General features: G+C 33.6%; 4 protein-coding genes across 9 annotated transcripts; all 4 read left to right on the top strand.

Moving 5' to 3' along the window:
• The first annotated feature begins 4,099 nt into the window (after positions 1 to 4,099).
• LOC139864839 (probable pectinesterase 8) lies at positions 4,100 to 10,956 on the top strand. The gene is made up of 7 exons (XM_071853434.1): positions 4,100 to 4,208; positions 8,595 to 8,647; positions 9,023 to 9,525; positions 9,611 to 9,782; positions 9,861 to 10,067; positions 10,398 to 10,657; positions 10,783 to 10,956. The coding sequence occupies exons 1-7, from the start codon at positions 4,100 to 4,102 to the stop codon at positions 10,934 to 10,936; spliced, it is 1,458 nt and encodes a 485-aa protein (XP_071709535.1). The 3' UTR covers positions 10,937 to 10,956.
• Positions 10,957 to 25,802: 14,846 nt separating this feature from the next.
• LOC139886431 (uncharacterized) lies at positions 25,803 to 29,317 on the top strand. Of its 6 annotated transcripts, XR_011772447.1 has the most exons (8): positions 25,803 to 26,154; positions 26,252 to 26,317; positions 26,678 to 26,786; positions 26,941 to 26,987; positions 27,075 to 27,211; positions 27,341 to 27,420; positions 27,728 to 28,815; positions 28,912 to 29,317. XR_011772447.1 is itself a non-coding variant. In XM_071870253.1 (6 exons), exons 1-5 carry the CDS (start codon positions 26,113 to 26,115, stop codon positions 27,383 to 27,385), a joined length of 309 nt encoding a protein of 102 aa, XP_071726354.1. In that variant the 5' UTR covers positions 25,803 to 26,112; the 3' UTR covers positions 27,386 to 27,420; positions 27,728 to 29,317. The 6 variants fall into 6 exon arrangements, 1 of the variants encoding a protein (XP_071726354.1); XR_011772448.1 differs by lacking the exon at positions 27,075 to 27,211 and having other exon boundaries at positions 26,224 to 26,317; XR_011772446.1 differs by having other exon boundaries at positions 27,075 to 27,420.
• A 376-nt stretch (positions 29,318 to 29,693) lies between these two features.
• On the top strand, positions 29,694 to 32,041 carry LOC139886430 (large ribosomal subunit protein eL6-like). Its single transcript, XM_071870251.1, has 4 exons — positions 29,694 to 30,224; positions 30,317 to 30,423; positions 31,342 to 31,523; positions 31,684 to 32,041. Exons 1-4 carry the CDS (start codon positions 29,968 to 29,970, stop codon positions 31,837 to 31,839), a joined length of 702 nt encoding a protein of 233 aa, XP_071726352.1. The 5' UTR covers positions 29,694 to 29,967; the 3' UTR covers positions 31,840 to 32,041.
• Positions 32,042 to 41,854: 9,813 nt separating this feature from the next.
• Positions 41,855 to 46,379, top strand: LOC139859499 (transcription factor UNE12-like). Its single transcript, XM_071848284.1, has 7 exons — positions 41,855 to 42,162; positions 42,407 to 42,493; positions 43,386 to 43,505; positions 43,616 to 43,681; positions 44,599 to 44,664; positions 45,555 to 45,632; positions 45,768 to 46,379. Exons 1-7 carry the CDS (start codon positions 41,926 to 41,928, stop codon positions 45,996 to 45,998), a joined length of 885 nt encoding a protein of 294 aa, XP_071704385.1. The 5' UTR covers positions 41,855 to 41,925; the 3' UTR covers positions 45,999 to 46,379.
• Positions 46,380 to 72,089: the final 25,710 nt, after the last annotated feature.

The raw sequence follows: 72,089 nt of genomic DNA on the forward strand, positions 1-72,089 counted from the left end.
AAAGGCGGCATTACTTGTTCCGACATTATATGTTCTTTTATTTCTGTTATTCATTGGGCCGTAGACCTCACACTTTCTTGCATCATGGCCAGTTCTTTTACACTTGGTGCAAAATGTCGTGCAGAACTCATTCGGGTGGTACTCTTCACACCTTTGGCATGACTTTTTCTGATTATTATTGTTATAGGAATTGTTGTTGTTGCGGTTGTTATTGATGTTGGGACGATTGTTGTGGTGGTTATTGTTGTTAGGATGGTTGTTGTAGTTGTTGCGTTTGTTGTTGCGATAATTGGTGCGATTGAAGTTGTGATTGTTGTGTTGATTGTTAAAATTGTGACCCTTGTCACTGGTTTCTTCCCACTTTCTCTTGATTTGTTTCGTGTTGGCTTCTTCAGTCGCCTTCTCTTTAACTCTTTCCTCAATCAGATTTATGAGTTTATGAGCCATTCGACTCGCCTTTTGTATAGAGGCGGGCTCGTGTGAATCTTCTTATTTATGAGTTTCTTCGGTCGCCTTTTTGTATAACTTCTATTTTATCGATAAAGGTTTAAAAAAACATTACGTAGATTATCAAATAATGATAATCTAAAATATACCGTTTACACACGACCATTACATAATGGATTACAATAGAAATATATTACATCGAAATAAGTTTCTTGAATGCAGCTTTTACACAATATCATACAAGCATGGACTCCAAATCCTGTCCTTATTTTAGTATGCAACAGCGGAAGCTCTTAATAATCACCTGAGAATAAACATGCTTAAAACGTCAACAAAAATGTTGGTGAGTTATAGGTTTAACCTATATATTATCAAATCATAATAATAGACCACAAGATTTCATTTTTATAACACATCTCATATCAGGCATTTCGCAAACTGCATAGAGATAAAAATCATTCATATGTTGAACACCTGGTAACCGACGTTAACATAATGCATAGAATATCCCCAAAACATAACCTCTCGTCTGTATAATAATCTCGAAGTACTAAACCATCCATAACCTAAATGGGGGTTGTTAAGCCCAATAGATCTATCTTTAGGATTCACGTCAATTAGGGGCCATTTCCCTAATTCTTAGGTTACCAGACTTGAAGGGCGATATTCAGTTTAATAATCCAACCATAGAATGTAGTTTTGCGTACTTGTGTCTATTTTGTAAAATATTTATAAAGCTGCATGTATTCTCATCCCAAAAAAATATTAGATTTTAAAAAGTGGGACGACAACTCACTTTCACAGATTTTTACTTCGTCGGGAAGTAAGACTTGGCCACTGGTAGATTCACGAACCTATAACAAATATGTACATATATATCAAAGTATGTTCAAAATATATTTACAATATTTTTATTACGTTTTAATGATTTGAGTTTGTTAAGTCAGCAGTCCTCGTTAGTAACCTACAACTAGTTGTCCACAGTTAGATGTACAGAAATAAAGCAATATATATATTATCTCGAATAAATCCACGACCCAGTGTCTACAAGTCTCAGACTCGATCACAACTCAAAGTATATATATTATTTTGGAATCAACCTCAACCATGTATAGCTAACTCAAACATTACTGCATATGGAGTGTCTATGGTTGTTTCGAAATATATATATAGATGGGTCGATATGATATGTCAAAACATTGTATACGTGTCTATGGTATCCCAAGATTTCATAATATGTATAATACAATATAAATTAGTTAGGATATGTTTAGTCTAGATTTGTTACAAAATTTTCGTAGCTAAAACTAGCAAATTTATCCAATTTTGTTTTACCCGCCATTTCTTCGTTTCAAATCCGTTTTGAGTGATTCAAGTTGCTATGATTTCATATTGACCTTAAGTTTATGAATCTAAACAGAAAAAGTATAAGTTTATAGTCGTAAATACAGGTTACAAGTCATTTTTTAAAGAGGTAGTCATTTCCGTCGAAAGAACGACATCTTGATGACCATTTTGAAAAACATACTTTCACTTTGAGTTTTACCATGATTTTTGGATATAGTTTCATGTTCATAAGAAAAGTCATTTTCCCAGAAGAACAACTTTTAAATCAAAGTTTATCATAGTTTTTAATTATCAAACCCAAAACAGCCCGCGGTGTTACTACGACGGTGTATGTCCGGTTTTACGGTGTTCTTCGTGTTTTCAGGTTTTAAATCATTAAGTTAGCATATCATATAGATATAGAACATGTGTTTAGTTGATCTTAAAAGTCAAGTTAGAAGGATTAACTTTATTTGTGAACAAGTTTAGAATTAACTAAACTATGTTCTAGTGATTACAAGTTTAAATCTTCGCATAAGATAGCTTTATATGTATGAATCGAATGATGTTATGAACATAATTACTACCTTAAGTTTAGTAGGTAAACCTACTGAAAGTGACAAGAAATGATTTAGCTTCAAAAGATTCTTGGATGGCTTGAAAGTTCTTGAAATAGAATCATGACACGAAAACAAGTTCAAGTAAGATTTCTGCTCGAATTAAGATTGTTATAGTTATAGAAATTGAATCAAAGTTTGAATATGAGTATTACCTTGAATTAGAGAGATAACCTACTGTAAGTAACAAAGGTTTCTTGATCTTGGATGATTACTTGGAATGGATTAGAAAGCTTGGAAGTAATATTGCAAACTTGAAAGTGTTCATGGTTTTATGAAACTGGAACTTATAGAATATATGAAGAACACTTAGAACTTGAAGATAGAACTTGAGAGAGATCAATTAGATGAAGAAAATTGAAGAATGAAAGTGTTTGTAGGTGTTTTTGGTCGTTGGTATATGGATTAGATATAAAGAATGTGTAAGTTTGTTTTCATGCAAATAATTCATGAATGATTTATAATATTTTTTGTAATTTTGTGAGATATTTCATGCTAGTTGCCAAATGATGGTTCCCACATGTTTAATGACTCACATGGGCTGCTAAGGATCTGATCATTGAAGTGTATATACCAATAGTATATACATCTAGAAGCTGTGTATTGTACGAGTACGAATACGAGTGCATACGAGTAGAATTGTTGATGAAAATGAATGAGGATGTAATTGTAAGCATTTTTGTTAAGTAGAAGTACTTTGATATGTGTCTTGAAGTCTTTTAAAAGTGTACTAATACATCTAAATACACTACATGTATATACATTTTAACTGAGTCGTTAAGTCATCGTTAGTCGTTACATGTAAGTGTTGTTTTGAAACCTTTAAGTTAACGATCTTGTTAAATGTAATTAATTCATTGTTATTATACTTAAATGAGATGTTAAATTGTTATGTTAACATGATAACATGGTGTATGAATATATCTTAACATCATATATATATGTTAAAATACTATTACAACGATAATTGTTACGTATATATATTGTTTCGGAATTCTTAAGTTAGTAGTCTTGTTTTACATATATAGTTCATTGTTAATATACTTAATGATATATATATAATTATCATTTTATCATGTTAAATATAGTGTAACAATATCTTAATATGATACATATGTATTTAGTAAGATGTTGTTATAACGATAATCGTTATATATATCGTTTCGAGTTTCTTAACTTAGTAGTCTCATTTTTATGTATATAACTCATTGTTAATATACCTAGTGATATACTTACTTATCATAATATCATGTTAACTATATATATATATCCATATATATATCATCATATAGTTTTTACAAGTTTTAACGTTCGTGAATCGTCGGTCAAATTGGGTGGTCAATTGTCTACATGACACTCATTTCAAATAATCAAGTCTTAACAAGTTTGATTGCTTAACATGTTGGAAACATTTAATCATGCAAATATGGTTTTCATTTAATATATAATCATGAAAAAGTTCGGGTCACTACAGAAGGTGTTTAAGGGAGGTCATGTGGTTGCTTGCGGGTAAAAGAGGGGAACCAAGTATATGGTTGAAGAATGGCTAGGTGATTTCGTGGGTATTAGAAATCCTAGCATGCTAATGCTTTCCAGGTTTGTTGAGGGATCTTGTTTGAGTGGGAGCTCAAGGGAAGTCGAAGCTAGTGAAGATTTTTGGACGAATTGGTTATACTAAAGCTTTCGTTACTTCAAGTAGATCTTCTCCGATGGCAACTTTATTGCAATCGGCCGAAGAAGATGAACAAGAGATTTTCTTGAGAGTCACTGTTAAAGAAACATCCATACAGTGGGAGTTGACTCGTGATGAAAAATTGGGTTTGTCAAAAGACGTGCGCGCGTATGTGGTCGGTGTTCCAATGGTGAAAGCTAAGGCGGTTATGTGGAAGATCAAGGGTGTGAATGCATTCTCACACGGTTGCCTTGGTCGGATTATCCACATGTTTCATCTACCGGCGGGTTTATTCTATGTTGGAAAGTTAAATCGGGTGGATGTTATAGTGTACGGGTGGATCGCTTGGGGGATGGGGTTAATTGGGTCGGGTCAGACTCAAACGACCTGTTATTTCCTAGAGTAAGGAAATAGGTGTTATATCCAAAGAGTTGTTGTTTATGTTTTATTCTCTCAAGCTAGTAACATGGTGATCAAATTATAGCTCAGCGGAAGGATGTGTAATTAGTGGGTCAAGTTGTTATTGTGGGATAATAATGTTTGAAGTCTAACAAGTAGCGTTGAAGACCTTATATCGAAAGTCCACTCATCCGAAGTATGTGATGAGGTGCGTGTACTAAACGGTAATTGGAGGACCCAAATGGCGTTTGGTGGTGTGTAAATGGTATTTAATGTTCTTGGTTAGATTAGGCGAGTTTACGAAGGATTGAGTTTGTTCAAAGTCTCCAAGTGGGAGATTTGTTGAGGTGTGGAAACTTTAAACAAGTAGAAAACTGATTCTGATGATAGATGTGGCGCATCCAAGGGTGGATGAGGCGCATTCATCAAGCATTTTTTGCCGAAGGTTTTAGATGCGGCGCATCCGGATCCAGATGCGGTGCATCTGGATCTATTACTTGAACCTGCATCGCGATTTTGAATCTGTAAACATGGAAAGCAAGAGGGATACGACACATCTCATCCAGATGCGGCGTATTGCCTGTCTGGCAGCAAGTGGGTCAACTTGCACACATGGGATCTGGCCTTGATTGATTCTAGTTGCACTTTGTAGCGACCCAACAAAATCGTCATTGACGGCGCCGTCTACTTAGGTCCCGTTACGTGGTCATAAGTCTTTAAAACAACGTTTGACCAAAATATGTCGCATTCATTTCAATTATAAAGATGTTTCAAAGTTTACAAAGTAGTTCAACGTCTAAACATGTTACAACGTTTTAAGTACAATTGAAACCTATGCGACACAAATTAAGTTAAGTCAAAAGACGCTCCACGTATGCATGTATACTCGACATCCAAGCAAGTATCAAAAATAATGTGCGGAAACATGTATCACCTAGCGTTTAAGGACCTGAGAAAACATATAGAAAACTATCAACGAAAAACGTTGGTGAAATCATAGGTGTAATAGTAACGTTGTTTTTGAACCACAAGATTTAATATAGTTGATTATCCAAATTGTTTGTATTCCAAAAGTATGTTCGCGAGCACCCAATTATCAAGACTTAACTGTTTTGTACCATGTTACGTAGTGTTAGAACATACACTATACTCGAAAATATATTTCATCCGCTAACGGTAGCGAACCGTCCGAATGAGGGCTCGTCAAGCCCAATGTGATCACATAATATAAGTTCACGTTTACACCCTGCAAGTGTAACTAATGATAATTGAATTGAGGCTTTTTATTCTAACTCGCTGTGGAATGTTTGTTTTCGTACTTGTGTTCAAAGCATAAAAGTATAATACGTATATGTTTCTCATCACATAGTTTAAAGTAAAAGTTGTTGAAAAGGTGGGACTATGATCTCATCTTGAGTGCAAGCGTATAAAAGTACTTCACAAGTAAACGTGTGCAAGAACGAATGCTAGTCTTGACCTAAACAAGTAGGTCGTATCAATAACGGTAAACACGATTTGTCAAAGTTGTTCAATTAGTTCTATGGCTCGTTACGACTCGATTACATATAGCATGTGGATCACGTTGCCAAGTTTCATGCATGATTCAAATATAAAAGCATGTTAGGATGATGGCATAAGTATTTGGTTAAGTTTAAACGAAAGTCAACTTTGGTCAAGTCAAAGCCAACGAAAAAGTCAACATGTTCGGGTCGAGTCTCGAACTATTTTTCTGAGGTTTTTAATCACATATATGCATGTTAGAACAAGTTACATGCTAATCAGAGGTGCGTAGCATAGTTAGAATTTAACGGTAAACGGCCAACCAAATCAGAACCTGGCAGTTCATCTGGACGGCGTCCAGATTGGCTGGACGGCGTCCAGATTGGCTGGACGGCATCCAGATGTGAAGGCCTGGACGGCGTCCAAGAATCTGGACGGCGTCCAGATTAGTGCACAGGTCCTGATGCTGAAATTACACGAGTGCACGAACCAAACTTCAAACAATCACAATTTATGATCCGCAAACAATCAAAACATTTATCTTATATCATCGGAAAGGTATTTTGATGAGGAACACAACTAAGCACATTTCATCAATCAATTTAACATTTACAACAACCAAAATCACATTAAATGCTCACCATTTTACATTCAAGTCCATTAAATGCGTTTCATGATTCGGGCAACCAATTTACATGTATGATATGCCGTTTCGAAGGTAATTAAACACACATTTCAACTAAACACTTATCAACAACATTTCATAGCATTTAATGCATCAAAGTTCATAATCAAGCCTATTAAACCCTAACCCAAATCACCAAAACAATAATCATGTTAATGAAGTTTCCTTAATCAACCTACACATCAAAATGAAGCTAGTGATGCTAGTAACACATTTAATACATGAACTTTTAACATTAAACAACATTCAACCAAATCACAAAATCAAACACACCAACTTTTAAGTTCATGCTAGTTACTTAAAATAACAAGATCGAGCATACAAATCATATATTCATGTTAAACTTGAGCCATAGACACTAATTAACACTTTTTATAAGTTAAAAACATCAAGAACACAAAATCTAGTGTTTTTAGAAAGTTACCCAAATGCAATAAAGTTGGTATAGATTCGAAGAGGAAGATGCAAGGATTCCGAATATGTAATTTGTTTGAATTGATGCTTGCTAGATCTTGAATAGATGATGAATCTTGTTGAGTGAGTTGAGAGAAAATGGAAGTATCAAAAGTTAGAAAGGGAGGTGAATGGATGAGTGGAGGAGAAGGGTTTGACTAATTGACCTAGTCAAACCTTTTGTCCTTTGGCAAGTTTAGTCCCTCAAGTTTCAAAGCGGGTGCGTGAATTACCTAAACGAGATAATTTAAAACGCATTTTAACGGAAGATGTTATAATCATATAACTGACTTTAATAAATAAATGGAAAGTAAACGGAAAAATGTGGGATGTTACACACTTTAGGTGCATGTGGGCTACTTTACACCTTGTTTTATGGTTGTGATCATGCCATTGCAAGGGTGTAAAGAGGATTAAGTTGTTTAGTTGTTTGTTGCTTAATGATTTCATGAAGCATGCTTAAGTTTTCTTAAGTGTTCTTGGTTTCCTATAAATACTCCTAGTTAGAACTCATTGTAAACTCACCACCACGAAATTAATCAATATAGAACACTCTTTGGTTGGCCGTGGACTAAAGCAATCATAAACGATTGCATATAACCACGTTAAATTCCCGTATTTTTATCATTCTTGCTAGTCTTACAATCTTTTCACTATATTTTCGTTTATTGGAAGTGAGTTGATAACTTGGGGTTATCTAGTCTTGTTTGGACTCAACTAGTCGGGTTTCCTAACAATATTTACCGTTCACTTTTTATTATATCAAGGTTTGTCAATTTGTCCACTCCTGATGTTGAGTTGTGGGTCCACCTCAATTGGTTAGTTTTAGTTTTAACTCATGAAGATTATAATTTCTATTTTGTAGTAGTTACTAATTACTAACAAGTCCATTGGGCTGAAAGCTTAGGGAAAGGGGATAGTTAGTTAACCTAGTAGATGAACTTCCAATTTTTGATTCTGATAAAATAAGAAGGAAAAATAAAATAAAATATGTAATTGGTTTGCTTTACCTATAATTGGTTATATACTCTTATATTATTAGGAAAAGCATGTCAAAATGCATTTACTAATAGTATTGCTATATGGAGCTACCAATATGGATCTAAATATGTGCATAACGGTTAATAAAAAGCTAAGTTTATAATAGTTGATCACTATATCAATGCCATCATAGCTTGTTTATAATAGTTGATCACTATATCAATGCCATCATAGCTTGTTAAGATATTAGAAAGCAAACTACTAATGACATGGATACAATAATTAACATAATACAAATCTCAACCCACGTAATAAGCAAAACCTACCATATATAAAGATCTAACACTTCTGTTAATTGACCAATGTGGGATTAAATATTGGTAACTTGCCTGTGCAATCTCTAATTCTTTCTTTGATTATGGTTGAAATGAAATTCAATGGTTATCAATCATTTATTAGTAGCCTACATACGAGTTTACTGTTCATCTATATGACTTGATTAGTTTTTTCTCAGGTCAACCAGTTCACTCTTTATGTCGACTTCCCAGGTCAGCTCAAGCTCAATTGGTAAGTTTTTCATTTATGTTAATCAGATAAAATTACATTTTATTGTTGAGTCTGTTGCTATCAAGATGAAGGCTATAACAATATGCCAAGAAATTAACACCTAAGCAATAAACAACTTTTTTTGGAAGTACGTACTAGTTACTAATATTCGCATTTTTCCTATCCTTGGTGTTTTCGCTTGCATTGTCTACCGCACTTTCAAAGATTACATTTACTCGGGTTCAATGCATGAAAGCATTTCTCGCCTTTCACGATCGAAACTCCAACTGAAAAGTAAATAAGTTGAAATAAACAAAGTAACAATTAACAATATTATTATACCATTAAAGATATATAAGTTTCATGGAAATATTGTAAGTGTTGGTTGGTGCATAGGGACAGGGTAGTTTGCAAGACATTCCATCAAACCCTTGTACTTCAAGTGCTTTCTTTATAAACATTTATCCTTTCAATTCAAACCTCAACTCAAACTCGAAAATGAAAACTATAACATTTCGATACACAGATATCGTCTCTATTTTTGTTGCCATTTTAGCGACCACGCATTTTCTATCATCAAATTTAGAGCATGTCAACTATTTCATCGAGGACATTAAAGGTATCTCGTTATCATCTATATCAATGATTACAAACCAGTTTAAAGTTCGTCTAGATGGTCGTCATCATCACCATCATCGACATGACAAAAAGGCCCAAAAATTTGACATATGTGATGACTTTCCTCGTGATTCTGTACCTTCTGATACCAACACCACAACAACATTTTGTGTTGATCGTAACGGATGTTGTAACTTTACAACTGTCCAGTCCGCAATTGATGCAGTCGCAACACTTAACAATAAAAGAACTCTAATATGGATTAATAATGGCATTTACTTGTAAGTTTTTGCCTTATATGATACAGCTATGACACTTGTTCTATGTATTGATAATATATTTTCGACTTGTTTTGTTGAACCTTAGTGAAAAGGTGATAATACCGAAGTCAAAACCAAATATAACATTTCAAGGGCAAGGATTTACTTCAACTGCTATCGTTTGGAATGACACGGCCAATTCTGCACATGGCACATTCTATAGTGCCTCTGTGCAAGTATTTTCAACAAACTTTGTTGCTAAGAACATTAGTTTCATGGTAAGCATAGTAGATTCAAATATATATTCAAAAGGTATGTATTGCGGTTTAAAGTTTTTGGATAATTTGTGATGTTAGAATGTGGCTCCAATACCTAAACCAGGAGATGTTGGAGCACAAGCCGTTGCGATTAGAGTAGGAGGAGATCAAGCTTCATTTTGGGGGTGTGGTTTTTTTGGAGCTCAAGATACACTTCATGACGATAGAGGTCGACATTACTTTAAGGAATGTTACATTCAAGGTTCAATCGACTTCATTTTCGGCAATGCTAAATCACTATATGAGGTACCATTGAACAAAATAATAACCAAAAAAGTATTGCTAAATGAGATGTAGTCAAACTAGCCTCAAAGTTAATGCCAATATTTAGAATGATGCGTATTTAAAAAAAAAAAAAAAAAAAATTAAGTCAAGGTCCCAAAATTGCAATTCATGAGAATTGAACTTGTCTTTCTTTTGAAAACGAAGCTTGCAAACTTAAACTTAAAGCTAAAAGAACAACTTAAAAAATTCATCATACAATTGTATACATAAATTCACTAAGCATGTGCATATGACCAAGCCTATTAGGATCATTTACACTATTTACATAATAGTATGAGTATATTTTTGTAGGATTGTCAATTGATCTCAATGGCACCACCGGTGCCTGTGGGACAAAGGAACATAAATGGAGCAGTGACAGCACATGGAAGAGCATCTGCAGATGAAGATAGTGGTTTTGCGTTTGTGAGATGCAACCTTGGTGGTACAGGAAGGATATGGTTGGGTCGAGCTTGGAGACCATTCTCTAAAGTCGTATTCGCTTACACATTAATGTCCGACATTGTTGCCCCTGAAGGCTGGAATGACTTCAATGATCCCATGATAGACCAGTATGTGTTGAATCTTTAAATCTGAATTTAGCAAGATTACAACTTTTTTCCAAAGTTAAACTAAACATAGAATAAATAAATAACTTAAAGGTAACTAATATTGATTAACTTTGTTTTGATGTCAGGAGTATATTCTATGGTGAGTATATGTGTATGGGTGGAGGAGCAAATACATCAATGAGAGTTCCATATGCACAAAAGCTTAATGACACTCAAGCTTCACTGTTTCTTAATACTTCTTTTATAAATGGTGACCAATGGTTGCAATCACAATTGTAAATTAACAACTTTTTTTTTGAATGGCCAAGAATTTATAAATAAAAACGAGCTGTCCTAGCAAGGAGCTAGAACAGACCCGCAAACCACATTACAACGGCTTTAAACGCCAAACATTCCAATTTACATTATTTTTGCCTCTACTTCTATACCAATTAAAAAAAAAAAAGACAAATTGAATCAAATAAAATACAACGTTTCATCGGGGGTTGCTCGAAAAGTTGACTATTTCTGAATCTCCATATATGCCAAACCGTAGTCGCAATAATGACATATAGTCTGCTCTTCGTGTCTTCTGATTCTCTCCAATCCTCCAACCAAGCAATCCAATCCGTCCATTCTGAGAATCGAGGTAATAACATGTCGACCCATATCCTTACTCTTCTCCACAAATCAGCAGCTACTTCGCACTCAAACATGATGTGATGAACCGTTTCAAAGGCTTGATTACACGAAACGCAGCTAATAGACTCAATCTCTAAACCACGTCGTGATAAATTTTGACGAGTTGGTAACCTGTCTAACGCTAGTCTCCAAATGAAAATGTTTATTTTTCGTGGTATTTGTGAGCACCACATAGTGTAAATATGAGCCAAAGGTAACACGTAATCGTCAACGTGTGAACGAGTTTTACTAACCGAATATCCTGTATCGTTCATAAAAGACCACGACCAACAGTCTGCCTTCACCAAGGGAAACCTGATGTAAATTCGAGCATAATTCGAGCAACAGCGCCTCATTCCGGGCACCTATGTTCGATCTATTCCAATCCCATAACCATCTACCGTTAACGAGTCTTTGAGCAAGTGTACAATCTTGATCCATTTCTAACCGAAAGAGTCTCCCAAACTTATCTTTCAATGCCCCATCACCCAACCAATTATCTTTCCAAAATCGAACGTTGGAACCATTCCCAAGTTTAACATGAAGAACATTAGCGGATACCGAACCTGCTGCCTTAGCTTTAAGGAAAGTCGAAATAATGGATGGCCAAATACCACTCCCCAACGGTTGTGTGTCTAAACCCCCCGTATCACCATAAATTGCCGTTATGATTCTAGACCACAAGGCATCAGGGAAAGACATGTAACGTCAAATCCACTTAAAAATGAGACTAAGATTAAAAGATCTTAGACTTCTAATATCAGGTCCTCTTCTGTTTTCCCGTGAGGCTAAAACCAGATCCCAACGGATCCAATGTATTTTCTTCGTATCACTTTTACCCCAAAAAAATTGAGCTCTCAACTTCTCTAACTCGTTTATAACTTGTTCGGGACATTTGAATAATGACAAATAATAAATCCCCAAACTACCCAAACCGATTTTACCAAAGTCAATCGACCTCCTATAGAGATGAGATTCGCCTTCCAACCCGACAGTTTTTTGACAAACCGATTTTTCAATGGATCCCATGAACCGATTCTTTTCATATAGACACCCATCGGCAAACCTAAATAAGTAAAAGGGAATGTACCTTTGGAGCTACCAAGTTCAAACACATAATCTTTTACTATCGAGTTGTGAACTCCCAACCCGAATAGATGAGATTTGGTGACGTTGATCTTTAACCCAGAATATCCATGAAACTCGTTCAAAGCATGGATAGAATTTAGTAAGCTGAAGTTGTGATGTGGTCCAACGGTTGGTGGCCTGCCTCCTTTAGGGGAGGTCAGGAGTTCGACCCCCGTTGGCTACATATTAAAAACACAATTTCATCTCTGTCATGAAGTATCCACCTGTGGCACCTTTCCCATATCGTTTAGGGGGTAAAGGGGAGGGGGGGTTTTACTTGGTCGTGCCCATGGATCAGTTTCAAGGTTTCCTCCCGGGCAGCGATGGGGGCGGGGTTATTATCGCTGCATCGGCATAGTCGAAACGGGAGATGATCGCAACGGGTGGTGTCACGACCCTATTTTTTCCGTTAATTTTTCCGTTAATTATTTAACGACCGTTAACTATTAATTGTGCTACGTCATCTCTATTACCTATATTATTATTTTTGTAATAATATATAAATATATATTAATTTTTATGTGTTATGTGAATATTTGTATTCATATTTTTAAGTTATACGTTTCTAGGTGTCGCGGATTTCTATCCGGCGAATCTTTTCGGTTTTCAAACCAACGGTCGAGTTTTTGGGATTTTTAAATCATAATTATTTTAAATATGATATTTTTATATCATATGATTATATATAGTATTTATATTTATTTTTCGTCGCGTAATTGTTATCTCTCCGAATTTTCAATCGCGTAGCCGTATTTTCGCGTTTCGGGTTTCGTTCGGGCATTCGGGCCACAAGGAATTTATGATTTATCAAATTGGGCCATTAAGGGGGCCCACCCCTTGGATTTTTGGCCGAACCCCATGAGAAGGGGGTATAGCCTTGATTTTTTTTCATTTTACAATCACACTTCATCTTACAATTTACTAGTAACCTAATTTTCTATTTTTGCTCTCATTCTCCTTCTTCCTCCCACCTTTGAGCCGTCACCCTAGCACACTAAAACCACCATCATCTTCATCAAGCTTGCTTGGATCATCAATTCATTAGCATAATCGGATTCTACACGATCCCCTCTACACGATTACATCTTTCAATTCTTGATTAGGGTATAAACCCTAACCCTAGATTTTTAATTTTTCATATATTTTCTGTATTTTGATATTATAGTGATAGTATGATAGTTACATGTTATTGTATTGATGATTGTATGCGTAGAATTGCTCAAATACATATGTTTTCGGTTTGATAAAATTGGGACAGCAGCTAATTCGTGTGTTTCTGATATTGTGACTGATATAAAAGTTAAAATAAAGTATCTAGATGAGTTCCTCTCATCAAGACATTAATTTTACACTCCGGATTCATGTCGTTTCGATTCCCGGAGCCCTAGATATGATCAAAGTGGTATTTTGTTAAGATTGAATTGTGATTTTGGTATGAACCAGGTTTGGTCCGACTTTGTGACCATATTTGGTGACTTTAGGGTGTGTTAGTGTGTTAGGACTGATGGTGGGGTGAACTTTCATGTTCGGGTCATCTCAATCCGAGCCACGAATCACCCGTTACGTCTAAAACACGATTTTGGTTGAATTGAAGTTTCAAGTGATGTCTTGGCTGATCACCAGGACTTGTGGGCTGTTCTTGGTGTGTTCTTGAGTGTACCGAAGTTTCGGGTGATTTGATTAGGCGAAGATATATGTAAGGCTCGCCGAAAACCGACACCTGGGGCTCAAGATACAACCCGATGAACTTTTGATTTAAGACTTGTGATTAATTATTAAACTTATGATATAAATAATGAATTTCATTATCATTTAATTACTTATAATATAAAAAGTAATTATTATAATTTAAGACTTATGATATATATTTATTATATGATTTAATTATTACTTATGATTTAATTAACATTTTAATTAAACTTATGATTAATAATACTTTTATTATTAATGGAAAATACTTATGATAAGTATTAAACTTATATTATAATATTATTATTATAAGACTTATAATAAGTATTAATTAATTATTTAATTATTATAAGGCTTAGTTATTATTTAATTATAATTTAATTATTAAATACTTATGATTTAATAATTATAATTAGAAACTTATGATATGGTTAATAATTCATTATTAATTAATAATACTTATGATATGATTTAAAATTTATTATTAATTAATAATACTTATATTATGACTAATATTTAATTAATTAATTAAATACTTATGTTATATTAATTATATCATTTAAACTTATATTAACTTTGATAATTCATTTTAATTTAATTAAACTTATGTTATGACATAATTAGACATATTTAACTTTAATAAACATTATAACTTACATTATTATTACAACTTACACTTTTAAATTTAACGTTGACTATGTTTGACCAAGGTTGACTTTTGAGTTCACTTTCGGTTGACTTTGACTTTCAGTTGACTTTTGTTGACTTTCTAATTAAGGAAACTTTCCTAACTTATACTTTCTAAAAATAGAAACTTTCTAAATTTGGAAACTTTCCAAAAATAGAAACTTTCCAAAAATAGAAACTTTCCAAAAATGGAAACCTGCTAAAATAGAAACTTTCTAAAAATAGAAAGTGTGTGTCCGTACGCTGTTCCAATCAAACCGACGCATATTGAGTATTGTTCTATGTCTACTTGCAACATATACAATAGCTATCATACTAAGACTTGACCTAAGTTAGTTATTTATATCGACCTGCTTTATTTATAGGTCGACGTTGTGATCATTCCTGATCACTTTACTCCATTTGCTGTTCGCTTATTTGTGTTGGTTACTTCATTGCTATTAAGGTGAGTTATAGTCCCATTTTTCTATTTAAATCCTTTGGGATGAGAATACATGCAATTTATTTTATATTTTGGACACAAGTGGAGGTTGGTTTAAATTATTCATTGTGAGTTGAACAAAAATATTCTCTAGTCTGGTAACTGTAATCACTGGTTTCTACTGGTGAACGCGAATCCTATGGATAGATCTATCGGGTTTGACAACCCCATTTTGAGCTAGTCGAGCTAGCAATTTATAATCGGAATGTTTAGTACTTCGTAATTTGTTGTAGATACACTTGTTCGATGTATATTATTTATTGTGTTTAGCAAGGGTAAATAAATGGTTAAGTGGTTACCAGGTGGCTCACGGTAAATGGAATAATGTTTTTATATGTTTTCTAGCATATAATTTTGTGGTCCAAAAAGGAGTTTTTATGTTTTCAAACATAAATTTTTACAGTTTAAATTAAATATTGTTTGCAATATTAAACCTATAATTCACTCAACATTTTTTGTTGACAGTTACTCGCATGTTTTATTCTCAGGTTCATGATTGATTGCTTTCACTGTGCTTAGAGAGTCTGCATATTTATGATGGCAGCTTTTGTTAAACAATAACTTGCATTCTATTTTGATACATTTAATAGTGGATGCTGTTGAATTTGTTTTGGTCAACTTTTGGTTAAGTAATAATGTATGATTTTTCTAAACTTACATATTTTGATAGGTTTCCTTTATAGGAAATCATTTTTAAATAAAGAATGCAAGGTTATTTATTAAATTCATATAGAGTTATGATCAAGCTGTGGGACCAAGATAACGATGGTCGTCAAGTGTACTTTGACGGGTCGTTAAAGTTGGTATCAGAGCTCTGGTTGTAGGGAATTATGCTGCATTGATGTCGTTACCCGAGTCAATAGGGTGCATTAGTGAGTCTAGTCTACAGCCCGACCTATAATATATTATTATTTGTGACTATTTATATCGTATTGGTATGTATATTGTTATCATACATACATCTCTATTATGTTCTGAATCCGGGAGGAACTTCCATTCCGATTTAAACGTATTCTCCGACTCATGCGAACTTATTCTTATAAGAACACCTCGGGTAGTGAAACCGAGGAATGTCATTCTTGACTTCTGAAATTCTCAATATTTCTATGTCATCTATTATGGTTATATATATAACGTTTGAGTTATATTACGCGAGATGTCATTCTTGACTTCTAAATGCTCGGCATTTCAATGTCAGCTATTATGTTTAGGTATATAACATTCTTGTTATATTACGTGCCTTTGTGCCGTTGTGCTTTGGTTTTTGAACCGAAAAACTTCATTCTTGACTTTGAGAGATTCTTGGTACTTCGAAGACATTTTTATGTCATCGTTATTCCTACTCATTACTTTTGATATTTTGTCTCTTGTGATATCCTTAGCACATTGTTTAAGAAATCATTTTAGAGAAATTGTGTGGAAATTCGAGGTTGATCGCGTGTCCTGACCTCGTGAAGTGCTATTGGAATGAAACTATAAATTAGTGAAATATAATGGCGTCAGGCCAACGTGATTATATTACGTTAATTCATAAAGAAGTCCCAATATTGTGACATGAGGAATAGAAAGCGAGTCAAAGAAAATTTTTACACCACTCATTCAGAAATTCCGATGTATTACATGGGTAGAGAAAATATTCATTATCTTATTTGTTGATATACGACAAGCTCGTTTTAACCGGATTATCTATCTCATGCTCTATCCTTCATAACTCGCTTGTTAGCAATAGCTTCGCTCGGGAACAGTTTTGGCCCAAGGACTTATGTCCTGATATTCGTCAAAACAACATTTAACTCATTGGTTTTTATGACCTCCTAACATTTGTTGGTCAAATGTTGCACGACAATTTAAGTCCTTTACTCAATCTTCCACGACCTTACTTTAACTTGTAACCTCTGCAATACATATACTATGTTTATCATCGGGAGTTTTACACATTTGTTTAATTGGGCGGTTCTCACGAGATTTATGGGCGAATAGAAGTAATGAAATATTTTGTCATGTATACAATTTATAAAATCATATATGTACGTATGGATTCAAATGAATAAATTTACTCTTGCCTATTTTGGCTAGTATATACTAAATCATACCTTCAAAAATTATTTTAAACCACTCATTTATTGAGCTGTTTGATTAAGTCAATTTGTTTTATATAAAATGGTACACGTTGTACATACTTCTAAATTACTAGGAACTTCGCTCCATTTATGTTGTCGCATCAAACGTTTAAAGTTTTTTTTCAAAACTCCTTTGAGTGATTTGATCAAATTTTCGCATTACTCTACAGAGTGTTTGGATCACCGTTCTTCTCATCCTCTGTTTAAGGATGAAACTTACCATTAAGTTCATTGATAGAAACTCTTACACCACTTTGGATTCCAGTTTTATAAAATTTGTTGGAAAGTCTTTGCGCTCGTAAAATTTACCCTCTTACGGTTGGACATGGCCGAAACGCGGACCGATAAATCAATTTTTTGGGGTACACTCGGTGGTCACCCTATTGTAGAAAAGGCGCTAGGTGGGTTTCTACCCCAACTGTTGTTATAGTGGGTATCATGGATATATATTACACTAGACCGTTCGAGGAGTTTCTACCCTTATTATTCGCTGTCAACCGTAACACCCTCGTAAACATCAATCCTATAATTCAATACTTTGAGGTATACGAAATTATTTTTGGAGATTCATCTCACCTAGAGTCGACCATTCTTTATAACCCATGATTCACGTTCTTTTCATCCGCACATAAATTTAAGAATATGGATGAATCCTAGATTTCCTCGCTCATTGTACAAGGAAGTTCACTCTCGTTGAAATATCACACCTTTCGTACGTCTTCCTTTAAGAAATGTAATGAAAATTTACTTTGAAATCCATGATCCTCGCTATCTCCTTTGAGAGAATTGCCTTAAATATCTATGCCACTTATGTGACTACTCCATATATTTCTTCCTTCATTGTTGCAACTATATTTCATTCATCCCAGTTCGTCCCCTTGGGGAGCATCTGTTTTGTTTGTTAAGAAGAAGAGTGGATCGTTCCGATGGTGTATTGATTATCGTGAATTGAACAAGCTTACTGTTAAAAACTGTTACCCTCTTCCGAGAATCAATGATCTATTCGATCAGCTTCAAGGTTCGTCTGTTTATTCTAAGATCGATCTTCGTTCCGGCTATCATCAGTTGCGTGTTAAAGAATCTGATGTTCCGAAAACTGCTTTTCGCACCCGTTATGGTCGCTTTGAATTCCTTGTTATGCTGTTCAGATTGACAAATGCACCTGCTGTGTTCATGGACCTCATGAACCGTGTGTGTAGACCCTATCTGGACAAATTCATTATTGTTTTCATCGACGACATCCTTATTTATTCTAAGAATGATGAAGAGCACGAAGAACATTTGAAGTTAGTGCTTGATCTGTTGAGGAAAGAAGAGTTGTACGCTAAGTTCTCTAAGTGTGCTTTCTGGATAAGAGAAGTTCAATTCCTTGGTCATATTTTTAGTAAACAGGGAATACAAGTTGACCCTGCTAAGATTGAGGCGATTGAAAAGTGGGAAATTCTGAAAACTCCTGCTCAGATTCGTCAATTTCTAGGGTTGGCAGGTTATTATAGAAGGTTCATTCAAGATTTCTCTCGTATAGCGAAACCTCTGACTGCTTTAACGCACAAGGGGAAGAAGTATGAGTGGAAGGATGAACAAGAGACTGCTTTTCAGATTTTGAAGAAGAAATTGACTACCGCTCCGATATTATCACTACCTGATGGTAATGATGATTTTGTTGTTTATTGTGATGCTTCGCGTCAAGGCTTTGGTGGTGTTTTGATGCAACGAAAAAAAGTTATTGCGTACGCGTCACGTCAGTTGAAGATTCACGAGCAGAATTACATGACCCATGATTTAGAGTTGGGAGCTGTTGTGTTTGCGCTTTAAGATTTGCAGACATTATCTATATGGGGTCAAAGGTACAGTGTACATTGATCACAAAAGTCTTCAACATATCTTGATCAAAGACAGTGGGATATGAGGTAGCGAGGATGGGTTGAATTGTTGAACGATTATGATTGTGAACTCCTTTAGCCATTCCGAGAAAAAGTCAATGTCGTGGCTGATGCTTTGAGTCGAAAGGAGAGAGAGTTGAACCTCGTAGGTTTAGAGCCTTAAATATGACCATTCGAACAAACCTCACAAGGCAGATTCTTGCAGCTCAACATGAAGCCTTGAATGAGGAGAATTTTGTAACGGGAAGGTCCGAGGCTCGAGTAAACAGTTAGAGGTACGAACCGATGGTACTAGGTATTTTGCGGGACGCCTTTGGGTTCCGAAGTTTGGTGATCTGCGACAACTTGTTTTAGATGAGGCTCATAAGTCTAGGTACTCTATTCATCCTGGTTCAGGAAAGATGTATCATGATCTTAAGGAGCTGTATTGGTGGCCTAATTTGAAAGCTGATGTGGCTACGTATGTGGCTAAGTGTTTGACCTGCGCTAAGGTTAAAGCTGAACATCAGAAACCGTCCGGACTTCTAGTGCGACCTGAAATTCTCGAGTGGAAGTGGAAAGGTATTACGATGGACTTATTGCGAAGTTACCGAGAGTTGTGGGTGGTTATGATACCATTTGGGTGATTGTTAACCGACTCACTAAGTCAGCTCATTGCTTACCAATTAAGGAAACAGATTCGAAGGATAAGCTTACTCGTTTGTATTTGAAGGAGATTGTTTCTAGACATGGTGTTCCCGTATCTATTATTTCGGACCGAGACAGTCGATTTATATCGAGGTTTTGGCAGTCCTTACAAGATGCTTTGGGAACTAAATGGGATATGAACACTGCTTATCATCCATAGTCAGATGGTCAGAGTGAAAGGACCATTCAAACGTTGGAAGACATGTTACGAGCATGCATCATTGATTTTGGTAATGGTTGGGATAAGTACTTGCCACTGGCCAAATTTTCTTATAATAACAGCTATCATGCAAGTATTAGGCCGCACCTTTTGAAGCTCTGTATGGTAGAAAGAGTATGTCTCCTGTCTGCTGGAATGAGGTTGGGGATGCTCAACTCACAGGTCCAGAAATTATTCACGAGACTACCGAGAAGATTGTACAGATTAAGGAAAGGTTGAGAACCGCTAGAAGTCGGAAAAAGAGTTATGCCGATAGGGGAAGGAAAGATGTGGAATTTCAAGTTGGTGATCGTGTTATGTTAATGGTTTCACCTTGGAAGGGTGTGATCCGTTTTGGTAAGAGGGGAAAGTTAAGTCCTCGTTTTGTTGGACCGTTTGAGATCATTGAAAGAGTTGGACCGGCGGCTTATCGTTTGAAGTTGCCACAAGAACTCAGTGATGTTCACGATGTTTTTCATGTATCAAATTTAAAGAAGTGTTTGACCGAGGCCGACAAAACTATTCCTTTGGAAGAACTTCATGTTGATAAGCAACTTCATTTTATTGAGGAACCTATTGAAATTATGGATCGAGAAATTAAGACTCTTAAGCAGAGTCGAATTCCTATTTTCCGGGTTAGATGGAACGCTAGACGCGGTCTCGAGTTCACTTGGGAGCGTGAAGACCAGATGAAGCAGAAGTACCCGCATTTGTTCCCAGATGCTGAGTCAACCCCTGCACCTGCTTAAATTTCGGGACGAAATTTCCGTAACAGGAAGGTACTATCACGACCCTACTTTTTCCGTTATCTTTTCCGTTAATTATTTAACGACTGTTAACTATTAATTGTGCTACGTCATTTCTATGACCTATATTATTATTTTTGTAATAATATATATATTAATTTTTATGTGTTATGTGAATATTTGTATTCATATTTTTAAGTTATACGTTTCTAGGTGTCGCGGATTTCTATCCGGCGAATCTTTTCGGTTTTCAAACCAACGGTCGAGTTTTTGGGATTTTTAAATCATAATTATTTTAAATATGATATTTTTATATCATATGATTATATATAGTATTTATATTTATTTTTCATCGCGTAATTGTTATCTCTCCGAATTTTCAATCGCGTAGCCGTATTTTCGCGTTTCGGGTTTCGTTCGGGCATTCGGGCCACAAGGAATTTATGATTTATCAAATTAGGCCATTAAGGGGGCCTACCCCTTGGATTTTCGGCCGAACCCCATGAGAAGGAGGTATAGCCTTGATTTTTTTTCATTTTACAATCACACTTCATCTTACAATTTACTAGTAACCTAATTTTCTATTTTTGCTCTCATTCTCCTTCTTCCTCCCACCTTTGAGCGTTGCCCTAGCACAGTAAAACCACCATCATCTTCATCAAGCTTGCTTGGATCATCAATTCGTTAGCATAATCGGATTCTACACGATCTCCTCTACACGATTACATCTTTCAATTCTTGATTAGGGTATAAACCCTAACCCTAGATTTTTAATTTTTCATATATTTTCTGTATTTTGATGTTATATTGATAGTATGATAGTTACATGTTATTGTATTGATGATTGTATGCGTAGAATTGCTCAAATACATATGTTTTCGGTTTGATAAAATTGGGACAGCAGCTAATTCGTGTGTTTCTGATATTGTGACTGATATAAAAGTTAAAATAAAGTATCTAGATGAGTTCCTCTCATCAAGACATTAATTTTAGACTCCGAATTCATGTCGTTTCGATTCCCGGAGCCCTAGATATGATCAAAGTGGTATTTTGTTAAGATTGAATTGTGATTTTGGTATGAACCAGGTTTGGTCCGACTTTGTGACCATATTTGGTGACTTTAGGGTGTGTTAGTGTGTTAGGACTGATGGTGGGGCGAACTTTCATGTTCGGGTCATCTCAATCCGAGCCACGAATCACCCGTTACGTCTAAAACACGATTTTGGTTGAATTGAAGTTTCAAGTGATGTCTTGGCTGATCACCACAACTTGTGGGCTGTTCTTGGTGTGTTCTTGAATGTACCGAAGTGTCGGGTGGTTTGATTAGGCGGAGATATATGTAAGGCTCGCCGAAAACCGACACCTGGGGCTCAAGATACGACCCGATGAACTTTTGATTTAAGACTTGTGATTAATTATTAAACTTATGATATAAATAATGAATTTCATTATCATTTAATTACTTATAATATAAAAAGTAATTATTATAATTTAAGACTTATGATATATATTTATTATATGATTTAATTATTACTTATGATTTAATTAACATTTTAATTAAACTTATGATTAATAATACTTTTATTATTAATGGAAAATACTTATGATAAGTATTAAACTTATATTATAATATTATTATTATAAGACTTATAATAAGGATTAATTAATTATTTAATTATTATAAGGCTTAGTTATTATTTAATTATAATTTAATTATTAAATACTTATGATTTAATAATTATAATTAGAAACTTATGATATGGTTAATAATTCATTATTAATTAATAATACTTATGATATGATTTAAAATTTATTATTAATTAATAATACTTATATTATGACTAATATTTAATTAATTAATTAAATACTTATGTTATATTAATTATATCATTTAAACTTATATTAACTTTGATAATTCATTTTAATTTAATTAAACTTATGTTATGACATAATTAGACATATTTAACTTTAATAAACATTATAACTTACATTATTATTACAACTTACACTTTTAAATTTAACGTTGACTATGTTTGACCAAGGTTGACTTTTGAGTTGACTTGTAGTTGACTTTGACTTTCAGTTGACTTTTGTTGACTTTCTAATTAAGGAAACTTTCCTAACTTATACTTTCTAAAAATAGAAACTTTCTAAATTTGGAAACTTTCCAAAAATAGAAACTTTCCAAAAATAGAAACTTTCCAAAAATGGAAACATGCTAAAAATAGAAACTTTCTAAAAATAGAAAGTGTGTGTCCGTACGCTGTTTCAATCAAACCGACGCATATTGAGTATTGTTCTATGTCTACTTGCAACATATACAATAGCTATCATACTAAGACTTGACCTAAGTTAGTTATTTATATCGACCTGCTTTATTTATAGGTCGACGTTGTGATCATTCCTGATCACTTTACTCCATTTGCTGTTCGCTTATTTGTGTTGGTTACTTCGTTGCTATTAAGGTGTGTTATAGTCCCATTTTTCTATTTAAATCTTTTGGGATGAGAATACATGCAATTTATTTTATATTTTGGACACAAGTGGAGGTTGGTTTAAATTATTCATTGTGAGTTGAACAAAAATATTCCCTAGTCTGGTAACTGTAATCACTGGTTTCTACTGGTGAACGCGAATCCTATGGATAGATCTATCGGGTTTGACAACCCCATTTTGAGCTAGTCGCGTTAGCAATTTATAATCGGAATGTTTAGTACTTCGTAATTTGTTGTAGATACACTTGTTCGGTGTATATTATTTATTGTATTTGGCAAGGGTAAATAAATGGTTAAGTGGTTACCAGGTGGCTCACGGTAAATGGAATAATGTTTTTATATGTTTTCTAGCATATAATTTTGTGGTCCAAAAAGGAGTTTTTATGTTTTCAAACATAAATTTTTACAGTTTAAATTAAATATTGTTTGCAATATTAAACCTATAATTCACTCAACATTTTTTGTTGACAGTTACTCGCATGTTTTATTCTCAGGTTCATGATTGATTGCTTCCGCTGTGCTTAGAGAGTCTGCATATTTATGATGGCAGCTTTTGTTAAACAATAACTTGCATTCTATTTTGATACATTTAATAGTGGATGCTGTTGACTTTGTTTTGGTCAACTTTTGGTTAAGTAATAATGTATGGTTTTTCTAAACTTACATATTTTGATAGGTTTCCTTTATAGGAAATCATTTTTAAATAAAGAATGCAAGGTTATTTATTAAATTCATATAGAGTTATGATCAAGCTGTGGGACCAAGATAACGATGGTCGTCAAGTGTACTTTGACGGGTCGTTAAAGGTGGTTTAGTCCCCCTCGGGTGATCCCAATCGTTGTCCAAAAAAAAAAAGAATTTAGTAAGCTATTTCTATTCCATTCGGAAACAATGACCGCATCATCCGCATAAAATAAATGTGAAATTTTTACACCTGGGTTCCCTATTGTCGCACCAGAAATATCGCCGGATTCCACTTTGTCTTTAAGACATAAGTGAAGACCTTCCATTACCAATAAGAACAAGAATGGACTTAACGGGTCCCCTTGACGAAGTCCCCGATACAAGTTGAATTCGTTCGTAGGACTGCCGTTCACAAGAACCGAAGTGCGTGCCGATTTTAAACACATACGAATCCAACCACACCATGTATCTCCAAATCCCAACGTCATAAACATATGGTCTAAAAATTCCCAACTTACCGTGTCGTACGCTTTTTCAAAATCCACCTTAAAAATCATTAATTTTTGTTTTTTTCTCCTGTACCAATTCATAAGTTCACTAATAATCAACGGGCCATCTAAAATCTGACGTCCTTTAATGAAAGCTGACTGTTCATTACTTACTACTTTATCAATCACTAAAGCTAAACGAGAAGCCAAAACTTTAGTAATAATCTTATATTGCACGCCAATAAGAGAAATCGGACGATAGTCATTAATACCTGATGGATTAGAAACCTTAGGAATTAATGTTATAAACGCGGACGAAGCACCTTTAGGCATGCGACACTCCTCGAAAGCCCTTCTAACTGAAGCTACCAAATCAGCTTTTAATAAGTCCCAATATTTCTTGATAAAGAAGAAGGTAAACCCGTCCGGACCCGGCGACTTCTCATTCCCACAACACCAAACTGCTGAACGGATTTCATCTTCTGAAACAGTAGATTCGAGGCCTGCACTATCTGTTGGTGACAGTATGTTTTGTGGACGAAAAATAGTGAAGGAACCATCCAGTTGTTGTCTTCGAAACTTCAAAAATAGGGAAACAACTATTATACGTATTTGAAGTACTTGGAAAATGCCGTTAAAAAAAGTACTTGGAAAAGATTGTATTTATTCATTTTGTTCATAATGTTAGTAAATTTAGTATCTGTATTAATATCATGAGATTTTGTTCATAATTATTTGAAAAGGCCAACTCCACACTTCTTCTCACCCCTTTTTTCAAGGTAATGTGCAAGGGTGATTGGAAAGATTGAAAAGCAGGGTTGTAAATGAGCTAGACTCGTTTAAAATATAGAGAGTTTGAGCTCAGCTCGCTTTCATCTTAATATATTAAGACCGAGTTCGTTTAAGTTCACGAGTTTGTTCTGATTCGGTATAAGTAGCTAGAGCTCGAAATCGTTTACTGAACGATCTATGTTCAAGCTCGAGTTCGTTAAAGCTTGAGTCATCAAATTTTTAGCTATCATGCTCGACTAGCTTGGCTCATCTCTTCTCTACACTTTACAAAGCGTAAAGTCAATGCTGACGTGCCACTCTCCTAATGACTCTTGCTAATTACGTGTTAATCAACCACTTAATCATGATTATTTCGCCTTATTATAAAAATAAAAAAATTAAAAAAACGCCGTCAACCTGCAAAAACTGTCCATTGCTCTCTCTCTCTTCAAAAGTGAAAACCCCCATACCCTTTTCATCATCGATTATGCGTTCATACCGCCGTATTAGGCGACTCTACTATCACCAATGAATTCACAACGTTTTTCTCTAGATAACCATACAAATTTTATATATTAATATAACAACCTACCTTCTTCGCCATTCTCACAGCAGTAATTGATAGGTGATAGCTCAAAATTAGGGTTTCTGGTTGATTCGTTAAAATCGACTGAAGTTTTGTGCGAAAATTCGCGGTTCAGTCGATTAAATAAGCTTTGAAGCAATTAATTTTAATCATGGCCAGCACTGTTGAAGAAATCAGCGAAAAAAAATCTAAGGTAACTTATCCAGAACTGAATCATGTTATTCACCTAATAGTGTTATTCACCAAATAAATGAATTTTCAGATCGATAAATTTTATGATTTTGACGAAGCCCTTTATTGGAAAGTATCCGGTGCGTTTGGGGACAATTTTTTTTATTGAAGACAGGAGGTTCCAGGTTTGTTTATAATTCTAAACCTTTTATAATATCTAATCTGGTACTATTTATTTATTGTTTTACTTATTTATTTTGTTTAATGTTCACCAACATTGTGTGAATACATGTTTTTTGTTTATGTTTATTCAAGATAAGAGGTAATGTTTAACATGAGATAGAAATGCATACTCAGAGTTTTACTTCACTTGGAACAGGTTTATCATCCTATGGTGTATCTGATGTGTTTTAATGCTGAATGAGAGTTTTTGAAATTGTATATTTTATTTTCTTTTATTCAATTCTCCCAGATATATAGTTGTTGTGAAACTGTACGTGTTTAGGATTTAGAAGTTAATATGACAATTACTGTTCGTTATTCAGGTGAAGAAGGTTAGACAAGGATTAAGACATAAAAAGAATCAGGTGGTACATGAACTCAAGTTTGACTATAGTAACCTTGGTGTTCATTTTTTGGGTACCTACAATTCAAGTGAGTACGACTTCATCCTATGAAGTTAGCGTTACGTTTGAATGAAATATATATATGGTGTTCATTTTTTCGTTTTTTTTATTCTCTTACCTGTTTGCGATTACGTATAGTGTTTTATGTACGTATTAACGAACTGCATTTTTGAAATACTCAGATGATGGAAATACTTGGATATTGGATCACAAAGCGCACATTGTTAAGGTTATTCTAATTAGTACTAAAGCGTATAAAAAATAAAAAGCTGTTAATTATCTCGGTGCTTATTCGCTCTTGGTCAACCGTGAGCAGATCCAGATGCGGGTAACTCTTTAATTTTAACTGATCATTGGGACCTGTTTGATTATGTTATTTGACCTCATATGAATTAACAAATCCAAAAGATGGACAAAGTAGCCCAAATGAACCAACTTCTGTGTAAATAGAAGGTTATATACTTTCAAGGTGTATGAATCTTTACATGTTTTAATTTTATATATGTATCCAACGTTGAAATGTCGGAGTTCATGTATTCAAGTTTTAAATACGTACACTGTATTTTTGTTTGGTGATGTCAGTTAGAGGAGTTCTTTTGGATTAAAAACGTTGAAATGTTGGTTTGACTATGGAGCACTTTTGGCATGTTCATCTAAATGAGGTATCATTACTTATTTCTTACAATTCTTCATCTATCAACTAATAAGTTCTAATTATTTTTTACACCTTGTATTCATTATAACTGAATTGTGAAAATATCCGTAATGGGTCAGATTACATTATTAGTCGGGTAAGGTGGGTAGCGTAATGGGCCAAATTACTTAGTTGATAAGTCATTTGATTAATCTATGTCTAACCAGTCTTTGTGTGCTGAGCCTCTAGACTCCAGGTGTTTTACTTTTGTCCTTGGAGCTTTTGAAATCTACACTCAAGAGAATGCATTTTCTAATAGTGTGTCAAATTAACAGGTTGGGTTGTTTGGGTAACAGGTCAGATTGCATCATAAAGCTCTTTTGTCCTTGGTGTACAAGATAAGGTTTTGGTTTCGTTGCTCAAACCTATAAATGTATGTTTAGATGTATGACGAACAAGTTGGCTCTCAAAGAGTTAGGGAAACCTTTCAGCCATGTCTCATATACAACTGATTGTTTGATGCACCCATTTGAGGTTTGGATCTATTGATGATGATGATTATACATTTGTTATCATTTTTTTCAGTTATTAGGTAATTGAAAAGAATAAAGATTTGTTTGGATCTTTTGATGTAAGAGCTACTCGGATTAGTGATATAACCCCTACAGGAATATCACAATCACAGAATGAAAAGCAGGTATGTCTTGAGTGGATTTACTCAATATGATAGAGCATATACTTACTGTGAGGTAACATTTTGATATGAGACGTTTAAGTTCTTTCACCATACTTTAAATCATTTTTCTATGCGGATGTTGTTGGTTTCCATCAGTCCCTACCATAACCATCATAAAAATCGTATTGGAAAATAACACCATATTGATTCACTGCTTGTCCATAGTTCACCGGGCTAATATAACATGTAGCGATCTCTCCCGACACAAGGTAGGCGATTTTATATGAGATGTCAAAACTATAAACAAAAGGCTATATGGTATGTTTCTTAGTGTAAAGGCGATATTATTTTCAACCACTAATGACGTGTGCGAAACATCTGGTTATAATATAAACTTATAAACATGCTCTTTTAAAGTTCATAGCTACAAGCTACTTTATACAAATTTCTGTATCTGTATAGTCATTATGCTAATGTTTATGATATTTTGTGTTGCATGACACTATTTTAGTTGATGTGGTGAAAATGTACAATGGGAGGAACTGGAAAAAAAAAAAATAGGTTAGTTTGAATTCATGTTATTATCACTTTAATTCTTATATTACATTTTTAACTCTTTCTAAGGAGGTTTTCCCTTTTTAGGCTACACAATTTTGTAGTTTTCATCTTATGTTGATGTTATTTCTTTTATGTGAACCTTTATCTGTTCCGGGACTATCTAATGTTCAAGCACCTTGGACCAAAGAGGTATCATTACAATTCTATTTTTTAAACGTTTGATTTGGTGTCTTTGTCTGTATGTAATAATATTCATAATCATATTTATATTTATTTCCAACTCAGGAGGATGACCATAAAAAAGAGTTGGTTGAAAAACATGACTGTAACAAATGGTCACTTATTGGCTTATTGCAAAGCAATTACCTGGGAGAAAAAGGAGTTAATAAGGAAGATTTTGTGTGTTCAGAGGTTTTTTTTATGCATCTGATGTTTAAGTATCAACTCTTTTTCAACAACGAGTCAATACCTATGTTTTCGAAGTTTGAAGCTTTAACAATACAACATTTCACCTCCCCCATACACCACTCATGTGGTATTGGGTATTGTTGTTGTTGTTGTCTTTTTCAACAACGAGTCAATACCTATGTTTTGGAAGTTTGAAGCTTTAACAATACACTTTAATTAAGCTTTAACATTTAAGATTCTATTAATTTGACCCGTCAACTGATATGTACGTTTTCAGTTTGTACATATCAATTCAATTGATATAACATGTACGTTTTCAGTTTGTATGATTAAGAGTCGCCGTGCAACGCACGGGCTCTCAAAGGCTAGTAATGATAACAAGATATGAAGATAAATGAAAAAAATAGGTCCACTAATAACTATAACTATGATTTTGTTACTACGAGTAACTAAATACATACTTCAACAATTTATTGTGTATTAAATATTTAAATCTAAGACTAGATTTATTCACTTAAAAGCAATTTTGTAATCTATTAGTGTTTTTACTTTTTTTGAAACTTTTAAGTCACAATTACTATTTCATAATGTATAAAATCTATAATTATGTTTAGTTTCTTAGGTCTTGTTAAATAAATAAACTAAATTGATGACTTGTTATGCAGTTATAGCCTTTGGCTGTTTGATTATACGCTACATTTCGATTTTGATCATTCTCTTTTATTTTTATTTTTAAAGATGCAATGCAATTACAAGGCATAGAAGTTAAAAGCCCAACAAAAAGCCCAATATTGCTTCCAAACCAAACAAAAAGCCCAATATCGCTAGGTCTTCATATCAAATCTGTCATACACACAATTTTCGTCAAAACCCTTATTTTTCATCTCATCACCACCACAACCGCCGCTGCCGGAGCAATATCACCTTCAATCAATGGCGCCAAAACAAAAAACTCCACACGGTTCACGAAACCCAGATCTCATCAGAGGTATAGGTAAATTCTCTCGCTCTAAAATGTACCACAAGAGAGGTTTATGGGCAATCAAGGCCAAAAACGGCGGCGTTTTCCCCCGCCACGATAAGAAACCGGCCGAAGCTCCGGCCGCCGTCAAACCTCCTAAGTTTTATCCGGCTGATGATGTTAAGAAGCCACTTGTTAATAAGCGCAAAGCTAAGCCCACTAAGCTCAGGTTTGATTGATGAGTTATGTTGAAATGTTTTTTTTTTCTGAAGTTTTATTTATTGGGTTGTGTTCAGACGGTGTCGTTTTGCTGTGTTTCAGGGCTAGTATTACACCTGGAACTGTGCTGATCATATTGGCTGGAAGGTTTAAGGGGAAAAGAGTTGTATTTTTGAAGCAGCTTACTTCTGGATTGCTTCTTGTTACTGGTGAGCTTTTTTATTTGTATATATTTATTTATTCTTGTATAAATTGATGTTATTCTTTTTATTATCTTAGATTTATATGAATATGATGATATAGTTTTGATTTTTTAAGTTCAAGAGATATTGTTTTGTTTGTATGTAGTATTCTGACATTGTAGCCTTGTAATAGCTTTTCTAGTATAAGTTTATATAAATAAATAAAAGGTTTAAATGGGCTTGTTAATAGTAGTAATGTGTTATCTTAATAATAGTGGTAATGTGATACGGAGTATGTTTTATGCTCTGTGATCAAGTAGCACATTGTTATTGCAATTTTTTCTCTCTTTTTTTAAATTAATTTATTTGTTTGTTTTAATCTGATCAAAAGTACAAATAAGGCAGCACACTTTGTTTGTAGAAGCTGAATGATCACGAATATGTTTCAGGCTCATTATTGATAGTTCTTTAGTTAAGTAATTTGAACTCTTGATATAAAGAAGTCAAATGTGGGATCCGTTCCGATATAATATCTATGTATAGTTAGCGAAGATCTTTAATGACTTTTGTTTAATAATGTAAATATATATCATATATGTATGTTTATAGTGTATTTTCTTGTTATACGAGGGTTATTCTTCATGAGGGTCATTTGACAATACTTGTTAGTTTTTATTATTTGTTAAAGCTCTTACAGTGGTTGTATAATAAGTAAGTTGTTTATTAAGGATGATTTTTTGCTCCAATACTTTAGGTTTTATAAGCTATGTGATTGTTTTTGTGACATATACCCCTTTCTAATTCTTTAAGCCAAAACATGAACTTCAAAACCTATAAAATTTATTTTCTTGTTTTATCTGTACCGATCAAACACATTACTTATAATGTTGGGTTTATCATATAGATATATCATTATATGTTCTTAAACAAAGCCTTGTTTGGCAGGTCCGTTCAAGATTAATGGTGTTCCTCTAAGAAGGGTGAACCAATCATATGTGATTGCCACCTCAACCAAGGTTGACGTTGCTGAGGTAAGCGTGGAGAAGTTTGACGACAAATATTTCTCCAAGCAAGTCGAGAAAAAGAAAAAGAAGGGCGAAGGAGAGTTTTTTGAAGCCGAAAAGGAGGTTTGCTGTTTTCCAATTAATATTTTGACATCTCAATGTTAATTGCAAGACTTTTACTATTAATTGATAAAAATCAGCAACATATCAAACTGAAACACTTGACTTTAAATATCTAAAATATGTTTTAATCGATTAGTTTTTGAACTTGGGATTAATGCAGGAGAAGAACCAGTTGCCACAGGACAAGAAAGATGATCAGAAAGCCATTGATGCAGCGTTGATCAAATCTATTGAAGCTGTTCATGATCTGAAGAGTTATTTGGGCGCCAGATTTTCACTAAAGGCAGGGATGAAACCGCATGAGCTTGTATTTTAGATGAACACAACTTTTATGATTGCAAGTTATCTGGTTGAGGTTGTAGCTGTTCAGTTTTTCTGTTTATGTTATACCCTGGTTGGATTAGATTCGAGATTCATACTTTTTTGTTCTTTTGGGTTGTTGGAATTTTCGAAGTTTAAAATATTCTTCTGAGTTGCATTTGGTTTTAAATACTACGATTGTGGGTCGATGGCTTTTATTGTTTGCCTTGTTTAGTCTGTTGTGGTGGTGTGTTGTTTTCGTTTGTTGTCCATATGGTATGTTTAGCTTTGATGTGGTGTTGTGTTTGTGTATGGAAGCCCTTGTTTTATCCTTGTTCGGCTTTCATCCTTGCGATGAACACTTTGGAATTTGGATAATAATAGTTAAAAAGATGTTTTGCAAAATAATAATAATAGAATGAATTTCATTATTACACACTTAAAAAGTATTTGTTGTTGGCTAACAAGTTAAAATACGATTGATTGGAACTGTTTCTAGAATCACACTGTTATAAGTGAGATGTCTTACGAGAATACACTAGCTAGATACTTAGATTGCGTGGGCAACTATTACATCAAAAATCACTTTATGTGGTAACTTATCCGTTACTTACCAAATTAAACTTACTTTAATTATTCATTAATCATTATTACCGTTTTTTTTTTGTGCCAAAATAACGAAGATTTATATAAATACGGAAAACGTTTTTGAATAGAAAACGTCTTCAACAAAAGATACAATAGAGAGAACTCCGATGAGACTTGTAACTAGAAACCGGCGAACATACAAAGTATCTATACAGAACCTCATCTTGAGAATACTGAACCAATAATCAAAACAAAATGGGGATAACAAAAAACAAATAACGACACTATGAAACACAAACCCGAGATCTCCCCGAGATCAATTAACATTAATGATGATATTGTACTATACATCTATACTTGCTATAAATAATAATAAAAGTAATACTCCTTCCGTCCCAAAAAAACAGTTTAGTTTGACTTCTTGTTAAATTTAAGATATAGTAATATTGTTAGATTTGCCCTTTATTTATTTCAGTTATAAAGAATAACTAATAAATTAATTGATATATTTAAAGTTTAATTTCTAAAATTAAAAGGGACATAATTGGAAATTTAAGGATATTTAATGGTTATTTAGAGAAAGAGACAATAATTTTGAGACAAACGAAATAGAAATGTGGGCAGTTTTTTTTTGAGACGGAGGGAGTAATAACGAAAATAAATTTTGGAGCCCCAAATGAATAATTAGCTAATAACTAGAGTGTATCCATGGAACTCATGGTTATGAGAACAAAGTTACAACGACTCCCATTGTCCATGGACATTCCTCTAAGAGGATGACGTAATAACGAGTTTCGAATGGGTTAACCTTGTAAAGGTACTTTAAATCCGAACACACTTAATTGGATATAGTTCATTCTTCTTATGTGATAGTCTTTTTCTTATATGGCTGTGTTAATAAGTTATCACCTTTATCAAATAATGATTCATGTAACTTTATACATTCATAGTGTCATGTTGAAACTTCGAACATGATGTGCGGAAAATTTACGTAAAGGAATAAAAATGCTAACGTGTGATTATCCTTTTAGCACCATATCACAACATTATGGAAACTGAAATCAAGTTATACAAACAAATTTCAAATTAATTAACATCTAATAGCATTTGTGGTTTTTTCATTGGTAGATTATACACAAGATTGCGACATATGTCTTCATAATCACATTGTGTTACATCAACGTCATATCAACACTTCCCTCTTATCTTATCAGACATGGCAATGGTCACCTGATCCAGTGGATATACACACGCTTCGAGATGGATATGGATGGACCTAAATGGATACGGATACGGATATGGATGAACATAAATGGATATGGATCTGGACATTGATAGAAAGTTTCATCCATGAATATATCTATTACAACCCGAAATAAATATACAAATACATAAATATTAGTATATCTTACATGTTTACTATTATAAGTTCATTTACCGTTAGATTTACATTTTGTTATCAACATTGTAATGAAATAACTATATTATATAACAATAAAACAGTATCTAACAAAATAAAATTAATGTTAATGTTAATAAAAGTAATAATAATAATAATAATATTTCATTATATTAATGTTAATAATTAATATTAATATTAATAATAATACTAATCATAATAATAATGATGATAATTGCATTAGTAATAATAATAATAATAATAATAATAATGATAATAATAATAATAATAATAACTATAATAATAATAATAATTTTAATAAAAATAATAATTATTATTATTATAATTATAATAATAATGATAATAATAATAATAATAATTATAATAACTAGTATATTTGAGGCGGCTCAACGCGCTTTCGATGGAGCCCTTCGATCTTCCTTGGAGCGTATTGTTACTGCTTCAGGGCCTGGGTTTGGTGATTGGCAGTGGCGGCTTGCCACCTTGCCATTTGCATTTGGAGGGCTTGGTGTTTATTCTGCGGGAGATGTTCATCATTATGCTTTTCTGGCTTCTCGATTACAGTCTGCTGGATTGCAGACCAAGCTCCTACATCATGCGGGTGTTGATGGTCTTGGTCGTACTTTTGAAGATGCAATGGGTCTGTTTAATAAAACGGTTGGGTTTGATATTTTAGGTAATCCGAGTGAGGTCGCTGCCCCAATACTCATGAAGAAATTGGCAGATGTTTATTTCACAAAGGTTACCGCTTCTGCAGAATCCACTTTTTCGTTATCTCCCCGACAATCAGCCTTATGGAAATCACAGCAGAGTGATCACACCTCTGCTTGGCTAAGGGCAGTCCCTATTTTGGGGTTGGGTCAGACGATGAACGCAAAGACTTACCGATGTGTGTTGTGCTACCGGTTAGGTGTTCCATTGTTCTCTATCTCGACGGCATGCTCTGCCTGTTCAAGGGTTTTTACTGGGGGTATTTTCGGGGATCACGCGGTGTCTTGTGCTGGTATGGTGGGTATTAAGCATCGACATAATATTGTCCGGGATTCCCTTGTTGATGTTTGTTATCGATCTGGGATTTCAGCGAGAAAGGAGGTTGACATTGGGTTGTCTGGAGGGAACGACATGGCCCTCAGACCTGCAGATGTGTTACTTTATTCCTGGGATTGTGGTCGCGATGTTTGTGTTGACTTGACAGGGTCTTCTCCTTTGACACAGTCTGGGCTTTCTGACTTTGTCCCTGGACGTGCTGTGATTAATGCGGCTCGTCGAAGCGGGTCAAGTACGAATCTAGTTGTCTGGCGATTGGTTATGGTTTCATTCCTTTCTCATTTTCTTCCCTTGGGGAATTAGAGAAGGAGGCTGTTTCTTTGCTAAAGCGGGTTCAGAAGAGTTCGATGGCGCAAGATATTGTTGCCGGTGCTGCTGCTCATATTTTTACTAGGATAGGTTTTGCTATTGCTAGAGGTGTGGGGGCCCAGATTGTCTCTAGGCTTCCCACTAATTTTTTGTAAGTTTTAAAACTTTTAAGTTTATTATTATAATAATAATAATAATAATAATAATAATAATAATAATAATAATAATAATAATAATAATAATAATAATAATAATAATAATAATAATAATAATAATAATACCATTGAATCATGATCATCATTTCATCATCATCATCCTTGTGTCATCATCATCATCATCCTATATCATCATCTTATCATCATCGACTCGTCATCATCATCATGCATCACCATCACGTATCATCATGATCATCATCATCGTTATTTCATGTATCATCATCGTGTTTTCATCATCATTGATATCATATCATCATTATCATCATCATCAACGTGTTTCATCATCATCACCATCACCTTCTTCGTCATCATCGTCTCATATCATCATCATCATCCTATCGTTCTTCATCATCACGTATCATCATTTTTAATCATCATCATCATCGTTATTTTAGCAGAAATGGAAACAGAAAAACAGAACTGCAGCAGCAGTTCAAAACAGAAAACAGTAAGCGTAGCATCATATACTTGTTTGGGTTGCGTTTGGGTGTCGACCAAACAGGAAAAATAGAAGTAAACGTAATCAGTTAGCAGCAGCATACGAGCAGCAGTAGCAGTTTTGTTCGAGACAGAAACATAGCAGCAGTTTCAATGGTGGCGATGGAGTGGTGGTTGTTTTGGTGGTTTACGGCTGTAAAGACAGCAGCAACCATAGCGTTTGATGATGATGATAATGATGGGTTTGATTGTGGTTTGTGTGATGTTGGTAATCGATGGTGATGGTCTCAAACAAGAAAGGTATTCGGTTGTGGGTTTCGACAACAACAATCCAGTAGCAGTAGCTGTGTTTCCAGGATAGTGATAAGGTGGTGATGTGTGGTTGTTTGCGTCGACAGAAACAGAACAGAAGCAGCTGCAGTAACATGCTTCCGGATAATAAAAAGTAGTAGCAGTAGCAATACGATGATGATGGTGATCGGTTATGGTTGTGATGGTTTGGGTGGTCCTTGGTGGTGGTTTTAGTCGACTAGGAAGTAGCCAAAGGTGGTTTTCTATTGTTTGATGAAGGTGGGTCTGGTGATGGTGGTTTTTGGGTTATAGCAGAGACGTGTGATGGTGGTGGTAGGGTGGTTCGATGATGGTGGGTTGTGGTTATCAATATACACTACAGGAAAACAACTTTTCCCGGACGACTCTTCGGGACGATTTTTCGTCCCAGAAAGTCTTCCCGGACGACACATCGTCCGGGATTAGTCGTCCCGAAAAGTTCGTCCCGAAATGTTTTTCCGGACGGCATTTTTTCCTTCCCCGACGGGGGATGGGGCCCACATTGACTTCCAACGCTTGACTTCGTGGACGCTTTTTTCGGACGACACTTCGGGACGACAAATCGTCCCAAAAGAAATAATATTAAAATAATACTAATTATTTATTATTAATTATTTATTAATAACAGAAAAAGGAAGAAAAAAAAATCCCGGACGACTCTTCCTGGACGACAAATCGTCCGGAAAGCCTCCTGCTGTTTCGGGACCAATTCGTTTCTGCTTTTCCAGCCGTATTCGATACGGCACATTTCAAATATCCAAACCTGCTACATAAATAAGATTATACTTTCACAAAATACCACAATAACATTAAAATAATTATCCAAACATTTTAAAATCCGGAAAAACTACAATATCGTTTACAAATCAACTAAACTTAACATAATTGTCTTGTAACAACCGGAAAAACACCCAACAAAAGCATACTTGTCTTCAAACACACCAAACAAATTACAAACCGGCAAATGGATCGTCATATAAATCATCATCATTGTTACGGCTCGAGCGCGGAGTATTGGAATTGGAAGTACCAGTAGGATACCCAAAATTTGGTTGAATATCGGGAGGGACTTGAAGATTATTAAAACGAAAGATTTGTTCAATTTGACTTGCCGTGTAGTATGGTTCCATTGGTGGTTGGTGGCTCCGACCGGTAGAAGATGAAGATGCGGAATTACTTGCTGACTTTGGTAACTTTGGCCCCACTCCGCGTTGGTGTCCGGTTCGCTCACCCAAAACTTCATCCATGATATCGGTCTCGTCTCTTCCCGGTTGTTCATTTAGCAATCGCTTCATTTCTTTCTACAAGGTTAAACAAAGTCGGGTGGTCCAACTATGGAAGGCAACCTAACCCATTTTCTGAATGTTTTGTCTCAACTATGGATGCGCACAACTAATTTAATAGTTAGCAAAAATTCGGCAGCATTTCCCCTAAACTCCCCAAATATGTCGTATTAAACGCATATTTGTAGGAGTAAAGGGAAAATGTGTACCAAAATTTTTGTAATTAGTAAATAAGTTATACGCATCCACATCCTAAAAGAGACAAAACACACAGAAAGCAGTCCCAAAAAGGGGACCTTCCAAAGTTAATTTCTAATAAATTAACCTTTGATGGGTATTCTATAGGATTGATTAATTTCGAACCTAAGGTACAACTATTCCGAAATTAACCACTAAACCTAACAATGTTCATAAAACAATAAGCATAAACATAAACAGAAACATAAACAATAACATTTACACTTATACTTATACTTATACTTATACAATGTTCATAAAACAATAAGCATAAACATAAACATAAACAATAACATTTATACTTATACTTAGACTTATACTTATACTTATATTTATACAATGTTCATAAAACAATAAGCATAAACATAAACATACAACTATTACTAACTAAATATATACTTAATTTTCTAATTTACTAACTAAACATACAACTTTCATCACAAAACCCATCAATTTACTAACTAAATATATACTTAATTTTCTAATTAAAAAAATACATAACTAAACATAATCAACATGCATAACTAAACATAACTTAATTTTCAGTTTATATTAATTAAGAAAATATTAATTTTCAACATACATAACTAAACATGAAATTAACCCCATAATTTTGACATACATGTGCAAATTAACAAACTAAGCATGAAATTCATGAGCCTAAACATAATCACACACAACAATCTTCAAAATATACTCCAAAAAATTTGGATTTCATAGATATAACTCAAAGCACCAAACTTTAATTTTTTAAAAATAAATCAAGAACATACCTTTGTTAGTGTTTTAGGAGTAAGATTAGGTTGGATTTGGTGTGTAATAGCTATCAATTGCTCGAAAATGCTCAAAAACGCCGGAAGTTTCTTAGATTTGGGAGTAATTTATTTTTGATAGAGTGAGATTAGGTTGTTTTTGAACCTGGTTCAGCTTTTTGTAAAAAAACATTCCCGGACGACTTTTTCCGGACGATTTGTCGTCTGGGAAGGTCGTGGAGGGAAACGAAAACTGGCCCGCCATTTTTTCGTGGAATTTCGTGGAATTTTTTTTCCCGGACGACATTTGGGTCGTCCGGGAAAATCTGGTCAAACCATTCAGGAAAAAGCGAACGATAAAGCGGAAAATTTTGTCGAATTGTGTCTTTTTGCGGACGACTTTTGTCGTCCGGAAAGCCCCTGTCCGGAAAAATGATTTTTCTAGTAGTGATATGCATGTATCATATATATATATATATATATATATATATATATATATATATATATATATATATATATATATATATATATATATATATATATATATATATATATAACTTAGATTATAAATAAAACAAAAACAGTAACATTTAGAATTTATTTAAAATAGCACACAGTATATCAGCCATCTCACTTGGATTTTTATTACCGACATCATTTAACGGAGTGGTACATAATGCTCCGTTGCTAAACAGTGGCGGTTAAAAGTCTTTAGAAAAATCTCATATTTTTAAATTAAATACATATATTTATTTTGGTCATTAACTGTGTCAAACCAATCATAAAAAGTTGACCTGTTATTAGCGCTCAATCCCAAGTAAAATGTACGGAGTATTAAAATTTAAAATAAGATAGTAAAGGTATTTTTAACCAGTCTAAAATTTACGTAGTCTATTTATGAACCTACGTTTATTTTTAAAATCGCATAAGTTTGATTTAAACTTATTTAAATAACAATCGAATGATTAGCGTTTTAATATCATTTAACAATTACATTCAAAAATACATTATATTTATATAATTACGTTTTTAATAACATGTTTTAATTATCTTTAAGTTATTTTTCATAATAACTAAATCTTATAATAGTTTATTAATGTATTTAAAATTATTATATATAATTATAATTATTTTTATATACATATCTATTTATAAACAGATGTTCGTAAATCGTCGGGAATGGTCAAATGGTAAATGAATATGCATAAAATGTTTTTAATTTTATTTTTTGAGACCATTAAACTTGCTTATCGTGTCGAAAATATTAAATCATTTAGACTTTTGAATTGAAAATAAGTCGAAATTTTTCGGGTCATCACAACTGCCAACAGCGTCCTAATGGCTCCACCGATGCTATCAGTCTAAGCAAAAGATATCTATTACAATTTCAAAATTTCAAGATAATCTAATATTTGAAGTTTTGATATACTTTTAATCACACTAACATCATATTTGGTAAATCTAAACATATTTTAAGTATAAATACTTTTATACTCACCATACGTGAATAATTACTTTAGACCTACATTAGACCATCTCCAACGCGTGTGTTGGAATGATTTTTTGCTCAACAAGCATCCAACACGTCTGTAGTGCCGCGTTTGTGCTTGGAATACAGGAACAAAAGAGGCGCGTAGACATATATGAACAATTTTGACTGGTATATTTTTTTTATTATCCCTTTAACAATAATCTTCTAGTTATATTTTAACACGTCACTCAATAAATCACTTCATTATTTTACAGTTTATCAATACGTCTGTCACATCAACGGGAAACACTCCACCCAGCCCCAACACACTATTTTTGAACATCACCATCGAAGATAGTCTAAAAAAATATTTTGCCTGATTTTTTTTTTACAGATATAAAGTGTGTTCAGGTGAAACTAGCTGGAGCTGAAGCTTATGGACTAGAGCTGGAGCTTATTTTTAAAGTTGGTAGCTGGTGCTTCTTATTTTCTATAAGTGTTTAGTAAACTAGCTGGAGCTTATTTTTCAGTTCATAAGCTCTACTTTTTTTCATAAGCTACTACAAATAGCTTATTTTTTAAGAGCTTATGAATTTCATAAACTCTACTTTTTATGTCTACAAAACAAAACTTATGTCTTGAAGCTTATTAAAATCATAAGTTTAAGCTCTCATAAGCTTTCACGAGTGCCAATAAGCTGTTGTGTCAAACACACCCATAGTAGATACTAGATTATATTATATTATATTATACATATATCTAAAAAACATAGGCTAAATGAATAGTACCCATGGGTACTTTTGACTTTTCGCGTTTTTTCCCTTCCCAAATTGAACAACAAAACCCCACACACTTTATACAAAAAATCAAACCCACACCCCCAACCGGGGGATAAAGTGTCAAATACCCATTCTCATAAAAAATCTTAAACAAACTCCACCCAAATATTCAACGGGCCATATTTTTGCGCTCGCAACGAGTTAAATTTTTCCGCCACCATCGTTAAACTCGAAATAATTTTAGGAACACAATGTCACTAGCTATACGCAAAACGGACGCTTTTTAAAAAACGCTAAATATTTGGGGTACTTTTCATACACGTTAATTCTCCGTTAAATTTTTAAAAGTCGACAATTCCATAGCGAAACGCGGAGATGCACATATATTGTTAATTTAAAATAACATTTAAATCTTTCACGGGTTATACCTTTTAGTTCGACTCGAGTTGCGCTTCAACGACATCATCGTTAACCACAAAATGATTTTACAAACTAAACGCAATAAAATACATTGAAAACCGAACCCCCGCCGCGAAGCGAGAGCTCGAGCACTAGTTTTAATTAAAAATAAACATTTTAAGACCACTCCCTATGGTTCCATTACCTATAGTTACCCTCTCATTACCCGTAGTTACCCGTAATGAACCATAGGCACGGCTTAGTTACCCGCGTTAGTTACCCGCACTCACCATGGATTTAATGGAAGAGTTTTGGTTAGTTATAGGAATTGTGGGTCCAGTGGCTTTTTATTGTTGGATTTGATGCTTTATTGCTTGTACGTTGTATATTAAGAGGAGTATTGTTTGAGCCATGATAGGGAGTGTTTAGTTATGAGTTAGTTATATGATATTGGTGTTGATGTAGCGTTGATGTGAAATGTTAAGAGGATGAATAGTTTAATTACGATAGGGAGTGGCCTAAAGAACATCATTCTCCTAAGTTACTACACAATTTAAAAAAAAAATTCATCTAAAGTTGTGGGACCCTCAGTTGAAAAAAGAGGAAAAAGAAAAGAAAAAAAACGGCTGAAATGTGGTGTTCTTGATAGAAAATGATGCTGTCATAGCTGCGTGTATTCCAATACCACGCATGCTATTTCATATTCCCAAGTTACCCTTACTTTCACTCCTTAATTACATTTCATACCACTTTAATTAACCATCATCATTTCTTCACACTTGCACCTTTTCACACACTTTTATTCAACGATTTGCCGGCGATACGTTCTCCGACATGGCGACTGACCCGCCGGAAAACTACGGAGACGATTTTCTCGAACAAATTCTCGCGATTCCTTCATACAACGTTTCAGAAACGGTTTCTGTTCATCATCATCAACAGCATCAACAGCAACAACAGCAACAACAGCAGCAGCAGCAGAATCAACCGGTGTTTCCGTTAGGTTTAAGTTTAGATAACGGCCGTGAAACAATCGGAACGTTTGCAGCTCAACAACAGCTTCAACAGCGTGTAAGTTGCTGTTCTAAACCCTAATTAAGTTATTGAGCTTGTATTTTCATAATTTTAAGTAAATGAAAGTGTTGATTTTATTATTTTAGGTGTTTTAACAGTGTATTTGTTATTGTTAATTACTGGATAGTGAAAATGGGAGATGTGAAATTGTGAGGGAGTGATTGTGGAACTGTGAAGTTGTTGAAGGGCGAAATGTGTAATTAAATTTGTGTTTGATTGAAATTGAATTGTTGATGTGCAGGAGAGAGGAGGGAACATGAACATGAGTGGTTTGTTTCCTCCGTTTGAAAATATGCAGTCACACACTTTGCTACATACTGTTCCTCAGGTATATGAATATATAAATACGTTTACATCTATATTGGCTTTTGATAAGATCTAATTGATTATAGAGTTAGGAGTAAGTGATTAAATGCTCCCCTTTTTTGATAATCTAGAAGATGATATGTTGGTTCCTACTTCCTAATTCAATGCAAAAGCTTTTGATACATGTTGTTTATAGATGTGTTCATGGTACCAGTGCATGTTACCGTACTTATTGGGTAATTTTAGGAGTATAGGACCATACTATTTTATCCGATTTTATGGGACCAAGTATTTAATTTGACTAAACCTAAATATTGGCCAAATCCTTTTGCATGTCAAAGGCAAGTTTTGCCTTTATAGAAAGCTTTATATGCACATGCAAACCTTGGAAAAAGGTTTTTTTATAAGTTTTGAACTGTATTTATTTCTTTGTTAATTCACTGCATTATTATAAAACCTTTTGCTATGATACGTCATATACTGTTAACAAAATGAATGATTAAGCATCTGTCACCTACTTTTCAACTATAAGAAATAGATTAGCAGTTGTTCTTGTTTCTTAATTAGGTTTCTATCCGTCTTATTTTGGGTTATTTCGCCTCGTGCTGATGAAATTGAATCATATCTTAACAGTTACCTTAGATTGGACGTATTAGTGTCAAATTCACAATTCCACTAACCAAATTGTGACGCATTAAATTTTGTTTCCTTTTTCTGTTGTTATGTTACTGAGCCAGATCTTTACCCATGTAAAGTAGTAAATTGGCCCCATGTATGGGCTGTGTTTTTGGAATTCTAGTTCGGAAGTGGCCTGTAGTCGCTACACTATTATGCTTTTATATTCTTGTTTTAAGGTTATCTTTCATTGTATACATATCTTTGATACGTTGATTAATTTTTATAATTTATAATAGGCTTTTCAAGGGCAGCCAACTACGAGTACAGCTGTGACTGTTCCTCATCCACCTACTATACGCCCTAGGGTACGAGCTCGACGAGGACAAGCCACAGATCCTCATAGCATTGCTGAGCGGGTCAGATTAGCTATATAAACTACCTGTTTTTTTTTTTTTTTTAAATTATAATTATAATGGTTACTCATTATCTGCGTATTATCTTGACGTTGTATGTATATATTATGCAGCTACGTCGAGAAAGAATTGCAGAAAGGATGAGGGCTTTGCAGGAACTTGTTCCCAGCTGTAACAAGGTGAAGTTTGAACTGACCTTTTTTTTTGTGCTATGCTTGTAATTTAGAGATGGCAATTCGATCACGTGGTTATGAATTGGTTGGATAATGTTTGTTTATCTTTAATGAAAATGTTTGTATGTTAAAAACCTCCAAAAAGTTTTTGTGAATCATGTTGGACTCTCTAGTCTATAGAAAGTTGGAGATAACATTGGAGCTGTTATCGTTAAGAAGTTATTATATAATTATATAAATGAAGAATTAGTGTTTTGGGTCCACCCAACATGTACCGAAGCTTACCTAAAGTTATCATTATGACACATCACCCCACAGTTTTGTCGTGTCCAGTGAGATCTACGTTTTCATTATACCTTGCAATTGGGACCCATACTCTCAAGTTTGGGTCAATTGGGTCTTGAGAAAAATTAGGCCTGACAGTAGATCAAAACTTTAAAAAAGATACAAATGAGTTTCTCTTTCAACTTATTGAGTCCTATACAAAAAATAAAGGAATAGGTCTAATGGGTATGAATACTCGAAGATCAATAAACATAAATAGGTCTAATGGGTTTTGTGAATGGGTCAAATGGGTCGAACATAAAAAGTTTCAACCGCCAAAAACAGAAATTCATGGTTATATCATTTATTATGTATATTAATGTTTCTTATGTATATATAAAAAACAATAATAACTAAAATGATGTAATAAATGTAATAAAAGCATGTAACCCATTTGACCCAATTGACCTGTGATCCGTTTCGACCCGTTACCCAAACCAACCCATTTGGACCCATTTAAAAAATTGACCCGTTTGACCTATGACTCAATTAAACCCAAAACCATTTTGACCCGTTACCCAAACCGACCAAACCTGACCCGTTTGCCAGGCATAGTTTTCATGTTGAGTTGTTGTATAGTTAATGCATCTCTCGTGCAGACTGATAAGGCAGCAATGCTCGATGAAATTCTGGATTATGTGAAGTTCTTACGACTTCAAGTCAAGGTAATAAAATCATTTCTAACAGCAAGTTTCCTTTTGTTTAGCACTTTATCAACTCCTTAGTGGTATTATCTTCACCTTTATAATATTATTCTGATTAAGATTAAGAAATCTAATTATCCCAATACGATATCAAGAAGTTTTAATGTGGATTCATGTTGCATTGTGCTTTAAGCAGTTTTTTTAGATCACCTGTGATCATGACATGATCCAGCATCCTAATTTGTATAACAGGATTAGGATGTTTGGATTTGTCTGTTGGAACTGTTCATTGCTTTGTTGCAACCTGAGGTTAATAGTAACCAGTTTTTAATTATGTAATTAAAAAACAGATTCAAATTGTCAGTTTCTAGTAATTTAATAACGGTCAAAATGTCTAATAAGTAGTTTAATGCTAGATGCAATCAAAATTGTTTGTTTGATGATAATTAGAATTGCCTCATAGACTCTTATTTTAACCTTATATTTCCAAAGTTGAAATCATTTTCACTTATTCATAAAAATGTCAATTTTTATTGTTCTATTTATTATTTATCATTAGTTTTACATTAATCAAAGATATGCTAATATCCGAATATCACTTTTATATTATTACAACTCGTAACAATAGAAGCTCTCGGTCAAACCCTACTTTCTAGTGTACGTTCTCTTAATTAATTGAAGATGGTTATACACTATCACATAATCACTAAAGACACATCCCAAATACTATCTAACTAATTCGAGACGTGTGAGTTTTTTTGCCATTAGAAGATATAAAAGTGATGCTCAATTGTTATTGGATTTAACATGTCTTCTCATTATTGTACATAATCTTCCTTTAGGTCATTTATTGCTATGTTTTTCATGTATGCATATGATTTTCTACATGTAGTCACTGATTGAGTTTACAGGTTCTTAGCATGAGTAGGCTGGGTGGAGCTGGTGCAGTGGCACAACTTGTATCTGATGTTCCCTTGCAATCTGTTGAGGTAACCCATTTGTACCATACCAGCATTTAAAACGACCCACCAATTTTTTGTAATGGGCCGAAATTGCCATCTCTAGATATCTCTCTAGTAGATGTGTCAGAAATGTCATATACTAATTAAGTAAATGATGTGCAGGGGGATGGAAGTGAAAACGGATATAATCGGCCGGCATGGGAGAATTGGTCAAACGATGATACAGAACGTGAAGTAGCAAAGCTTATGGAAGAGGATGTTGGAGCTGCTATGCAATTTCTTCAGTCAAAAGCACTCTGCATTATGCCCATTTCACTTGCTTCACTTATCTACCCTCCCGATCAACCCGACCCAAATTCTCTGGTCAAACCCGAACCATCTGCACCATCTTAGACCCCCTAGACCATTGCACGTGCCTACAAAACTCCCGTCTTCAAACCCTTGTGTTGTTCAATATGTCGTCTATATCTATTTTTATAACTAGTAGTACTTTTTACTGTTTTCAGTCATTTGTGGCATTGTTATCGTAGTCATATATATGCCACAAGTTTTGCTCCCCGACCCAAAAGTCCACCTCCATCCCATCTGGAATGACACATCAGATATGATGATGATGATGGCATTTTGTAAAGTGATAGGGGACCTTGATCATTGTGTGCATGCATTCCTTGTTTTGATCTGGGATCGTGTGGGAATTTGATTACTTATGCGACTAAAATGTATTCTAAGAAAACCTTTTGACATGGATAATGAAGCTAGATGTTCTTCGGTGTTTGTTATTGTTACCAAATAGATATATCAATTGCAACCCAACTATAATCCAAGTCTTGACCAGGATATCGTGTGTTTATAATACTACTAATTACTCCTAGTAATTAGTGATCATGAAGTCTGAGTTGATGTTTTGATTTTTGACATTGCACAAAAATGATTGTTGTATTCTCCACTAGTAATAGATTTGTCAATTTCGTCAAAAGAAAAACATGATTGGTACTGTGGTCGGTCAAAAGAAAACGACTACACGGAAGTAGTTTTTCCTAAACGGTATCACAAAGTAACGTCTATGTGTAATATTAAAATTTTTGTTGCCAGTTCTTCGATAACAAAGAAGATTGAAAATTTTTGTTTATGTTTTTTGTTGCCAATTTTCCAATAGCCAAATACGTTGAAAAATTTTGTTCCTACTATTGAAACTTGCGTGATCTTTTGTTGTTACCTTGTTAATGATTCTAGTTGATAAATAAATCAAATCAAATCCTTGCGAATTTTTGGTTGTTAATTGGAGTAGTTAATGATTCTAATTAACATTTAAAATCCCTAATGAAATCCAGATTCCAATATTGTTTCATTTTACGCAATATACACTATGCATGCCATATATAAATTAAAAAAATATTTGCCAAGAAATATAGAGTATTTAAGTAGCTTTAATGGAGATTCTCTAACACTTAGTAGTATATTTAACTGGCTTTTATTGTATATTTACATTTAAATTAATTAACATCTAATACGTGTAGCAGTGTTTGGTAAGAAATAACCATTTGTAGATAACAATAAATTATAGGGAAGATTTATGATGATTTTCTGAATTCTGAAACGCATATCACTTTATATATAAATATATATAAGCTACTCGTATCTTACATTCACTTTGAAATTGAAAAAGACAAATACATTTTGCTACAAAAAAATGAAGAGTAATATCTCACAAATCGCTCTTTTCACGGTTCTTTTGATCTTCACTACTGGTTAGTTATCATTACCATTTTCTTAATCAACATATATGTATCACTACCTATATATTTTTTGTTTATCAGTGAATAATTAGTCTGTTTCATTAGTGTTTGTGACAGGTATGACGGTGAATCATCTTGAATTTGCTGAAGCACTTAAGTGTCACTCAGATGCGGATTGTAAGTCGGTGCATTGTGCAACGAGTACTAGTGCCATATGCGTTTTAGGCCACTGTATGTGTAATGGAAAAGGAAAAGATGTTCAAATTATTCCTTAATACTCTGCTTTGATTACCTAATAATAATTAAAATAATTGAGATGGTCATGTTCATTTGAAGTTTATGTTTTTCATATTAGTTTAACTATCATATTTTAATTCAAATTATGATTATGATATTATGATATGTTTCTCTCATGAGTTCTTATTACTTTATCTTCAGTAGTTGATTGTTTGATTGTTATTGTTATTGTTATAAAATTGAAAGATCAATTGCAACCAACTATAATCCGATTTTTGAACAGGAAATTGTACTAATTAGTAGTTGTGAATTCTGACCACCCAAATTTGGGCCTGTCGACTGACTGCAACCAAATTTTTTGGTTGATCGAGTCCGTGACTCAATCACGATTATTCCCATTAACTACAGTACTTTTTCAAGAGACGTTAGTACAATGGTCGAGTCCAACAGAATCAATAAGGCTACCAGACAGACAATATGCATGTTAAATGCTAGAATAACAAATTATATACTAGTAATATAAATTATAAATTATAGTATATAATTACTATTGTATAAAAGAATGACACAAAACTGTGACATGTGAGATACAATTTTATAAGATACAATTGTTTCATGTTTTAGCTCTTGGACAGTTTGAAGGGTCTAGTAGTTTGTGTTTTAGTTCTTTGACAGTTTGTGACATGGGTCGGAATTGTCACCTCCAGACATCTCTCTATTAAGTTTGTTGTCAGAAATGTCATTTACAAGATTACAACAGAATACCCGAAGATATGTTTTCGTCAACATCTCGAACCACACAAAATAACTAACACAATAACCAAAATATACACTAACAAATTACCTATCAACACTTTCCTATACCACTTAAAATGTCTATTATAAACCGAATCAAAACAAACTAAACTAAATTTTGACTATTCAAAGTCAAAGTATCCTCCTTAATTCTCTGATCATTCACCCATTTCACAACTCTCTTTAAAACAATGCTCTAATAGAGTGAAATCGATGCCTTCTCATTCATTCACGTCTGTATGTATATATATGCACTGTACAATATGATCACAGCTAATCAAATCTCCAATATTTTGGGAGAGGATTGACTAAATATATCTATTCTAAATATAGCTCAAAGTTTGTTATTTTATATTAATGATACATAATCGGCTATTACTCCCCCGCAGTCGAAGCGATCGGTGGGCGGATGCAGAGACTGGAGCGAAAGTCCTGAAACAATAACCGAGGTAGCCCTTTAGTGAAGATATCAGCAATCTGATAGCGTGTAGGGACATGAAGCACTCGAACTTGGCCCATTGCAACCTTTTCGCGGACAAAGTGTATGTCGAGTTCAATATGTTTCGTTCTTTGGTGTTAAACCGGGTTACCTGAAAGATAGATTGCACTAATGTTATCACAAAAAACAAGTGTAGCCTTCGATACTGGATTGTGTAATTCGAGCAACAAATTTCTTAACCAACACGATTCAGCTACGACATTTGCTACACCACGGTATTCGGCTTCTGCGCTTGATCTAGATACGGTAGCTTGTCTTTTTGAGGACCAAGAAATAAGATTGTCGCCGAGATATACGCAGTATCCGGAGGTTGATCGTCGAGAATCAGGGCAACCGGCCCAATCGGCATCGGTGTAGGCTACTAAGTTGTGCGAAGTTGATTTGTAGATGTGTAACCCTAGAGAAGCAGTGCCACGCAAGTAACGAAGTATGCGCTTGATAGCATTCATATGAACTTCACGAGGATCGTGCATGTGTAGGCATACTTGTTGAACCGCATAAGTAATATCGGGCCGTGTAAAGGTAAGGTATTGCAAAGCACCGGCTAGGCTACGAAAATTGGTTGCATTGGCTACGGGTTTAGTGCTATGTGCGCTGACTTTCCTTTGTGTGTCGACAGGTGTAGCAACGGGTTTGCATGATTCTAAACCGGCCCGTTGAATTATTTCCATGGCGTAGGCCTGTTGATTCAAAAATAGACCATGGTTGTTTCGAGTAACATTAATTCCCAAGAATGAGCTGAGAGGACCGAGATCTTTCATGGCGAACTCTTTGGCAAATAATGCTATTAGGGATTTGCGGAGAGCCTCTGATGGTTAAAGCTAAGGGGTATAAAATACTATTAAATTTTAGCAGGAAAAACTATTAAATACGATACAATTTTACACGAGATATTTATTTATTTATAGAATGGGATATACCTAAACCTTGCTACAACACTATAGGCAGTGTACCTAATCGTAGAGTAGTATAGTTTTTAGTAAGTCCGGTTCGTTCTACAGGGAGCGGGCTTATTGTACACTATATTTTAATTAACTATATTTGTACAAAATATTTATAATTATATATAATAATATATAAAAGGGGGTTTACCGTTTAATGACCGGTTTGTCGATTTTAAAACTTTAGTCGCAGTTAAAACCTAATGTAAAATATTAAATAAATAAAATACTTAATTTAAAGCGTAAAATAAATTACGATAATGAAATTGCAATAAATAAAAGTGCGATGAAATAAAATTGCGATAATTAAAAATGTGATAATTAGAAGTGCAATTAAATATGAAAATAAAGGAATTATGCTTATTTAAACTTCCGTAATCATGATGTTTGACGTGTTGATTTTATTTTATTCCCATGGGTTAATTGTTCTTTGTCCTGGATTATTCAATATGTCCGTCTGGTTTTTGTCCATAACAGTCCATCAGTCATAAATATAAAGTGCGAGTGTCCTCGTCAAATTATCCTTATATCCGAAGTCAAATATTCCAACTAATTGGGGACTTAAACTGTAACAAGGTCTTAATACTTTGTTTAATAATTACACCAGGATATCGACTGAGTGTAACCCAAGGTTTTAATACTCTGTTATCAATTATGCCAAGTGTCCTTGTACATAATTTCACCCCTGTTTTAATAATTCTAGTGGCTATTAATCCATTCTCGTGTCCGGTTAAATGAACTATTATTCGTACATATAAATACCCCGCCCATCGTGTCCGATCGAGTGTATATGGTTATTTATAGGGACGTCCAATTGTAAATCTTTATATTAACATTAACAAACTATCATTTAGTTAAACAAATATAAAGCCCATTAATAGCCCATAGTCTAATTTTCACAAGTGTCGTTCTTTTGTCCAAACCCCAATTATGGTACAAAGCCCAATTACCCAATTTTAATATTTTTAGCCCAACATCATGATTAATTCGTCTTAAATAAGCATAATAATAACTTAAGTATGAGACATCAATTTAAAAAGGAGAACATAGCTTACATTGATTATTTATCGCGTAGTGTTACACGGACAGAGCTTCGACTTTAAAACCCGTAAAATAACCTTTACATAACCCAAACTAATCTAATATAAAACTACCCTATACTATATATATATATATATATATATATATATATATATATATATATATATTTATTATTATTAGAGGAGTATTATATATATATATATGTTTTTACTCGTCGAATTCGTTGGTTATTTATAGATGTGGCCAGGATTTTGGCCCCATGCGATCGCATGGCTTTTTGCCTTCCAGGCCATGCGATCGCATGGCTAGCTGGATCCAGCCACATTTGCTTGTTTTCTTCTTTGTCGACATAATATATAAATATATATATATAATTTATATAATTATATATATATTATATTATATTCTTGTGCATAGTAGACTCATAATTTTTGGTCCGTTGCGTCGCGCGTTGATAGTTGGCTCAGGTCCCGGTTTCGGATTTTTGAACGTCCTTTCGTATAATTTAATATCTTGTACTTTGCGTTCCGCAACTTGTACTTTTGTCATTTTTAGACGTTTCTCATCAATAAATTGAACCACTTGGATTGTATCTTGTACATTTGAGCTTTTTGATCATTTGCGTCTTCAAATCGTCGTTTTCGCCTTTTGTCTTCGCACTTATTTAATATAAACGATTACAATTTAAAATAGGACAATTACAACTAAATAATTTACATATTGGGAGGATATTGCTACTAAATATATGTTCATTTGGAGCACTATCAAATATCCCCACACTTGAACGTTGCTTGTCCTCAAGCAATACAGAACTTGAAATTAAATCACACGAATCACTTCTTTATTCTTCACACTTTATACATTAGTGATTTTGGTACGGCGGTATAAACAATGATAGTAACGATGTGGTTTACAGTCCCACATGACTATAAAAATTTAGATCCTTAAGGAAATTGGATCTTTATGAAAACATTTGATCTTTTGAAAATTCATTCCAGCTTTTACCCTAGATAAGTTTTCCGGAATAACCCTTCACCGGTGTTTGCAAAATATTTTTGTGGGTTTTGTGGGTTTCAGATTTTAAAATTTTAGCTCAAAACTTACGGTTTTGTGTCACCCACTTGCTAACCTTGTATTAGGAAAGAAACACGTCCAGTATAGTTGCTCCGTATATTACCTTTCGGCAAACTACCGTCCGGTTGTAAAGGAAAGCGTTGAACAAGCAACTGTTAAGGCAATGTCTAATGACATGCATTTGTTCATGGTCTAAAACGTGTCGGATGCAATTACTATCCTTTGTAGGAGCAATAGTAAAGATCATCCTATGATTTTTCAGTCTGGCATAAGGTCCTGTCTCCGACCATGCTATGCAACCACCGTTTTTACGGTTGACACCCGATTTGGTTCAGGTGATCTAATGAATTCCAGGTGAATTCCTAGGATTTTACGTTCAATGGTAATGAACGCATTGAAAATGGTTTTAAGAAAACAAATCGGTTTGTAATTTTGATCAAAATATTTTCTCGTTCAAGCTCGAGTTTAGATATCATTGAATTCCATGAGTTTGTAATTCTCAATCTTTAAGGTCAATCTCTAGGATTGAGTAATATCACTCTTAAAAGCTGATTTTTGATCTTTTAAGGAGATTATCCTTTCTGGGGGTCTGATTCATTAGTCTTATCCAGCTAATTTGCACGGTGTCCTCCCCATTTTACGAGACAGATCCTCTCATGGTTAGGATAAGTCTGACCACTTGGCGACCCTGTTTGATGCTGAGGTCCGTGGATTTCCTGCTGATTTTAGAGATGACTTTTCTAGATTTTTCGTCAACCTACAGCTGGTCTGGACGACAACTTCTTGACCTAAATCAAGAAACGCGTGTCTTTTTCGGAAGACTTTACTTCCTTTTAATGATGGAATTGATTCATCGTGTAGATCCATCTTTTCTTTCAAAAGTATTACAATAAATCGGGTAAAACAGTTAATTTAGTCCAAAACAAAAGCACCTGCAATAAACTTTACAGAAACATGTGATAGATAGTTTTTAATTGAATAACTTGGTACATTCTCCCCACACTTGGCTTTTTTCATGCGTCTTTTTATATCTTAATAAATAAATTCAAGCGTTTTAGTTGTTTCTCAATTTATGTCATTTCTGAGGTAACAATAATTTCGGCATTAACACCTAGTTTTATCGTTCATAAATATGTATAAACATGATTTTTAATTCATTTAGTTGAAAATTTTTCAAATTTTCATAAAATTTAGAAAATAAGCCAAGTATAAACCCGAGAAAATTTATAACCCTTCCCCACACTTGAGATCATGCAATGCCCTCATTTGCATGAAATCAGACTCTAATTATAAATTCATGAGGGTGATTAATGTAGAAAAGTGATTAATAATACCGAGTTTGTAATTATAAAGCTCGTCGAATGATAGATGGTGCACCTCATCGTTCATTCCTTCTTGTTTTATCACACATATTTTTCTTCAAAAACGGTTGCTTTTCTGAACTGTTTGCTAATTTTTGAAAATGCGTCTTTTACCCTAATCGTGCATTTTTATTAACGAGTTATGCACTAACCCGAACCCCTAATTTAACGTTAAGTGGGGTTAGACTTCCCCACACTTAGCTGACGACATGTGAAGTCGGTAGAATAAGTTCCACGAATTAAAATAGTGAGCCAGTTATTTACATCTCGGGTGGTGTATAATATATCAATGGGTTTAAAGTTTAGACCCAACCGATCGTCACTACTTAATTCTTTTTTAAGTGTAGCTTTTAGTAAATGGATATGTCTCTTTTCTGGTTCTTGGTCAAATGGATCGATATACACCGACATACTTATTTCTATAGGGTGGACAATTCCTAAAATTTCTTTCCGTTCATTCTCGGGATCAAAGGTTTCACCTCTATTACCCAATTGGGTGAAATTCGAGGTGTCATTATCTATTACAGCTCGTAGTTCATCTTCAGTAGATGACTCGTCTATTGAGAATATTAGATTGAAAGGTTGTGGAATGGTGAATTTCGGGATCGAAGCAAATTCTTCTTCATTAATGGTACTTATCGGTCCCACCACTTTGGTCTCGGGAGTAAAATTTTCAACGTTATCGTTTTTCCAAGAGTACCAATTTGTCACCCTTACTTCTTCTTCATTTATTGATTGATTGGTGATTTCGTTGGTAGAGGCTAATGTGTCGATATGTTGTGAAATTGGTAAAGCTGAATAAAAAGTATCATCGGGATAATTGGTGATTTCGGAGCTCTCGAATTCATCAAAATTCGATGATATGAGATTTTCTTGCACAATACTCCTCAGATCAACAGGTGTGTAATCTGATAGAGTTTCAGCTTGCCGATTTACAAACTCTCTCATTTGTTCATTTTGAGCATCGAGTTCTTCGAGTTTGATTTTCATATAATCTAAAGAATTTTCAGGCACATAATTTTCCTCGTCTTCTGGTTGTTGAGTTTGGATATATTCTTGGGAATAATCCCAATTTGAATTGTATTCTTCATAATCATTCCATTCAGGTTCCATGGGTGCATAATTTTCCATAGGAACGTAATAATAACATTCCCATGTTGAGTGATAATCTTCACAGATTTCACAACCAGTTATTGTTTCGTCATTCGTGATCCAAGATTGACCGAACGAATCGTCATCAACACTCGGTTGAGAGTATTGATTTCGTATGTCGTAAAGAGTTTCCAAAATATCTTCGAGACTTTTCATAATGCGCTTATTACCAAATTTTAATTATCCTATTAGTTATAAATATAAAAATTATATAAGTTATCAAATTAATAGACTTTTCTGCTTTTGCCCACGTTTCGAATAGCCAATAGATGCAGCAGGGAGCCAGAACTCTTTAAATCGGAAGCTCACAACTCAGCCACTAACAAATCCAACTATTACTATGAAGCAGAAAATTTGGATGTCTATCAATTTAACCGCTTAAAATAATTTTTCATTTTGAATTATTAGAGAAGAAATAGAGAAAATTCTAAGTCCTAAAAACTAGAATGACGAGAAATAAGAAAGAAAAAGTGCGCGTCAAAAAATGTTGACAAATAAAAATAAGAAAATAGCGCGTCGTAACTTAAAAGTCTAAAAATTAAATCTAAAAAGTTACGCCTAAAGGTATTAAAGCTTAAAGGAATTCTATATCCAAAACGGCAATAACTTAATTAGGCACTAAGATCTAAAAACGGCGTCGCAAAATTCTAAAGCATCTAAATCTTAGTCTAAAGAAAAAGCACTTAAGGGATTTTACGGCAATGCCTAAAAATCTAGAAGTAAAAATAACTACGGCAAAAACTAAGTTTAAAACTAAGTACGAGCGATAAAATACAAATATTACGCTAAAACAAACAAAAAGATACAAAATATAAAAATAATCTTAAAGTTGTAAAAAGTACAATTTTTATAAAAATATTATTTTTATATTATTATTTTTATAAAAGTATTAATTTTATAATTTATAAAACTAATTAAACTTAAAAATACAAATTAAATAAATAAAACTAAAGTAATTAATATTAATTAACTAATAAACCCTAATTAGGGTTTTAATAATAATAATTAAAATATACTCCGTAATTAATGCAGTTGCAGAGTCAAACCTGGCGTGTCAGTTGGCTTCATGCGATCGCATGGTTTTACGGCACCCAGCTCATGCGATCGCATGGGTCTGGGTTCCAGGTTTTTTTATTTTTTTATTTTATTTTATATTGTTTTTCTAAAAATGAAATATAAATATATGTATACAAATATATATTAAAAATATAGCGTTTCGCCGAGTCCCCGGCAGCGGCGCCAAAAACTTGATGGTTAAAGTTAAGGGGTATAAAATACTATTAAATTTTAGCAGGAAAAACTATTAAATACGATACAATTTTACACAAGATATTTATTTATTTATAGAATGGGATATACCTAAACCTTGCTACAACACTATAGGCAGTGTACCTAATCGTAGAGTAGTATAGTTTTTAGTAAGTCCGGTTCGTTCCACAGGGAGCGGGCTTATTGTACACTATATTTTAATTAACTATATTTGTACAAAATATTTATAATTATATATAATAATATATAAAAGGGGGTTTACCGTTTAATGACCGGTTTGTCGATTTTAAAACTTTAGTCGCAGTTAAAACCTAATGTAAAATATTAAATAAATAAAAGACTTAATTTAAAGCGTAAAATAAATAACGATAATGAAATTGCAATAAATAAAAGTGCGATGAAATAAAATTGCGATAATTAAAAATGTGATAATTAGAAGTGCAATTAAATATGAAAATAAAGGAATTATGCTTATTTAAACTTCCGTAATCATGATGTTTGACGTGTTGATTTTATTTTATTCCCATGGGTTAATTGTTCTTTGTCCTGGATTATTCAATATGTCCGTCTGGTTTTTGTCCATAACAGTCCATCAGTCATAAATATAAAGTGCGAGTGTCCTCGTCAAATTATCCTTATACTCGAAGTCAAATATTCCAACTAATTGGGGACTTAAACTGTAACAAGGTCTTAATAATTTGTTTAATAATTACACCAGGATATCGACTGAGTGTAACCCAAGGTTTTAATACTTTGTTATCAATTATGCCAAGTGTCCTTGTACATAATTTCACCCCTGTTTTAATAATTCTAGTGGCTATTAATCCATTCCCGTGTCCGGTTAAATGAACTATTATTCGTACATATAAATACCCCGCCCATCGTGTCCGATCGAGTGTATATGGTTATTTATAGGGACGTCCAATTGTAAATCTTTATATTAACATTAACAAACTATCATTTAGTTAAACAAATATAAAGCCCATTAATAGCCCATAGTCTAATTTCCACAAGTGTCGTTCTTTTGTCCAAACCCCAATTATGGTACAAAGCCCAATTACCCAATTTTAATATTTTTAGCCCAACATCATGATTACTTCGTCTTAAATAAGCATAATAATAACTTAAGTACGAGACATCAATTTAAAAAGGAGAACATAGCTTACATTGATTATTTATCGCGTAGTGTTACACGGACAGAGCTTCGACTTTAGAACCCGTAAAATAACCTTTACATAACCCAAACTAATCTAATATAAAACTACCCTATACTATAATATATATATATATATATATATATATATATATATATATATATTAGAGGAGTATTATATATATATATATGTTTTTTACTCGTCGAATTCGTTGGTTATTTATAGATGTGGCCAGGATTTTGGCCCCATGCGATCGCATGGCTTTTTGCCTTCCAGGCCATGCGATCGCATGGCCAGCTGGATCCAGCCACATTTGCTTGTTTTCTTCTTTGTCGACATAATATATAAATATATATATAATATATATATAATTTATATAATTATATATATATATTATATTATATTCTTGTGCATAGTAGACTCATAATTTTTGGTCCGTTGCGTCGCGCATTGATAGTTGGCTCAGGTCCCGGTTTCGGATTTTTGAACGTCCTTTCGTATAATTTAATATCTTGTACTTTACATTCCGCAACTTGTACTTTTGTCATTTTTAGACGTTTCTCATCAATAAATTGAACCACTTGGATTGTATCTTGTACATTTGAGCTTTTTGATCATTTGCGTCTTCAAATCGTCGTTTTCGCCTTTTGTCTTCGCACTTATTTAATATAAACGATTACAACTTAAAATAGGACAATTACAACTAAATAATTTACATATTGGGAGGATATTGCTACTAAATATATGTTCATTTGGAGCACTATCAACCTCAGAAGATGTGGTTAACACGATGTCATCGACATAAAGAAGAATATATGCCACGTGGTGACCGTTGTGATATATAAGTAGCGAATGATCACATTTACTATGTTTGAATCCAATAGTAGCCACAAAATCTGCAAATCGTTGATACCAAGCTCGCGGTGCCTGTTTTAAACCATACAAAGAACGCTGCAAAAGACAAACGTGGTTAGGTCTGTTTGGATCACGAAACCCATAAGGCTGATACATGTATACAGTTTCGTTAAGATTGCCATGCAAGAACGCATTCTTGACGTCAAGTTGATGGATAGGCCATGACTTAGATGTAGCGATGCTAAGAACGGTGCGAATGGTCGCGGGTTTTACCACCGGACTGAACGTTTCGTGACAGTCAATTCCTAATTATTGAGCCCGACCATCGCCAACCAACCGTGCTTTGTATCGTTCAAACTTGCCATTTGAGTTTACTTTGTGACAAAAAATCCACATTGATCGTATTACCTGCATATGAGATTCTCGTGGGAAAAGAGTCCAAGTCTTATTAGCAATCAAAGCATTATATTCCTCATACATAGCTTGTTTCCAATTTTTATCATTAAGAGCCATTTTAGGGGAAGAGGGTAGGGGGGATATAGAGGTGTGAGTAGATAAGTTGAAGGGAGTCTTAGGTTTAAAAATACCATCCATAGCTCTTGTAGTCATGGTTCTCTGTGGAGGATTAGTAGAGACAGAAGAAGTAAGAGGAGCATTATGATTAGTGGAAGTAGAGGATTGAGGTATTTCATTTGTTGTGGACTGTGTAGAATTATAAGAAGGAGTAGCATGAGGTATATTATTTGAATGATTTGAAGTTGGTAGTGAAGAAGTTGCCAGGTTTGGCTCAGAAGGTGGGAGTTGGTTCGAGTTAGTAGTAGGCATAGATGGGTTTTGTGTTGGACTTGGAGTAGTAGTAGGCTGGGTAAGTTGTGGGCCGAGTGGTTCCTGGTTGGGCTGTAAAGAGGGAGATAGAGTATTATTATTGTTGTTTGGACTGTGTGGCCCAGTTAGCGAATTATCTAGCTGATTAGGTGAGTTTTGTATAGGGAGGAATAAAGGATGTAAATTAGAGTGAAAAAACTGATAAGGGTCAGGTGAGGGAGAGTTAATAGTAGCAAAAGGAAACGTATTTTCATCAAAGAGTACGTGTCGAGAAATGATTATTTTATTAGCGGCGAGATCGTAGCATTTGTAGCCGCGATGGTTAGACGGGTATCCAAGAAAAACGCAAGGTAGAGAACGGGGTTGTAGCTTATTTATTTTAGATGACGGGATAAGAGGATAACATAGACATCCGAAGACACGAAGGTGATTGTATGTGGGAATACGGTGGTATAGAGATTGTGTAGGAGATAGATTTTTTAATTGTTTGTTAGGAAGTATTCTAACGACCCGTCCTAATCCATCTGGACGAAGTCTTCAACAGTTGGTCCCATTGCGAGGTTCTGACTTCTATATGCCATGAACGACTCCATGTTATATGAGCAAATGCACAGCGAAAGATTTCTTCCAAACCTGAGAATAAACATGCTTTAAAGTGTCAACCAAAAGGTTGGTGAGTTCATAAGTTTATCATAAAACAATAAAATTCATCATTTTGATAGACCACAAGATTTAAATCCTGCATGGTACAAATGGGCCCGAGTCCTATACCCACTTGTAATGCACATGCGATATCTTTTAAATATAGTACACCTTTCTCGTGTACGAAATCATCTTTCATAAATCTTAGTAACCGTACACATATCTCGTGCACAAAAATAACATACACATAACCTGTGTATAGAATCATTCTCTCGATACATAACATTCACTTTTCATTTCTTTCATAGATTGGCTTGGTAACCGACCTTAACATATAATGCGCATAAATAATATCCCCAAAACAGAACATCTCGTCTGTATAATATATAAACCTCGAAGTACTAAACACCACGCCCACTAGCCCTTCCGTCTAGTGAACATTCTGGGTGGGGGTGTTAAACCCGGTAACTACCTTTAGGATTCGCGTGAATTAGGCCATACCCGATTCTAATTCTTAGGTTACCAAGCAATAATAATCAGGGGAAATATTCACAACAATTAGTGGCAATTATCACTTCCACCTAATTCAATAATAATCCACAGAACTTCTGTCTGCATAATAATTCATTCGAGGAATGTTTTGCTTGTGTCTATCTCGTCAAACATTTATAAAAGCATTTCATGTATTCTCAGTTCAAAATATATTTCAAAAGCATTTAATAAAGCAGTTGTAAAAAACAGCGCATGTATTCTCAGTCCCAAAAATATAAAGAGTAAAAGGGAGCAAATGAACTCACCATAATGTATTTTGTAGTAAAAATACATATGACGACATTGAATAATTGTAGGGTTGGTCTCGGATTCACTAACCTATATCATTTATATATGTATGTTAATACCTATAATCGTATTTGAACAATTTCATATATTATAACTGATATTATATATATTAATTTGTGCATATACATTTATAATGATTAATATTTATATAGTTATATTAATATATATTTGGTTAATATTATATTAAAAATACTTACTTTGTTATATATAAAAATGTTAATGTGATTAATACTTACTTATATGTAATATTACTAAAAGTATATTTTTTTTATATACGAAATGTTTTTTTGGTGACATAATATCAATATTAGTAATAAAAGTTGTTTTTGATTATAATGATAATACTACTAATAATAATAACTATAAAAATAATAATAATACTATTATTTATTTTAATATCTTTAATGATGATAATAATAATAATAATAATAATAATAATAATAATAATAATAATAATAATAATAATAATAATAATAATAGAAGTACTACCTTAATGAAAGGAGCTTTAAAAAAAATAAACACCCTTGCCCAGGCTCGAACCCACGACCTCTCGTAACCCCAACAACACCTTAACCATTTGAGCTATCATTCTTTTCTATTTTATTTCCTAACTGAAAACATTTAACCCATTTCTGTTTCTAGTCTGATAATTCAAACTAATGCTTGGCCCAATCCCTTAATTTCAGCCCAACAGTGTAATTAACCTCGGCCCAATCATAGTTACGGCCCAATCAGGAAAATCTGAGTAGTCGATCAAATTAAAAAAAATTGGAACCTCTTTCTTTTCTTCTGCTCGTGACCACCAACTATTATACAAAAAGTTCCACTTTTGTTTGTTGCTTTTGACCAATCAAAATCCTCTTTTCTTCCTCTTGTTTCTTTCTATCGTGGATTAACAACAATAACCCAACAAAAAATAAAATTAATTGAGCTACCTTCTTGCTTGCTTCTTTATTTCACGACATTTAAATTATTTCACTCATTAACTGTTTGAAACCTGATTAAAGATGTTAGTTAATTATTTATTTTCTGTTTCAATTAATGTGTACGGAGTACTAATATTTAAACTAAAAAGGTAAAAAAAATATTTTTATCAAACCTAAAATCTTCGTAATCAATTCATCGTTCAACTTTAATTTTAAATCTTCATAAACTTGTACTAGATCTATATTAAAACTAACGAATCGTCAACCAAGTGCTACTGACGTTTACTAATTAGGTTCGAAATCATATATTTTTAATATATTCTCTTTCTATATATAAACAGTTTCAAATAGCAAGTTTAACTACTAAATAAATATATTATATATCTTTAAACCATTGTATTTAATATAATTTATATATTTACAAGTAATATTTATATACATATATATATATATAAATATATATCTATATATTTATAATAATAGTTTTCATTACATCGCATATTATTTTTCATATTTATTTTCAACAATTAAATCATATATTATTTCAAATAATATTTCAAATTAATGTATATGTATCTATTTACATATAGTTGTTCGTGAATCATCGAGAATGGTCGTAGGTCAATTGAATATACAAAACAGTTCAAAGTTTTTTTTTGAGACTCAACATTACAGACTTTGCTTATCGTGTCGGAATCATATAAGAATTAAGTTTAAATTTGGTCGGAAATTGCCGGGTCGTCTGTTTTCATGACCAATATGAGTTGATAAATAGATTTTTATCATCATTGAGTAATACATATGAAACAATTCGATTATTCGAAGCGTATGAGTGAAGTTATCACAAAAGAGTGAAATGAATGAATGTAGATTCGTCATATCTTTTGACGTAGATAAGATTGATTTTTGAGATTTAAGGGATTCAAAAGAAAATCTTGGGAATCTATGAGATCTGATTCTTCGAGATTTAAGGAAATTAGGATCTCTTTAATTAAATGCGAAGATCTGCCTTGATTTCTTTATCAGATATCTTACTATAAATTAACTTCTTCCGTCCCATTACTTTTATCATTCCTATACTTTCTTTCTTAGTTTGTACATCTAAAAGATTATGAAAATGCTTAATCCAGTTCTAATCCTTGATATGTTCCTAATTATCATTTCTGTCATCCTTCTTTTCAATCTTCCACCAGAAAAATCTATTTATCTCTACTATTACCTTGGGTGATACTATTCTTAATTATACCGTGCCTTTATATTGCTATTCATATTTATATCCATGGTTTGTAACTTCCGTGTTGTTATTGGGCTTTATATTTTCTCTTATATTTTGGAGCTCTCTGCCTTTTTAGTCTCTACTCGACCTCTAGTAAAGCGAGTAATGGTTCAGAATTCGTAAGTATGGAGTTTCGAATGAACTTAATGTTCTAAACGAGAAAGAGCGTAATAGCACGATTTGATTTGTCAAATTTACCAGAATCACTGAGAACAGAACTATCAAGAATATATTTTCTTGATATGTTCAGAAGTTAATCAGAATGAAATAGTTATATAACAAGACACATGATGACGTTATAATCTGTGAATCATCATGTTCCATTTAGAAACTCTGCATGACTTACTGTAATATAATCACGTTGATCAAGTGTCATTATATTATACTAACTCATGCATCAGTTTCCAACATTACTTCAATAACATTCATATTTTAAGTTCGAAAGTTTACAGAATATAGAAACTAACAGTTTCTATATGACGTAACACTGATAGCACGAAGAGATTAATGATTTCAGATAAGAATAGTTATAAAAATATCTTCAGAAATATGGAGGTTATTTATAATGAAAGATACAATGATATCTTGGAATTTCTAATATCGAAGGATGGTGAAGAAAATTTGTCCGCAAGAGTTTGGAGTCAGAAGCAAGGTATTCGCTAAAGATTTCATCAGAAACCGAATCATCAGGATTCTTAATGTACAAGTTTAGTCCTTGTAATTTGTTCAGAGACTCCTTATTAGTTTGCTCAATCAGTTTTTTTTTCAGTTTCAAACTTTTTCTGTGCCAACATACAATTCTTTATCATCAACTTATGGCTGTTGAGGTCGTTTACAGTTTTTGTTGCTTCATTCAACTTTTCAAAATTCAGAGCATTAATTCGCAGACTGGGTGCTTTTCAGAATTTCAGAATGGAAGATCATAGTTCTAAGAGATAAATGTTATATGGATACATATAACTGTTGATGTGGAAACGTTGCGAGACTCACCATACAGATTTGTTGATTCCCGGTAATTGGTATGGCAATTCTTGTTACAAGATGCGGATGAGTACATGATAAGGTTTCGATAAAGATAATGATTTTTCGGAAAATTAAGGATCAACAAAATTGTTGGTAAGTTTACTACTAATGTAGTGGGACATAAACGGTTCTCCGGTAATGATGATGAAGGAATAATTGTTATGTTGAGGCTTATCCGAATGAAAAATTGAAGTTGATTTGCTGGAGCTATAACAAAATTGGCTAATTTGAAAATGAATTGAAATGTTATTTTCGGTAATAACAATGCCGAAGGAGCTAGAACAGATACGTGGTAATCGTTTACTCAGGTTCCGAGTGTTTTTCAGGTACATAGCTTTATGTATCAATCTTTTCTTCCATAGATGAAGTGCGGTTGGTTCATCCTCTCGATTAAGGTGTTTTCAAGAATCATGAAAGGTTTGAATCGCAGATTGTAATCGTCAAGATACAAATGAGGTTTAAGATGAAATCAAGTGGCAAACTTGAAGAATTGTTTAGTTTCATATGTTATAATCAATATTTTAATTCATTTTAATTGTCCAATGTCGGCAGTCCACAGTTGATAGTCCACAGTTGACAGTCCAATATTTCATATATAGCTTAATATATAATATTCGAATTAATTAATACGTATCGTGACCCGTGTACATGTCTCAGACTCGATCACAACTCAAAGTATATATATTATTTGAGAATCAACCTCAACCCTGTATAGAGAACTCGATCATTACTGCATATAGAGTGTCTATGGTGATTCTAAATAATATATATAGATGCGTCGATATGATATGTCAAAACCTTGTATACGTGTCCCGATATTTAAAGTGCGTAAAATAAATAACAGAAATTAAATGACGATAAATTAAATGCGTAAAGTAAATAACAGAAATTAAATGACGATAAATAAAATTGCGATAATTAAATTGCGATAAATAAACTGCGATAAATAAAATGTAATCAGTTAGCTAGGAACAGTTAGCTAGGAACAATTAGCATGGATTCTTAACAAAATTTCTCATAGTTAATTTGTTTGTTTCTAACAAATTTTATTTTGTCAAATGTTTTCTTCATTATGCCACTTGTTGGATTCTGATAAATCAAAATTCAAATATGAAATTGGATGAATATGGTTATTCTGTGGTGAACGGATTTGTATATCGTTGGATGTAAGTAGGATAGTAATTAATTGTTGAATCAGATTCGAAGAATGTATAGTGTAACTTATTAATGTGAAATCTAAATATTCCTCGGGTATTACCTACCCGTTAAAATATTTTCACCATTAACAGTTTGTAAAAAGAATTTTTAATTACAATCCTTATGAAAAAATATATATATACATATATATTTTCTTCAGGTGTAATCATGGATTTAATGAGTCATTATGATATTAAACTCATTTGATTTACCGTTAGAACAAGAATATATAATCTCTAAAACATTCGAGATTACATAATCGCCATGTCGAACGAAGATAAATGATGTAGAATGATCCGCAGATTGATGATTATGCTCGAGGTACATAATGAGATGTTGAGGTGTGAGATGTTGAACTTGGGTAGTTGGTGGTACTGTATTGATGTTGATGGTACTGTTGGTGATGTTGCTGAAGCTGGTACGTTTTGCACCATATTTTTTAAGGCTACAACTCGGGCACGTAGTTCGTTGACTTATTACTCCGGGATGATTGTCTGTAACAATGGGCGAATGAATAAGGTTTAGAATCTGAGTTATGATATAATCGTGGCTAGATATTCGGGAAATGAGGGTGAAAATGGTGTTACGAACAGGTTCGCCGGTAAGTGATTCAGGTTCTTCATCAAGAGATGAATTTGGTTAGTGGAAGGGATCGCCTTCTGCGCGTCTCCATTGATTAAGTCAACAACGAACCCATCAGATGAATTGGGGATGGATGATTGGTTGATTCATTCTGGTGACACTGCTTTCGGAGCTTAGGTGAAACTCCATATTGGAATAGCTGTCGGAATCCGAAGAATTCTAACTGGTTGAGGGATTCATCTCGTACGATTAGATGAAGGATTTTCGATAAGAAATAGATTATAGGATGTAGATTAGTACCCTGTAATACATAATTTACATATGCATATGTAATACTAAAATCCCATAAGTTACGGAGAAATCTACGGAAACTGTCAGGCAAAGGTAACAATAACTGATACGCTAATATATGAATTTATCTATACACTGTCTATGCAATAGAGGCAGTAAGACGTGTCTAGACTTTAAGATGATAAGCAAGTGATTCCTTAAGAATGATAAGCAGGTAATTTTCAACACGAAATAATAAGCAAACTTTTGACATGCAGACACGGTCGAAGTCCAGACTCACTAATGCATCCTAACGACTATCAGTTAGACACACTAATGCAGACCTGGTTCGCTAAGACCACCGCTTTGATACCAACTCTAACGACCCGTCCTAATCCATCTGGACGAAGTCTTCAATAGTTGGTCCCATTGCGAGGTTCTGACTTCTATATGCCATGAACGACTCCATGTAATATGAGCAAATGCACAGTGGAAGATTTCTTTCAAACCTGAGAATAAACATGCTTTAAAGTGTCAACCAAAAGGTTGGTGAGTTCATAAGTTTATCATAAAACAATAAAATTCTTCATTTTGATAGACCACAAGATTTAAATCCTGCATGGTACAAATGGGCCCGAGTCCTATACCCACCTGTAATGCACATGCGATATCTTTTAAATACAGTACACCTTTCTCGTGTACGATGTAGTGACCCGAACTTTTCCATGTTTATATATATTAATTGAGATTGATATTTACATGACTAAATGTTTCCAACGTGTTAAGAAATCAAACTTGTTAAGAATTGATTAAATGAAATAAGTTTCATATAGACAATTGATCACCCATGTTGACCGGCGATTCACGAACGTTACAAAATTGTAAAAACTACATGTTGTGGTATATATATAGACATATATATATGGTTGACATAAGATTATAATGAGTAAGTATCACACTAAGTGTATTAACAATGTGTGATATACATAAGAAATGAGATTACTAAGTTAAGAAACTCGAAATGATATATATAACGATTATCGTTATGATAACGTCTACTAAATACATATGTATCATATTAAGATATTGATACACTATATTTAACATGATAAAATGATATTTAAATATATCATTAAGTGTGTTAACAATGAACTACATATGTAAAAATAAGACTACTAACCCAAGAAGTACGAAACGAGACTTATATGTAACGATTATCGTTGTAACGATATTTTAATGTATATATCATATTAAGAGATATTCATACATCATAATATCATGATAATATAATAATTTAACATCTCATTTGATATAATAAACATTGGGTTAACAACATTAATTGAGATCGTTAACTTAAAGGTTTCAAAACAACACTTACATGTAACGGCTAACGAAGACTTAAAGACTCCATTAGAATGTATATACATGTTGTGTTTTGATATGTATTCTTACACTTTTGAAAGACTTCAAGACACATATCAAAATACTTCTACTTAACAAAAATGCTTACAATTACAACCTCGTTCAGTTTCATCAACAATTATACTCGTATGCACCCGTATTCGTACTCGTACAATACACAGCTTTTAGATGTATGTACTATTGGTATATACACTCCAATGATCAGCTCTTAGCAGCCCATGTGAGTCACCTAACATATGTGGGAACCATCATTTGGAAACTAGCATGAAATATCTCATAAAATTACAAAAATATGAGTAATCATTCATGACTTATTTACATGAAAACAAAATTACACATCCTTTATATCTAATCCATATACCAACGACCAAAAACACCTACAAACACTTTCATTCTTCAATTTTCTTCATCTAAGTGATCTCTCTCAAGTTCTATCTTCAAGTTCTAAGTGTTCTTCATAAATTCCATAAGTATAGTTTCATAAAAATCAAGAATACTTCCAAGTTTGCAAGTTTACTTCCAAGCTTTCTAATCCATTCCAAGTAATTATTTAAGATCAAGGAACCTTTGTTATTTATAGTAGGTTATCTTTCTAATTCAAGGTAATATTCATATTCAAACTTTATTTCAATTTCTACAACTATAACAATCTTATTTCGAGTGAAAATCTTACTTGAACTGTTTTCGTGTCATGATTCTGTTTCAAGAACTTTCAAGCCATCCAAGGATCCTTTGAAGCTAGATCTATTTTTCTCATTTCCAGTGATTTTATCCAGAAAACTTGAGGTAGTAATGATGTTCATAACATCATTCGATTCATACATATAAAGCTATCTTATTCGAAGGTTTAAACTTGTAATCACTAGAACATAGTTTAGTTAATTCTAAACTTGTTCGCAAAAAAAAGTTAATCCTTCTAACTTGACTTTTAAAATCAACTAAACACATGTTATATATCTATATGATATGCTAACTTAATGATTTAAAACCTGGAAACACGATGAACACCATAAAATCGGATATACGCCGTCGTAGTGAAACCGGGGGCTGTTTTGGTTTGGATAATTAAAAACTATGATAAACTTTGATTTAAAAGTTGCTCTTCCGGGAAAATGATTTTTCTTATGAACATGAAACTATATCCAAAAATCGTGGTTAAACTCAAAGTGGAAGTATGTTTTTCAAAATGGTCATCAAGACGTCGTTCTTTCGACTGAAATGACTACCTCTTACAAAAATGACATATAACTTATATTTCCGACTATAAACCTATACTTTTTCTGTTTATATTATAGAGTTCAATATGAAATCATAGCAATTTGATTCACTCAAAACGGATTTAAAATGAAGAAGTTATGGGTAAAACAAGATTGGATATTTTTTGATTTTTGTAGCTACGGGAAATATTAACAATTCTATACAAATCATATCCTAGCTAACTTATATTGTATTATACATGTATTCTAATATATTATGTAATCTTGGGATACCATAAACACGCATGCAAATGTTTTGACATATCATATCGACCCATGTATATATATTATTTGGAACAACCATAGACACTCTATATGCAGTAATGTTGGAGTTAGCTATACAGGGTTGAGGTTGATTCCAAAAATATATATACTTTGAGTTATGATCTAGCCTAAGACGTGTATACACTGGGTCGTGGATTGATTCAAGATAATATATATCGATTTATTTCTGTACATCTAACTGTGGACAACTAGTTGTAGGTTACTAACGAGGACAGCTGACTTAATAAACTTAAAACATCAAAATGTATTAAAAGTGTTGTAAATATATTTTGAACATACTTTGATATATATGTACATATTTGTTATAGGTTCGTGAATCGACCAGTGGCCAAGTCTTACTTCCCGATGAAGTAAAAATCTGTGAAAGTGAGTTATAGTCCCACTTTTAACACCTAATATTTTGGGATGAGAATACATGCAGTTTTATAAATGTTTTACGAAATAGACACAAGTAAATGAAACTACATTATATGGGTGAATGATCGAAGCCGAATATGCCCCTTTTGCTTGGTAGCCTAAGAATTAGTAAACCGATCTACTAATTGACGCGAATCCTAAAGATAGATCTATTGGGCCTAACGAACCCCATCCAAAGTACCGGATGCTTTAGTACTTCAAATTCATTTTTATCATGTCCGAAGGATTTCCCGGAATGATAGGGGATATTCTTATATGCATCTTGTTAATGTCGGTTACCAGGTGTTCACCATATGAATGAATTTTATCTCTATGTATGGGATGTATATTGAAATATGAAATCTTGTGGTCTATTATGATTTGATAATATATAGGTTAAACCTATAACTCACCAACATTTTTGTTGACGTTTTAAGCATGTTTATTCTCAGGTAATTATTAAAAGCTTCCGCTGTTGCATACTAAAATAAGGACAAGATTCGGAGTCCATGCTTGTATGATATTATGTAAAAACTGCATTCAAGAAACTTATTTTTGATGTAATATATTCTTATTGTAAACCATTATGTAATGGTCGTGTGTAAACGGTATATTTTAGATTATCATTATTTGATAATCTACGTAATGCTTTTTAAACCTTTATCGATAAAATAAAGGTTATGGTTGTTTTAAAAATGAATGCAGTCTTTGAAAAACGTCTCATATAGAGGTCAAAACCTCGCGACGAAATCAATTAATATGGAACGTTTATAATCAATATGAACGGGACATTTCAGTTGGTATCCGAGCGTTGGTCTTAGAGAACCAGAAAATTGCATTAGTGTGTCTTACCGAGTTTGTTAGGATGCATTAGTGAGTCTGGACTTCGACCATGTTTTTCTTCAAAAAAAAAAAAAAAACGATTGCTTAACATTTTTTTTGTTGGAAACTATATATTATTAATATGTAAATATTATGTGATATATTAATCTCTTAACGTGTTTGATATTGTGTGATAGATGTCTACCTCTAGTACAAATCCCATTGATTCACCTAATAATAATGAAGAGTCGGATATATTTTGGGAAGATTCACAAATTCCCGAAGAGGAACCGGAAGAAGAGGAACCGGAAGAAGAGGAACCAGAAGAAGAGGAACCAGAAGAGGAGGAATCGAAAGAGGAGGAATCGAAAGAGGAGGAATCGAAAGAGGAGGAGGTTCCGGAGGAAGAAATATTGATACCTATAGTAAATCGATTAAATAAAAGAAAATCCTCAACCAACGGACCAAAGTTAATAATGGTCAATGGTGTTTCCGCCGAGGAAGCAAAATATTGGGAAGATTACCAATTTTCCGATGAATCGGATCCCGATGAGGATTCCGATGATGTTATAGAAATTACCTTGACCCAATTTAATAAAGCGAAAGAAAATAATAAGGGAAAAGGTATAAAAATAGAGAAACCCGATTCCAACCCCGATGAACTTTATATGTATCGACAACATCCGTATTTCCTAAAATGTAACAATGACCAGGGAACCTCTAAACCACCAGGTTTTTCTAAACCATTATATAAAACGACGGCTCATATTAGAGGAACACCATATATTCCTAGAAAATTAGGAAAACGAACCAAGTCCGAAGAAGAAGAAACCAGTGATTCAGATTAGAGGGTTGTAATCATATTATGTATTATATGTATTGTAGTGTGCTTGTATTTTTTTTTGTTCTATGTAAAAATTGCTTGTATTGTTTGTTAATTATCTTTTACGAATTTAATTCTTGTCTATTTTACAGTATAAAAACAAAATGGACGTTAAGGGTAGACAACCGAATATTTTAGAAGACCTACCAGAGGATATGATTGAGGAAATCTTGTCTAGAGTCGGTCAGAATTCATCAGCACATTTAGTTATGGCGAAATTAACTTGTCAAACATTTGAAACACTTTCCAGAAATGCCTTAGTTTATAAAAGGCTTTCCTTTGATAGGTGGGGTATATCACATTGGGGAGACCGTAAGTTACGTCGTGTTTTCTTTAAAGCGTTAAATGCGGGGAACCCAAATGCAATTTTACGCTACGGGTTAAGAACCTATTTTGACTCAACATATCCCAACATAGGATTTCGTGAATTAGAAAGAGCTTCTAACATGCAACATAAAGAAGCATGTTATGCTTACGGGTTAGTGATGTTCGCTTCTTACCAAAGTGAGAAAAAGAATATCGGATTGCAACTTTTAAATAAAACCTTCCCACAAGTGACGGATTCAGTAGTTGGGGTGAGAAACAAGGTTTTTAGATTATTACGGGGCTGTTGGACATTACGAAACCCTCGTCCTTTTGACGACGTTACAACATGCTGCCTAGCCAATGGTCATAACGGTTATTTTCCACAAGACCAAGGATGGGAAGTCGTCTTAGTAAAACCAGAATGCATGACTTGTTTCTGGACTTATGAATTACATGTCTTTATTTCCTTTGCTGAACAACTTGCGTATTAACTAGATTTATCTTCAAAACTGTCCTGTATCATAGTGTACTATATTTCATGTTATATGTAATATAGCGAAGTTGTAAGTTTGAAGAATATTTGTATGTGATATATTATTATAATCAGTTTTTCATATGGAATTGTAGTAGTTGAATTGTATATTAGCTAATAAGTATGAACTTAACGGGTAGGTAGTACCCGAATTTAAACTTATAAAACGCTAATATGAAGAAAAAGCTTTTATAAATGAGTTCATATTATGCTACGAAATACTATTGACTACTCTTAATATTCTGTATGATTAACTCGATTCAGTTGTCTATTTTGAAGGAAATGACACCGACTACTCGACACACCATGAATATGAACGAAGAGGAATTTCGTACCTTTATTGCTGCAAACATAGCTGCAGTACAGGCTGTGCTACATACCAACAATAACGATGAATCTAGCAATGCAGCTAACGGCGCAAGAAATCGTGTAGGATGCACCTACAAAGAATTCACTGCCTGCAAACCTTTAGAATTTGATGGAACCGAAGGACCAATTGGATTGAAACGGTGGACCGAGAAAGTCGAATCGGTGTTTGCCATAAGTAAGTGTACTGAAGAGGACAAAGTTAAGTACGCTACGCATACCTTCACAGGTACTGCGTTAACGTGGTGGAACACCTATCTTGAACAGGTAGGACAAAATGCTGCTTACTCACTACCGTGGTCGGCATTCAAGCAATTGATGAACGAGCAGTACCGTCCTAGAAACGAAGTCAATAAACTCAAGGCAGAACTTAGAGAGTTACGAACACAAGGGTTCGACGTTACCACATATGAACGACGATTCACAGAGTTGTGCCTATTGTGTCTGGGAGCATTTGAAGATGAAGAAGAGAATTTGTAAAAGGGTTACCAGTAAGGATTCAAGAAGATGTAAGTTCACAC

Source organism: Rutidosis leptorrhynchoides, chromosome 1, assembly GCF_046630445.1.
Source record: "Rutidosis leptorrhynchoides isolate AG116_Rl617_1_P2 chromosome 1, CSIRO_AGI_Rlap_v1, whole genome shotgun sequence".
Classification (NCBI taxonomy): domain Eukaryota; kingdom Viridiplantae; phylum Streptophyta; class Magnoliopsida; order Asterales; family Asteraceae; genus Rutidosis; species Rutidosis leptorrhynchoides.

Bases quoted from the DNA above. Each gene is read 5' to 3' on its own strand.
- LOC139859499 (XM_071848284.1), top strand. From the start codon at position 41,926: ATGGCGACTGACCCGCCGGAAAACTACGGAGACGATTTTCTCGAACAA. The intron at 42,163-42,406 runs GTAAGTTGCTGT...GTTGATGTGCAG, and splicing joins AACAACAGCTTCAACAGCGT to GAGAGAGGAGGGAACATGAA. The intron at 43,506-43,615 runs GTCAGATTAGCT...TATATTATGCAG, and splicing joins CTCATAGCATTGCTGAGCGG to CTACGTCGAGAAAGAATTGC.
- LOC139864839 (XM_071853434.1), top strand. From the start codon at position 4,100: ATGGCAACTTTATTGCAATCGGCCGAAGAAGATGAACAAGAGATTTTC. The intron at 4,209-8,594 runs GTTTGTCAAAAG...GTTTTTTCTCAG, and splicing joins GACTCGTGATGAAAAATTGG to GTCAACCAGTTCACTCTTTA. The intron at 9,526-9,610 runs GTAAGTTTTTGC...GTTGAACCTTAG, and splicing joins ATTAATAATGGCATTTACTT to TGAAAAGGTGATAATACCGA.
- LOC139886431 (XM_071870253.1), top strand. From the start codon at position 26,113: ATGGCCAGCACTGTTGAAGAAATCAGCGAAAAAAAATCTAAG. The intron at 26,155-26,251 runs GTAACTTATCCA...ATTTTGACGAAG, and splicing joins TCAGCGAAAAAAAATCTAAG to CCCTTTATTGGAAAGTATCC. The intron at 26,988-27,340 runs GTTATTCTAATT...TGGTGATGTCAG, and splicing joins ACAAAGCGCACATTGTTAAG to TTAGAGGAGTTCTTTTGGAT.
- LOC139886430 (XM_071870251.1), top strand. From the start codon at position 29,968: ATGGCGCCAAAACAAAAAACTCCACACGGTTCACGAAACCCAGATCTC. The intron at 30,225-30,316 runs GTTTGATTGATG...GCTGTGTTTCAG, and splicing joins GCTAAGCCCACTAAGCTCAG to GGCTAGTATTACACCTGGAA. The intron at 31,524-31,683 runs GTTTGCTGTTTT...GGATTAATGCAG, and splicing joins TTTTTGAAGCCGAAAAGGAG to GAGAAGAACCAGTTGCCACA.